Source organism: Chenopodium album, chromosome 23 (genome assembly GCF_948465745.1).
Source record: "Chenopodium album chromosome 23, dcCheAlbu1.1, whole genome shotgun sequence".
Classification (NCBI taxonomy): domain Eukaryota; kingdom Viridiplantae; phylum Streptophyta; class Magnoliopsida; order Caryophyllales; family Amaranthaceae; genus Chenopodium; species Chenopodium album.
The window spans coordinates 23,655,079-23,727,167 of NC_137856.1; the positions used below are offsets into that span (position 1 = coordinate 23,655,079).

The 72,089-nt window shown below is 33.9% G+C and overlaps 3 protein-coding genes across 4 annotated transcripts; 1 reads left to right on the forward strand and 2 right to left on the reverse strand.

The window, feature by feature from the left end:
• Positions 1-8,794: 8,794 nt before the first annotated feature.
• Positions 8,795-18,422, reverse strand: LOC145607820 (leucine--tRNA ligase, cytoplasmic-like). Of its 2 annotated transcripts, XM_081663418.1 has the most exons (4): positions 18,287-18,422; positions 17,589-17,675; positions 14,228-14,272; positions 8,795-12,194 (listed from the first exon to the last, which is right to left on the reverse strand). In XM_081663418.1, the coding sequence occupies exons 2-4, from the start codon at positions 17,612-17,614 to the stop codon at positions 8,918-8,920; spliced, it is 3,348 nt and encodes a 1,115-aa protein (XP_081519544.1). In that variant the 5' UTR covers positions 17,615-17,675; positions 18,287-18,422; the 3' UTR covers positions 8,795-8,917. The 2 variants fall into 2 exon arrangements, with proteins under 2 accessions (XP_081519544.1, XP_081519545.1); XM_081663419.1 differs by lacking the exon at positions 17,589-17,675 and having other exon boundaries at positions 18,287-18,371.
• Positions 18,423-24,045: 5,623 nt separating this feature from the next.
• On the forward strand, positions 24,046-51,005 carry LOC145607976 (DExH-box ATP-dependent RNA helicase DExH16, mitochondrial-like). Its single transcript, XM_081663577.1, has 16 exons — positions 24,046-24,190; positions 24,947-25,064; positions 27,765-27,886; positions 27,986-28,176; positions 31,208-31,348; positions 32,292-32,414; positions 40,488-40,565; positions 42,024-42,192; positions 43,023-43,135; positions 43,292-43,372; positions 44,173-44,238; positions 45,515-45,579; positions 48,802-48,847; positions 48,937-49,053; positions 50,338-50,429; positions 50,527-51,005. Exons 1-16 carry the CDS (start codon positions 24,130-24,132, stop codon positions 50,636-50,638), a joined length of 1,695 nt encoding a protein of 564 aa, XP_081519703.1. The 5' UTR covers positions 24,046-24,129; the 3' UTR covers positions 50,639-51,005.
• A 14,515-nt stretch (positions 51,006-65,520) lies between these two features.
• Positions 65,521-71,912, reverse strand: LOC145608291 (serine/threonine-protein kinase 54-like). Its single transcript, XM_081663909.1, has 6 exons — positions 71,298-71,912; positions 67,361-67,482; positions 66,934-67,142; positions 66,684-66,858; positions 66,382-66,516; positions 65,521-66,068 (listed from the first exon to the last, which is right to left on the reverse strand). Exons 1-6 carry the CDS (start codon positions 71,623-71,625, stop codon positions 65,862-65,864), a joined length of 1,176 nt encoding a protein of 391 aa, XP_081520035.1. The 5' UTR covers positions 71,626-71,912; the 3' UTR covers positions 65,521-65,861.
• Positions 71,913-72,089: the final 177 nt, after the last annotated feature.

Here is a 72,089-nt window from a genome sequence, read left to right on the forward strand (position 1 = left end):
GTATCGAGAAGTTAACTAGTAGTTAAACTAACAACTTTGTAGGCATGCATCTTAAAATTGGAGCAACCTAAACCTTAATTAATTTATTAATTTCATTGACCACTCTTAATTTAATATCTTTTGAATGATTTGATTTGATTTGATTAATTAATTAATTTCCCATGATTTAACTTTTTTTTACGATTTTCGTTTTTGTGGGTATATATACAATTAGTACGAGTAGTTAGTTTTGTTTGGTGTCAATTTTGTATAATAGATTTTATTGAGGGAATAAATTAAAGACGGTCCCTTTCGGAATTAGTTTATGTCTCTTTTAGGACCATATAAAGTACTTGATTTGTTTAACTATCCCTTTCATAATTAAGGGTCTAATTATGATTAATCCAACTGACGGCGCTATAATTCCAAGTGGCATGTTAATGATGCCCAAGTCTTGATATATTCCACTAATAGAATTGAAGTTGGGAAAAATTTCTAGTAGTTTAAGTATTTGGTCCATCTAAACTTAATGCCAATTCCCTCAAATATATATATAATTCCCTCTTGTTACAATTAATTGTCACATTATCAAAAGCATTCATCAATAAGAACTTGACATCTTTGACGAATCTCCTTAGACATCATATGCCGCTTGTTAATGATTAAGCTAAAATAATTAAGATTCACAAATTTACCGTTTGGCCAATCATTATGGGAGTTACTGTGTTAGTGCTATAGGGATCATTCACTCGCCCAGGGGTTACTAAGCCGTTTATCAAGAGCTACTTGGTCGGTTAGGGGTTACTCGGTCGATTAGCGGTTACTCACTCGGTCATGGTTACTAAGTCGATCAGGGGTTACTCACTCGATCGGGGGTTACTAAGTCGGTCAGAGGTTACTCGATCAACCGTTACTTGGGCGGTTAGGGGTTACAAGGTCAGTCAGGAGATACTTGGTTAGGGGTTACTTAGTGTATGTTATTTTAGCCACACCGTTGCTGATTGAAATTATATTTGTATTATATAAGTCAAAGGATGAGGTGACAGTATCCCTCCTTTATATATATATATAAGTTTTTTTTTTTTTTTTTTTGTGACAAAGAGGGGCAAGCCCCTTAAAATATCATACATAATATCAAACATAACCTATTATTAATATTTCAAAATAAAAAAAAAAAAGATTTATTCAAAAAAGAATTTTATAGATCCTCGACTATCCAAACAATAGGTCGACATAATTAATGATAAAATCATAATTACAATTGTTGATATGGAAACAAATATACAGTATATAACATCCTAAATTTGATAATCATTTTTCATAAATAATTGAGGAGTATTTGGTTCAAATGTTTTAGACATGATGAATGGGTTTGGATTACTTTGGAATAAGGAAATCCATTCATAATGTATGTTTTAAAAAATTTCAATTTCTAAACACATACCTCAAATCCAAAATATATGAGGTTCAGAAGCCTAAGGAGGCGGTTGGTGCATATAGCCCATATGACACCTCTAGGGCTCTAGGCATCAAATAAAAAACAAAAAAAAAAAAATTGAATTACATTTCTGAACAAGAAGTTGGAGTCGTTCTCCTCTCCTCTCCTCTCCTCTCCTCACTCTACTCTACTTTATGGTTTTAATATTCCTAGGTTGTTTAAGTTCAAAATAGTCTAATTTCTTCGGATATTTTCTTTAAGTTTTCAACCTTAATTTCAATAATCTATGCACATATGTAAATGTTCGTCTAACTCCCTATGGTGGAGATGGTTGTTAGTTTGGTTATTCATTACCCTTAGAGAATGTGTTAGGGTTTTTCAAAAAATTAATCATCTTTTGCCCTCTAATCAATTCGTTGGCAAAGATTTATGAGAGATCGCAACGGTTGTCAAATTTTTGTATAAGTTCAAATGAATTAGATGAAAATAGTCCTCATAACTACCATAAATCTTTAGAATGTCTTTTCGAAAATGATTGTATATTCCAACGATGTATGTGAGGTAGGGGTGAGCATAACAAGGTACCGAAACTGGAACCTGTTGAACAGGTATGAAATTGGGAACCGAAACCGAAACCTACAGGTTCCGTTTCTGATTCAGGGTACCCTGTCTTGTAATATATTTAATATTTTTTTGCAGGTTTTCGTATAAAAACTGGTTTATAACTCGAAATTAAAACAAACTACTCCCTCCGTGTTTTTTTAAGTGACACAGTTTGACCGACATAGAGTTTTAGGAGATTTTATTAACTTTAATAAAATAAGATGTTAGTGGGGTAGGTTGGAGGAGTGAGAAATGATAAAGTAAAAGAATGTGAGAGGAAGTAGGGACCATGAAAGGAGTGAGAAATGATAAAGTAAGAGATAGTGGGGTGAAGATATATATTATTAAAATGTAAGGAATTTCTAAAAGAGGAAGTGTGTCACTTAAAAAAATACGGCCGGAAATGGAAAGTGTGTCACTTAAAAAAACACGGAGGGAGTAATAGTAATTGATGAAAAAATTTAATACATATATTTATAATTGTAATTTTGATATTTATTAATTAAAAAAATAGTATAGATTTGGTGTAAAATTTGAACTTAAGTGATACTTTTATCAGGTTACAAGGTACCCTACAGGTTCCGATTCAAAAAAATTGAGAACTTGAACTGGAATCTGTTACAACATATTCCCCATTTTGCTACCTGCGGTTCCTAACAGGTTTTGGTTCCGGATCATGGTACCCATATTTTTTGCTCACCCGAGGGATGTACCACATCTATTCAATGATTGTAGTTTTGAGAAAACCTTGGTTGATTCCAAATTTATGTTTTTGTTAACTTTAGATATCATTTTTATATGTCGTTGATAAATCATATTTATATAGTTTTATTTAGGCACGTTTTTGCTAGTTTTAGAGCTTTTTCATAGTCTTTATAGTCGTTTTTAGAGTCATGTCTGCATAAGTTATTATATGTCGCTCTATTACGCTCCGTTTGTGTTTTTCTTAATGTTTCAGGTGATTTCATAGTCATTTGGAAGCTTTCGAAGTGTTTAGAGATGATTCGATGATATTTGAATGGATATCGATGGATCGAGTTCATTGATCGAGGAATTTATGCTCGTGGATGTTGGCTCTAAGGATTTTATGCATGGAAAATGAAAATAGCATCCACGAGAGTCGCTATGGATCTTTCGGAAACGAATTTGAGTTAGAAACAGAGAAAAACGAAGGCTTGAATTGCAAGGTATCAAAAATGACCTTTGCTCACTCTTTTGATCATAACTTGAGTTCTACAGATTGGATTGAAGTGATTCAAGTTGCATTAGAAACTAGACTTGAAGAGCTTTCTAATGATAGGTCACACGCTTCAATAAGCTTCCTAGAACAGAAGTTATGAGCATTTGAATCCAGGCATTGCAGTCAGCAACCGCAGGGCTGGCTGCGCCTCTGTCCCGCGCCCCCTCGAAGGTTGCTGCCGCCACTGCCAGGGCGCGGGAACCACCCTGCGGCCGTGGGTCTGGTCGAGTGATGATGAGCCACGCAGCCTTGCTTCTCTCGTGCCACGTCATCAATTGCCATCCAATAGCATTATAACTTATGTATTTATTTATATTATTTAGGATGAGGCAAAAATATAAATACTTGAGAAGATTTTATTTTGCCTCTTATGCTTTTTTTTTTAAGATTGAATGCTTCTTTAGTTTTTCTTCCTCCATTGTTGAACCCTAGTTTTATTTTCCATTAATTCAATCATCGAGGTATTTCAATTATTCTTTTCATTCTTTATTTATTTTATTAATTATGAATTCAAGTTTATTTATCTCTTTTGTTTTGTTTATTTCAATTATGAGTGAGTAGTCGCTTTCTAGGGCTAAGTGAGGGAAGCCATGTTTACACCTTGATTATTTACGCTTGATTATTTATAAATTTATGAATTAGGGTTTGAATAATTCCAATTGATTTGTGCTTTATTGTTTTATTCATGTAATTGGCCAATATCATGAGTTGATTATATAGCTAATGAAAATTAGAATTGAAAGATCATTTTTTTAGAGGCTTAATTACAATTGGCAAATTTGGTTATGTTAGCGACCGAACTACATATGTTAATTCGTAAGCGTTAATTCCCGACTGTAGGATCAACAAGTGCTTTAATTATTCGACCTAGTTTGTTTATTAATGGATTGTTTGTATTTCTTGGATTGGTATAAGCATGGTGGACCGAACGCATGCCCTAGACTTTAATTTATCTGAGAACAACCTTATTTTCATTATTGTCATTCTTAAGTTAATTAATCATCAAATCACTATTCGTTTATAGAAATAGTTCATATAATTGGGCAAAAACTAATAGAACATGTCTCCCTGTGGGATTCGACCCGTATTTGCTAAATCTCTGCTAACAACAGACACCGTGCACTTGCAGTATAACTTTTTATTCATCAGTCATATGACTTTTGTTAAATTAAGGAAATGATTTAGTTTATTTCCCCTTAATATTGTTGAAACGAAAATTAATTCCCTATTTGCGTCGGTTAAGAAACTTATTCCCATCATGGTGTCCACGTAGGATCGGTGGAAAATTCGTTTTTTTATTTTTAATTCTGATTAAGTGAAGAACCGCTAATGGTGGTAACGATTCTATATGCTAAAACCGCTAACAATTAACGGCTCTTCTTTGAAAATTACAATCAAAGAGACCTACTTTTTGTAGCAACAAATCACTTCCTCGCCTCACTAAATGACAAAATTAAATCCTTATAAAAGAGGGGTAAGTGGCCCCAAGAGCTTGTCAGAATGCCTGCAATGGTCAATAATGGATACAAAGAGACCTGCTTTCTTGTCTGATAGGTCTCTTTTTTCTGCTTTTCCTTTTTTTTTATAAAACACATTTGCTAACCCTCGTGTAGTCATGCTTATATATAAAACTAGTTTAAATCCCGTGCAATGCACGGTTGTTATTAATTTTTTAAAGAGTTATTATTGTATTGAATTTTTAAAAAAAATTATACTCATAATATTAATTCAAAAGTAAATATAAAAATATATTAGTTGGGTTTATATGGAGAGTTATTATTGTTAAGAATTTTAACCAGAAGAAAGATATTTTTCATTATAATAAAATGATTTCCTTAAAGAATCTTCATAAGAAACAGAAAGTAAAATAGGCGGGAAAATTGTTAATGACATTGTGACAAGTGTCACTTTAGATTCGCTTTTAGTATAGGTTAATTGATCGCTAACGATGTTAGCGATTCTGTATCAAAACCGCAAACGTCGTTAGCGGTTTACGCCGAACCAAAAAAATAAAAAAACCATCCAAAACTGATCTTACGTGGATACTATTTAAGGAATTTGATTTTAACTTGGTATATTAGGGAATTAATTTTCGTTTCAGCAATATTAAGGGTAATCGTTCTAGGAAAAAAAAAAAGAAACGAACAACAATCAAATGCAAAGTAATAAGAAATCAAGTCTCAATCGGATCCCACCACTTTATAAATGTGCAACAACATAAATGCATCATATTAATTTCAAAACATATAAAAAAAATTAAAAAAAAAAATTAATAATTGCATACTGTATATATTCGGGAAAATGAATTGTAACCTATAAGTTAATAGGATGTTAAATTGCTAATTAAGGGTAAAAGGTCTTATGATATAATATTGACATAATTAATGTATTTTCAATCATGAAAAATATACTTAATCCTTAAAAGAATTTTAAGGAAAATGATGACAAAAATCACACATTTGAATTGCTCTAGATCTAATGATCTTTTACAAGAATTATATTTATGTTAGTGTACACTTTATAAGGGTATTTTCACTAAAATAAAGTTAATTTTGTTAATCAAATTATATAGAGATTATACGTTGTGAAAAGAAAAAAAAAATCATCCTTTTGAAAAGAAAAAAAAAAGAGAAATAATAATAATAATAATAATAATAATAATAATAATAATAATAATAATAATAATAATAATAATAATAATAATAATAATAATAATAATAATAATCTAATATATCTAATATATATAAATAAAGTAGGCATTTTTGGAGAGCATTCGGCGCACCACATAAGAAAAGGTATTATTTTGACCAATGAAATTTTAGATTAATAATTTGTTTTAGAATTAAAAAATTCACTCGCCACCTAAGAAAAAGTGACGAATAAGATTTAAGAATTTTGCTACCTGGGTAAAAATAACGAATAGTGAACAATTAAAATTTAAATTATTTAAAAAACTAATAATTATCTTTTTCACATATATGGATGTAAATCTTTGATCATAAATATCTTTAATCTCCCTAGCAAATATTATAAAAATTAGATATTAATAATGTACTCATCGAAACGAATAAAACTAAATCTCATATCACCATGTTTTTCCTTATATATAAAGAGAAATTTAGAAGATTCCCCCTAATTTTTTTTAATAGTTAAAAGATTCTAGATAAGACTAACATTTTTGAAACAGAACAAGTATATAAAAAACGCATTTGCAAAGGACCAATAAATAAAATGATTTGTTAAAAATAAAAATATCTTATGATATTAGTAATTTTATCCAAATATCTAATGAATGATCTTCATATAAAAAAATCATAAATTAATAAAAAGATTTACTAGAACCGTGCATCGCACGGGCTTATATCTAGTATATATATAAAGGGGAGTTTTTTCCCGAGTATTTAGAGAGCCACGTAGGATTTAATTTTTTTAGTGCGCCATGTAGGATTATAAATTTTAATTGTAGCCAATCAGATAAGAGATTATTAATTTCTTTTAGAATTAAATAATTCACATGCCACGTAAGCAAAATTGACGAATAAGATTTATAAGTTTAAACTAATTAAATATAAAATATTATCTAAATATGTAAAAAAAAATTTACACATAAATAAAAAAAATGTTTTAAAAAATTCAAACAAACCGTGCATTGCACGGGCTTCATCTAGTAGTAATAATAATAACAATAAATAATAATAATAATAATAATAATAATAATCCATGAAATGTTTCATCCCTTCTGATGGAATGCATGAAGATAGCCAGTATAAAGGTTATCTTAATTAAGTCTTTTTGAATTGTAAGTGTGCATGTACAGTTAAGTAAATTGGCGAAGTGTTTCAATAAAGAAGTTAAGTATTGCGAGTACCAAAAAAGGTGAGCTAGTATTCTAAACACTACCAGTTGGATAACGCTTTGTTTAGATAGCAAAGAAGGAAGGAAAAGAAGGGAAGGGAAAATGAAGGAAGAGAAGGGAAAAGAAAGGGTGGGGGAGGTGAGCTCCATTGTCCCTCCAAATCTCTCCAACTTTGGAGAGCTTATACTTATTAAAGAGAGAGAGGAAAAATGGATCCTTCCTTCTCCTTTCCCTTCCTTCCCCCAATCTTTTACCCAAACAAGAGAATTTGTCCCCCTCCATTTCTCTTCTCTTCTTTTCCTTTCATTTCTTCCTATCCAAACAAAGTGTTAAGTAATATCCTTGTTTTATTTATGGAACAAAATAACGTACTAGGTACTTTCTATTGTGCAGTTTTGTACTATAGAAAGTATCTTTACCCTAAGATATAAAATTAAGAGCATCATCATTGGAATTGATTATAAATGTTGGTTGATTATCAAAGATGGTACTTTAGTAGTGGAAAAGATGGCCAAAGAAGGAATATCATTCCCAAACTAGAGATTGAATACATCTCCTAAGACTACAAATTTGTTGGAGAAGAACGCAAAGGCTATGTCCATTCTACAATAAGCAGCTAGAGGGAGTGAGACAAACCGGCGGGATATCGGGATTCTAAGGAGATATGGGAAACTTTAGAACTTACCTATGAGGGTACTAGTGAGGTAAAATGGTACTCTTACTACTGTAACTTTGCCCTTTAAATTGCACCAGAATTGTTTAATGAAGGAGATAGGAGCAAACAAAGGGCATCAGAAGTTCTCCTATCAACAAATGCAGGGATAAACACGGCATTAATGGACCTCAAACACGCTTACGAAAGAGATTATATCATTGTAGAAGATATTAGACCCCACCAAGAAGAGGGAACTTTGTACATCTAAAACTCCAACTTAGATAAGGTGGCCATATTTCTCTGTTTACCAAGATTGAAGATATTCACTAATTAAAACTTTTAGATCATATATATGGCAAAGATGAGAGCTGAAGTAAGGACTTTTTCTGTGTAGAAAATAATGATGCAAATACAAACCAATTCAATTCCATCGAATTTCCAGTATTTGTATTTGACATTGTTGCAATCACGAAATGCAGCTTATCAGAATGTTATTGTGTTTGACATTTTAAACTGTCAGTGGAGAGCTGGAGTTGGACCAATACAATGTAAATAAACTCTGACGTAATTCACAGCAAGTCTGCAATGCTTCTCAGCATTGCCTTAGGGTGTGTGAAATCAAGTCTAGGATGTCTGCTTCAGATAAATAAATAGGAAACAAGTGCAACTCTTCCTCAGTAGATATATGTGATTTTAAAGCCTAAGGTTGGAGCCGTTGGACTATATCTCTTAGGATCTTAGTAAAGAACTGCTTGTTTTTCACACATTTAAATTTGCTTTTATAAGTTTTGCAGCATTTCATAAACATTTTTCCTTAATTAATCTTGCAGCACCTTGAGCTTGAGATGTGCTGTGACACTCAGAGATTATTTAATTACACCATGACCTAAGTTGAAAGACAGCTGAAGTAAATTATGTACCATATGCTTGACAACAATGAGAACTGTTGTAAACTAAATGACGAGTCAAAAGCATATATGGCAACTCAGAATCCATGTTAAGAATAAAGGCAAGTTCGGTCACTGGAACTAAACTAAACTTCATAAGAACTCAAGATAAACAATGTGCTTTCAAGAAGTAAATACAGTAGATAAAGTCAAAATTCGTAACAAAAATGCCTAAACCAAAACCACAGAAAATTCAGCTTCATAAGTTTGTCAAGAAGATGGCAGTAGGATTACCAGGAGATGGAGGATTTTGTTTTAGAACTGATGTAAGGGGTCCAGCCTTGGCACAAGCATCCTCATCTTGATATGATAGTATCTCCACCTGCTCGAGTGCAAGCTGCCTCTTGATCAAATTCAAATTCTCTGAAAGAACCTTCATCTCGCCAAAAGGAAGCTTCAACTCCAAGGCTTGGGGGCCTAGAGCAAGAGTTTCATCCTTCTTGAACCTCAAGAATGGCATGCATTGCTTCTGGATTTGCTTGAAATTGGAAGCCTTCCCAATCTCACTCGTCTGCAGTGCTGCCATAATTTCACTGTCTGGAGCAAAGGTGCAAGTTCTTGAATCAAATTTGCTTTGAAGTATTTTCAAGCACTCTTCCTTCCAGCCATCATATGTTTCATTTACATAAATTAAACCAGTTAATTGCTTGTCTTCTGTAAGCTGTTGAGCAGGGGCTCCTTTCTTGCCAGCCTTCTTTGAACCCATAATTTGCTTCTGGAGGAGCTTTCTCATTAGCACTATCGAATCCTGCAAATATTTGTTGGCACTCTTAAGGGCTAAATCAGGTGCCTCAGCAACAGGCCAGCCAGCTTTTATTACAAAGCCTTCCTTCTTCAAAAGCTCTCTCCAAACATACTCCGCATAATGTGGGCAGATAGGGGTAATAAGTCGTGTCTGAATATCCATAAAACGCTGCACCAAAACCCTGTTCATGCCACCAGCCCCACAAGAGAACCTATATTCATCCCTAGCAGCTTGCAAGTCGTAAAACCCAGTCTTAAGAGCATCTCGGAACATATAGTTCTGGTAGTTTTGCTCAGTCAGCTTTATTGCAAGATTAATCTCATTTTCGAACACCCGGTCAGCATAAGAAGAAGGCTCACCTGATCTAAGAGCTTCATCAGCAGCAAGAATTTCTTCCATCCATGCAATCTCTTTAGTGAGACGCAAAATTGCTGCATTTGCAGTTTCAAATACAAAATTTGCATCATCAACACCATCACCAGCATCAGCAAGAGCAAAACGAGTGGCATCTGCAGAGAACTCTTCAATGGCCTGGCGCAGAGTTCTGAAGTTCCCAGTGGACTTGGACATCTTCTCAGCATTTAGTAAAATGTGTCCATTGCATCTGAACCCACGAGGCCAGTGGTGCTTGTCCATTAGTGCCGTGTGATTATAGATACTAAATGTCAAATGGTTCTGGATAAGGTCTTTGCCAGACACACGAAGATCAAAAGGATACCAATATTCAAACTCCCGCTTCATTGACTTAAGCACATTTGAATCAATATCTGATGAATCTGGATACGGACCACCACAAAACAGGAAATCCCACACATCATCAGACATTTGTTCCGGCTTTATCAAACTGGTATTAGATCCATACATGTCTCCATTTTGCAGAAAATGAACAACAGTATAATAAGCCATGTAAATAGTTGAATCAGAGAGGGACTCCACAAGGTACTGCTCGTCCCAAGGGATACGAGTCCCAAGGCCAAATGACCTTGAGCAGGCCCACTGATTTAGCCAACTCAAGGTGTGTTCAAAACCATGACGTGTCTCTTCAGAGTAGCAATTCATGTTATCCAAGCATTCCTTGGCTAGCTCCTTCCATTCAGGCTCACCATATGTGATGTACCACTGGTCTGTCAAAGCCACGACACATTCGTCGCCTGATCTAGACATGACCTTTTTCTCAGGCTCACTATACATAATGGCTTCACCTGTTTCTAAAAGCTTACATCTGACTTTTGGCTTGGCATCCTGGACCTTCTCCCCAGCAAATTCACCAACAAGCATTGTCCCTTCAGTGAAACCCTTCAAATAAGTTAATCTCTTCGCTTCTGCAAGCTTGTCCTTTTCATTTTGGCTCTTGATCTTCAAATCAGTGCAGACCTTCTCCGCAGGTTTATCACCGAATTCTGGGATATCAATAATGGGTATGATCTCAAAAGGAAGTATCCATTCATCTTTTACACTAAATTTCGCCCGCAGAGCTGGTTTGGCCTTTAAGTCATGCAGTGCCATATAGTCATCAGGGGCATCACTAGGGACACTGGTTACTATCCCAGTTCCTTTATCTGTCAAGATAGTCAGCATGGGAAGTGTGTAAATGATCTCATTTTGAGCAAGCGGAGATTTTAAAGGCAAACCAATTAAGTCATGACCAGTAAGCTCTACCAAGCATGTTGGCTTCTCTGGGACCCTTGAGTAGTTCTGATATGCAAGATTAAGAGCTGCCCTCTCAGTGACTACATAAACATCTGTCTCATTAATTTCAAAGGCCCCATATTTACCTTCAGGCAATACCCACGCATTTGTTTGACCATACATGGTCTCTGGCCTCAATGTTGCAGCAGCCAGATATACTTTCCTCCCCTCTAAAGCGCTCAATTTTGCAGGAAACGGTGGAACAACTTCCATCTTTATTATTGTGTATTCTTGGGGCTGGACCCCTTCACCAGAAGCCCTGTCATGGTCTGCACATGGTTGTCCATCTAGTGGAGAGAAGATAGCATATCTTTTATCTTTCATAATCTTACCAGCTGCTTTGAGCTTCCTCATTTGCCACCTCACAAAAGAATCAAAGTATGGATTAATATCTGTGGTGACAAAAGAGCGCCTCCAGTCAACACCCAAGCCGAAAGCTTTAAGGTCTTCAACTGCCAAGGGCGGAAAATAGGTCAGCCATTCATATGGATCCTGAAACTTTGAGATCTCTTCATCAGAAAGGCCAAAACTTCGCATGATCTCCCACTGATACAGACTTGTGCCAGTTTTGGCTGCAACTTTTGACTTCTTACCCCTGAATGACTGTGATCCTGCATTTGCATCCTCTTGTTCTGATGGCTGGCTAACTTCTTCCTCCACTGCAGAAGGAAACTTAGGTGGATTACCAAACAGTTGAATTTCTCTTGCAAGTTTATCCGCTGCAGCCTTAATGGGCATGCCGGTGCAGTGGAAACCAAAAGGAAAGAGTACATTGGCTCCTCTCAGTCTGTGGTAAGCTGCAGCAAATTCTACCTTGGAAATTGAAAATGCATGTCCAAGATGCAAATATCCATTCATATATGGAAATGGAAAGTTCCCAAAAAATTTCTCTCCATCTCCAGGAGGCTTCTCACCAGGCTCAGCTACAAATACATTATTTTGGTCCCACCAGATATGGACCTTTGACTCAATATCAAGCAGACGATCCCTCCGAACAAAGCTTTTACCACCCTCAGCCATGTTTGAAGAAGTGATGCAGAAACTGTTAAAAAAAGAGGTTAAAAAAAAAAGAAAAACTTTAGTGGCAGTGGAATAGATATGAATGGATTTGGGAAATGTTATTGCCAGCTCATATGAGCTACATTGATTGAAACACCATAAACCTTTAAATCTGAATTAATGTGACAACAAAACTAATTAATGTACCTGTCCTAGCTGAAAATTTGCATGGCAACAACAATGTCTAGATTGACCACTTGGCAAAACTATTTAATGTGAAATAGTACGTGATCGTAAGATTATATGGGACAATGAAATATCCTGTATAAACAATATGCACTTACAAGCTGTACGACCTAATTATTCTCCCTCCTACAAGAAGGGTCATTTGTTTCTTGTGGTCATAATTGGACATTTTTCTCAAAATATATGTTAAGAAACTTACTTCAAAATAGCACAAAGAAAGATTATTTTTACTCTTTTGAATGAAACATAACAACAATAAATTCATAGCGTAAGTCAAGGAATTTCTGTACACATGAAACCAGTGAAGGACTCAAGTTTGAAATGCATAGAAACAAAGATGTGTATTTGCAAACAAATGGAATCAAAGATATAACTATATTAAAGTAGATAGAACCAGTCAACATGCACAGCATAAAGAAACAGATCAATATTATACTGTAACAAGCGGTAGAATAGATGGCTTCACACTTAATAATGTTCAGATTGTTCACTGCCATAGATTAGAGGTCATGCAAGATTCTGAAAGCTTGTTAAAAATTGTAGAAACATAGATATAAGTATCTTAAGTTAGATGACTTAAATCATAAACCACCTAACTGAGGTAAAGATGGAAGAGTTAAAGAAAAATGATTATCCCCAAATAAAGTATTAGAAGCAGAATTCTTGATCTACGATTTTTTTAATAAGAACTCTTGATCTATATCACCACATAGCAAAACTATATACCAATAAAACGTCACTACATCTAATACAAAGTTTGTAGCCATACAAACAAACATTATGCATAACTGAAAGTGTAATAGAATAGTCATTTTATACCCTGTGCATGACTTTCTTTGACATCACAAACCTCAAAAAAATCAGATATTCAATGCCAGTGCCCATGAAAAAATTAACAAGCCAAAATAATGCACATGTGTAGACTTAACTATGCAACCAACTCATTTGACTTGAGGGATGCAATCAGTGAGATGGATTCAAATAAAAGCAAAAGTCACCATGCAAAGTACAGGGTTTAAGGCAAAAATGAAAAAATAATGCTACATAATGTACTTGGCCCGACGACTGAACCACATAAATCTCTGTTTCTTAAAGTTCTCAACATTTTCTGTTTTTGTCTGTTTCTAAAGGTTCTTAGCACTTTCACTTTTATCCATTTTGGGTAAACTCTATTTACTACCTTACAGGTTACACCTCTTGCTCCACAAAACTGATACCTTTTCACTCACTCTCCTACTTTATTCATATTTCTATCACATTCAACCACCTTATACACATAAATGGGAAGTTTGATTTCCTAGGAAATGAATATATGCATACTTGTTTGGTTTACAATGATGTAGGAATTGGAACTTCCTTAGGAAGTTTTACTTCCTACAAAATGGAGGAATTAACTTACCTACCCATGGGAAGTAGAAATTCCTACATCCAACCAAACAATTTTTGGGAATTCCTAGGAATAACAATTTCATAGAAAAATAGATTTCATGGGAATTTCTACTTCCTACATCCAACCAAACAAGGCCTCAAAATTTTACTTTACCAACCTTTTACTTACACCCACTCACCAAATCAACACCCTCTCCTATTGCCTTGCAAATAGTATATGTTATTATGTTAAGAACTTTCAAAAACATTAATAGTTTATTGATTATAGGATACCCATATGCCAATAAATAAAGGAACTCAGATAAATGTGGATAGTCTTCATTAGGAATTGAATTCTGACATACGGTTAAGGAGGGGAAAAAAAAAAAAAAAAAAAAAAGGACAATAAAAAAAATGAACTAGAAATGATTTATTATCCAATTTGAAAAGAAACATGTTCACCTTTGAGAAAACTGAAGTCTGCTAATCAAATTTCTCAAGCAATTCCTGAAAGAACATACATTCAACAAATTACAACCAAAAAAATAAAAAGAAAAATTAAAAACACCAAATGGGGAGGGACAATTTGTTAAAAAAAACATTTTAGGAAAGCACATACTTTTTTTAACCCAATATTATACTTCACAGAGAATAAGTACAGCTGTTTGATATACCTTTCCTCCTTTTTTCTCAGATGCAACATATAGGAATGACATGGGGATTAAGCAAACAACAAAAATAATTTAATTGCATCGTTGCCCATGTTATTAAGGGAAAAGCAAACTAGAGAAATTAGTTTCTAAGTCATTCGAACAGACAAACCCCATCACCCCACTGCCCAGAATTTAGACACAGGTACAGAGACATAAGTACATAACAATACTACGAGTACTATATAACATTAAATTTTATTTTTGAGATTTGTTTTTCAAAAGTCTGAAACTAAAAAATAAATCTTTTTCTTTTTATGTTTTCTTCTTTACTGTAAGGAAATTCAAAAAATTTATTCATTTGTTGTTTAATTTTTTAGAGATTAGAAAAATAAAAAGTACTATAAGAGTAGGAAAAAAAAAAAAAAAAAAAGAAAGAAAGAAAGAAAAAGTGGAAAAAGTACTTTTTATTAAATGTCATGTGAGAAATGTATATTATAGGCTTGATTACATTGTGACAATCTACCACATATTTTAATATTTTTCTCTTTCCTCAGCCCCACACATCCAACCATTCTCTTGTTTCTCATTCTCCTCCATCACAACATGCTTTGTTTTCCCAAGTTGTGGTATGCACTTCTCCAACCACTTAAGACCATTGGCTAAGGTGATAACTCTGCCACGGCTTGCTGGAATCACCTCACTCCAAAAAGTCACAATATTGACACTTATCATCATGAATTGCTGTTCAAAACTGTAGATCTAGGGTTTCCATATTTTGAGCTTTGAGGTGCATTGTAGGAAGACTAGGATTAAATCCCACATCAAGTTGTTGTGTTTTAATAGTGAAAATGGTTGGAGGAATTATATCCTCGACTAGTGCAATTATTAAATATAATATAGGAGATAATAATTTAGTTTAATTGGGTCATCATTATGTCTTGCACTCTTGCTAGAGACCAATATTAATCATTAGGTTGATACAAAATAAATCCAATGTCAACTAAAAGGATCCTATAAAGTCACACATTACATTGACCAAAGGAAAAGGAGTGTACTCCTAATGAGTATAATACTATAATGTGATTATATAATTAGGGAATTTGGGAAACAGAAAGGTATATGTAACATCTTCCCAAAAGAAAACAACATACAATTTTATTTCCCCCTCTCTCTCTCACACATAGCCGACAATTTTCTCCATTGAAGAGGAGATTGATTTCTCTCGTCCGACTAACATTAGTGGAGGTCCAATTTAAACTTATAGACCAATCATAGAGAGGCTTCAATTGTGGCTCTAATCTCCCGAAAGAAATCAAGAACGCATATACTTAGCAATTGATCATAAGGCTGCAATTGAAGCCCCTCTACAATTGGTCCACAAGTGTGAATCAAACCTCCACCAATGTTAGTTAGGCGGGGAAATCAATCTCCTCTTCAATGGAGAAAATATCTGAGACATAGAGAGGGAATGAAATTACAAGTTTTTTTCGTTCGGGAAAATATAACGTATATCTTTCATTTTCCCAAAACCCCTGATTGTATAAGCAGATTATACTAATTACAGAAATTACACTTCCTATCCTCACTCCCTTTGACCAGCCAACATCAAGCCCATACTCATGCTATGTGTTTGGTTTCCTTTGTTCAATTGAATAATGTAAAGCATGACCTCATACAATCCATTTAGTTGGCATTAGGCTTATATTGTATTAACCAAATGATCAATATTGATCTTTAGTAAGACATAATGATGAACCAATAAAACGAACTTATTTTCTCCACAATACGGTCCATATTATATTTAGTGATTGTATGAGTCAAGGACATAATTCCTTCATGAAGAAATAATTAACAAAAAATCAATATATGGAGTACTTGTTAAAGGTTCCAATATAAAGTACACAAAACCAAAACTGAAACATGATAAAAAGATATCACTTAAGTCCAAATAAAATTAAAGTAAATAAAACTCCCTTTGTTCCTAAATACATTGACACATTTGACTTTTTTTTACTATTCATTTACAAACTTTGACCATCGTATTTTAGTAACGTGTAAAAAAAATTTTAATTAAATATATCATTAAATAGGTATTAATAATATCAACTTTTCAATTTAATTCTAATGTCTACACAAATATATTTAAGATCAAACAAGTGCATTGGCATGTGTGCCAAGTTTGACCGTGTCACTTTTTTAGGAGCAGTGGAAGTATTTGTATTAAATTTGCTAGACAACTACTATTGGTTTGTTGTGCTTGTGAACTTGTAAGTGTTGTGACTTTGTGAGCATCCAAATTTTAAAAATAATTTTGCAAAAAATTTGTTGTATTATGAGACAAGTGGACCCATCTCATTTTCATGAATAGGTTTCAGTTCCCATTTAGAGGAACCTTTTTCAACAGATTCGTGTTTTTGGTGCAAGATTTTTGACAAGGTACCCTTACCCTATCATGCTCACCCCTAGTTGTGGGTACGTAAGTCAGATGGTTGATTTGATAAGTTGGGTAACCAAATGAGTTTAATTAGATTAATTGATTGTAAGTGCTAAGGCTGCTAACTGATGAGGTATTCAGTAAGGGAAAATTTGTAATATTGGTTCACTAAAGTTGCTAGATAAGGTAAATTAGAAATCTTGTGGTGTTGCATTAACTACCATTGTAAGAATGTTAATCATCTTAAAAAACAGAAGTATTAAATTTAGAAGTGGGTAAAGGGAGGGAAAAAAGAAGTCATATACAATATTGGGATGATGGAGAGAAGGGATTAAACGAAGGGTAAACAAATTGTACTAATGATAATAAAGACTTTTCACATAAAATAGTTTTGAATAAAAGTGTTAAGTTTTTTTTCCAATCAATCCTCATTGAAGATTTAAAAAAAAAAAAAAAAAAAAAAAGAACTCTGTGATATCAACAATCAATGCACTCAATGTCAGAAACCAAACTTAATAACCTACTAAGCCAAATTGAACATATTGAAGTCTAAATAATAGACTACATATTCAGAACTTATAGGTTCAATATCAGCTATGAATGCAAATACGTTCCAATATATTACCTACTAGCTAAATTATACTACCATAGAAAATGTCTGGAATTAGGAGAGAGATGAAAGAATTAAGTGGTGAAAATATGAAGGTGAGCAGGAAGAAGATGATGGGTACTTTACCGGGAAGAGTAAAAACCCAAAGTCATGAGCTGTTTCCGGAAGATTGAGACTTCACCATCCTTATACCGCCGACCAAGAAATTGTGGTCTGCAAATCAAAGCTATTCTTAGTTAAACAAACATCGGGGATACGAGTTAAAATTTCAGCTCTTTGCTTAGTTATCCCTTTCTCTACTGTCCGCTAATCGCCCTCTACATAGTTTTTGTTCTCATTCCACTAAAACTAGAATTAGAATTACAGCTTCTTAGAGCAATAGGAAACTATCAAAGCGAACATTTTACACTTAAACATGCATTTTAGGGCAAACAAACTACTAGTCTACTTTACTCAAAGTACAAACCTTGACTAAAAGTGCTTATTGCAGCACCTAGACATATGGATTGAAAATCTAAAATTACCAATTTCATAGTTTGATCTTAACATTAAAGGGTTCTGCAACACATTAGCAACCAAATTTGATTCGATTCGATTTCGATTATCAAATTAGGCTCAGGTGCAATTTCAAAGTTCAATCCGGAAAATCTGATTCAAAGATCAAATTAAGCTCATAATTTTCTTCTCGTTCAGTAATTACAAACAATAGTTAAATAATCGAGTTTAGCAGAATCTTAAATTGAGTAAAGTGAGAATCAAATTAGCGATAAAACCTAGATTGTGAAATAGAAATTCGATAATTACTAGAGGAAACAATAACTTACCTCAGAAGCTGCTTCAATGGAAGATAGAGATATCAGAAGTTGGCCTCAATCGAGAAAGTGGAGTGCGCTTCTATTGGAAAAATGGAAACTGAGAGGGAAAGAGGCAGACCTACTTCTTGTGTGTGTGTGGTTTTTTTTTTTTTTTTTTTTTTTTTTTAGGTTTACGTGTAAAGTGACCCAATTAAATCGATCTAAACCGATTTGCTTAAGGGTTTGTTTGGCATTGTTTTTAGTTTTTTGTTTTTTTAAAATAGAAAACTAATTTCAGTTTTTGATTTTTGTTTTTAAAAACTGTTTTTATTTTTCAGTTTTGAGTTTACAATCAACTCTCACCAAATCATTTATAAATATAACCAACTCTTATATTACTGATAATTATTTATTATTATTATTATTAATTTTTTTTATTTTTTTAATCGCTGCTTATTTATTTTCACCAAAAAAAAAAAAGAAAAAAAAAACTATACATATATTTCAATAACAAATTTATTGATTGAATAAGGTTATAACAAAATTTAAAGTAACAACTGTGAAAAAAAAACGAAAAAAAAAAAAGTAACAAAATAGTCAAATGCAATGAATATTTATTTCTCGTTGAAGACTTTCATTGTGAATTTTGTGTTTCCCCCAATCTTGTTGCCAAACGATCTCGAAACTGAGCCATTCTTTGAAGTTCTTGTTGACTTACAGAAGGAGTCACTAGGTCCTCAGATACATTGTTGTTGATTGCATCATCTTCTAGTTCGACATTTTCATCCGCATTCTGTATGAACAAAGGATCTCCGTCCTTGCACATTTTTATGAAATTGTGGATAACACAGCAAGACAAAATTATATATTTTTGTCGTTTTAAGTCATATGAAGGCATATCTCTGAGAATGGGAAATCTAGCTTTTAATACCCCAAAACATCTTTCAATAACATTTCGCAATGAAGAATGTGTATAACTAAATATTTCCTCATGGGCTCGTTGCTCCTCTATAATCACGCATATGATATCGTTCTCCACGATACGGTGAAAGAAATCCTGGCATATTTGTATAGCCTGAGTCTACAAAATAATACTTTCTAGTAGGAGGCATAGGAAACTTGGTCTCTTCTACATTTGTAATTGTTTCCCAAAAAATTCTTGAATCATTTGCCGAACCTTCCCACCCAGCCATCACAAATGTAATTTCATGTCAAATGAGCAAACACACATTACATTCATCGTAGGCTTTTTTTCTTTTCCACGATAGGGAATTTGATCATCTTGTGGCACACGTGCTGATACATGAGTTCCATCAATAGCTCCTATGCAATTCTGTAATAAATCGTTAAATTCAAACTACATACTTAATGAATTAATACATAAATAATATGTAAAAATTAAAATTAATGACAAAAAATTACCTTGAAAATCGAATAGTATCTTGGGTTATTTTTTTTATTTCTGGAGGTGTTTCATCATCAAATGCCGGAGGAACAATCCAATGCTTCGATAATGATGCAATGGCATGCAAAACCTTTCGAAAATGGCGGTAAGTAAATTCTAAGGAATGTTGAAATCTATCCGCTATAAATCTGTGCCTCGAATTATGAGAAATAATAAGAAGAAACATTGCAACTTGTTCTTGAATTGATATAAATTTGGAATCTTTCAACTTTTCCCTTTTTTTCAATTCTTCACACAAGCTAATAAAGATCTAAGGAGTCATTCGAAGCAAATCATAACATGTCATTGGATGACCATTAAGCAGCTAGGACATATTGGTGACCTGTTAACTTTGAAATTCTTTGCAAATGGGGTTTCTTTTTAAGGAACCCGTTATTTTGTAAGTTAATATAAATTGTTAATATTTGTTGAAAATCTTCCTCATCAGAATCCAAATCTTCAATGTCGAAATCCATATAAATGTATAAGCAACCAGATAGAATATTAACAGTACATATAAATGTTATAAGCAAGCATATAGAAATATAGAATATTGTCATCATTATTACTCACATATCTCCTTATTATTTATACAAATATTTCATTTCAATTTCTTTGTATAAATTACTTTTATGTAAAAATTTAATCAAACTAGTAAGCCTTTGGCTAATTTAAAAATAACCTAAAAACAAAAAACCACAATGATGCCATTTGTTATCTCTTAAGGGCCTATTCTGATTGACTGAACTAAGCTGAACTGAACTAAACTGAATTGAAATGAACTGAATTGAACTTATTAGAGCTGAACTGAACTGAACTTATTAGAGCTGAACTGAATACTTTATGAGAGAAGTAAATTAAGATAAAAACTGAACTGAATTGAATATTTTATGAGAGAAGGTAAGATAAGAACTGAATAGAATTGAACTGAAGATAAGCTGAAGAGAACAAACCCTTATTTAATTTAAGTCAATAAAATTGCTTAAAACTAGTACTGTCAAATTTCAAATCGAAACCGTTTAACTAGGGCTGGCAAACGGATCAGGTCAAGTCGGATTCGTGTTCGGGTCACCTAGTTTCGGGTCAGCAAACCCCCAACCCGACCTGATCCATTTAACTTTTTCGGGTTGGAATTCCTAGCCCGAACCTTATAATTTCGGGTTCGGATCAACCCGAATTTGACCTGATGACCTGAATTTTTTTTTTTTTTTGGCTAAATCAGATTTCAAAAAGTTCATAAGTCTTCATTTCAAAACAAAATAAACAACAAAGTAACAATCCTAAATTCCTTAATTAGAAATTACAAACCAAAAATATTTTTTTTAAACATCAAACCATACAAATCATACATTATAGGATATATATAAGAAAATGATGAGAATAGTAAACATCATCAGCTTCATCACACCCTTACGTCCTTTCACTAATTAGAACTTAGCCTTTGCTACTAGAATACTAGACATTATCAATAGTGTCGCCGCCGCCTTTCATATTTTTGTAATTTATATGCGTGGGAATTGTTTGTCCTTCCTTATTCTTGAACTGCAATATGGATCTCCACTATTGAAGAGAGAGAAAAATTGAGAGGAAAATGGAAATATGAGAGAATGAGAGAGAAGAGCCTCTTGCGGCTATGAGAAGTGAGGTTGAGAGGAGTGAGAGTGTGAGAGGATTTTAGGGTTTTAGTTTTAATTAGGACTTAAATATGGGCTTGGGCTGTTTCCTTCAGTATTTTTTTTTTTTTTTTTTTTTGGCTATTAACTTATTTCGGGTTAGATGGGTCGTTTTCGAGTTGAAAATTCCAACCTTAACCTGACCCATTTAATTATCAGGTCGGGTTCGTGTCGACCCATTTAAGTTTTCGGGTCAAGAATCTCAACCCAAACCCGCTATTTTCAGGTCGGGTTCGGGTCGGGTTTTCGGGTCGTGTCAGTTTTTGCCAGCCCTACGTTTAACTGCCCAAATCCAACCGACCCAAATGAGAACCGAACCGATTTAAAACCGTTTCTTTGAAACCGAAAACCAACCCGAACCGCATTTTAGTAAACCCGAAGCTGAACCGATCCGACTAATGTTAAACCGTTTAAGAACCGAACATGTTAACAAATCGAACCAAATCTAAACCGAACTGAAAGAAAACCGAACCGAAAAAGAATCGAACCGTATCTAACCCGAAACCGCTTTCAACCCGAAACTGTTTGAACTGGCATAAAAACCGTTTACACCAAACCGTTAGCAAACTGCTACACGTTTGTACCAAACCGTTTAAAAACTGAACTGATTGTAAACCGAACCGCTTATAAACCGAACCGTTTTATGTACCAAACCGCTTATAAATCAAACTGTTTACAAACTTTTTTTGTATGTAATAATAATATTTTTTTTGGTGCACTTTTTTATGTAATTATATGGATTAAGTATTAGAAATCTTAGAATATATTTAGCATATATTCCATACTTATCAATTTTCCTTAAGACCCTATACTTATCATATTAATTGTATATATCTTAGTTAATACCGACTTCCCTTAGAAATAGCACTTCGTTAGCTAATCTGTGAGTATTGTATTATCAAAACAAGGAATATATACGTGAATTACAAATGACTCGATAAACAATCGATTTTTTAAAACCGAAAACCGACCCCAATCGTAATTTAGTAAACTTGAAATGGAATCGATCTGAATAACGTTAAACCCAAGAAGAACCGAACCAGTTATAAATTGAACCAAAAAGAACCGAACTAGTTATAAACTGAACCGAAAAAGAACCGAACAAAAAAAGAACTGAACTGTTTCTAACCCGAAACCGTTTCCAACCCGAAACTGTTTGAATCGGGATAAAACCCACCGAACCGTTAACAAACTGCAACTCGTCTGCACCAAGCCGTTTACTACCCAGACTGTTTACAACCTGAATCGAATTAAACCGCTCAAGAATAAACCGAAACCGAATCGAACCGATAACTATTTAAACCGAATTGAAACCGACCCGCGAGACAGTTAAACCGATTTCAAACCGACCTTATTTAATACCCAACCGATTTCAAACCGAACCGAATCCGAACTGTCAAACTGTTTGACAATGCTACTTAAAACTATATGTCGCTAAAGTGTAATACTCTTAAAACAAGAAATGAGTAAGGGGGTGTTTGGTAAATGGGAATAGAGGGTGGGAATGAGAATTTTAATCCCAAATAAAACAAAATCTCTTGTTTGTTAAATGAGATTGGGATTAAAGAAGGGAATGGGATTGGGAATAAATGGAGTGAATTTCCACCATTTTATTACCTAGGGAGGGTAGGTAATAAATGGGTGGGAATGAGAATAAGTGGGAATTGACATTTTTGCCATTAATGAACAAAATGGAGGAGAAAGATTAGTAAGGGTAATTTTGTATTTTTTGTTATTTATTCCCCATGTATTCCCATCCACTATCCAAACATAAAGTATTGTCATATTTTTCTATATTCCCAACAATCAATTCCCAATCCCATTCCAGCCGTCGCTGCCGCGGTTCAGGGGTTTGTGGGGTTTGGGCCTCTCGGGCGGGTCTCTGCGGTTCGGGCCTTATTGTTCGGCGGTGTGTGGTTTGGGTTGGTGAATCTCGGAGAATTGGTGGTGGTGCTCGGATGGGCTGCGGGGTCGGTTGTTATGTTTACGTTCTTAGTTTTCTTTTTTAGGTTTCCTTCTGTTTTTTCTATTAGTGGTGTGTGCGGTTTTTGGGTCTTTTTTTTCTTTATTTGTGTGTGTGGTTTATTCGGGTTTGTTATTTTTTCTCTTTGTGTGGTGCGTTTGTGTGCTATGGGGAGTGCAGATCGGTGTGCCGATTTTCTGGTGCAGGATTTGAGCCGGGTTTTTTGACTATGGGGCTGTGGTTTGATCTTCTTTTGGTTTGGGCTGAAGGGTTATGCTTCCAAGCCGAAATCCGTGTTTGAATCGGAGATTGTCTTGTCAATGATGAATTGTACGACACCAAATTTGAATTCAGGTCGAGGAGTACAGGCTTCTGAGTCAATTAAGGTTCACGCCAGAAACTACAACTTATTGCCAGACCCCCTTGCAAGAGGTTGCATAGGACTGCGTTATATGAGACAAGGGTATTTCAAGAAGTCGATTTGCGCGTGCAATTATAGTTTATTTTATTTCGAACTTGTAATTGGTTCAATTGTCTTAGTAATGTTCGATTACGATTTCTTTTTATGACTTATTATTAATGAATTTTGATCTTCCCCCTCAAAAAAAAAAAAAAAAAAAAAATTACCAATCCATTCCCACATTTTAATTCCCAAACTCCCATTTCCACATTCCAAACGCCCCCGTAAGGGTAATGGAAAAAAAAAAGGGAGAAAAAAAGTGGAGCATTGGTCATTTTTTTTTTTTTTGAAGAAAACAAGCCGTTTGGGTCTTTGGGAGCAAATTAAAAAACAATGGCGTCTTCGCTTCTTCGCCGGAGATTCTCTAACTTCAGCGTTTCTCGTCATATTTACGGTTCGATTCTTTTGCTCTAATCGTCAAATCTCGTCGTAATAACATCTTTTGTGTCTGACTTTATTTGACAGAAATTATAGAAACCTATATATTTTCTCTTGCCAATAAATTCTCCTCTTTTGATTTGATTTTTCTATTGTGCAGCAATGATAATAATAAGTGCAGTATATTACTTATTTTTATTAAAATTTATGAATTTGGATTGTATTGAATTGCTTATTTTGCACAACAATTTGTTCAGCAATAACCTGAGTTTGGTTATTAAACGTGGACATTGCTTCTCACCAAGATTAAATATTTTTAATTAAATATATTCAATTTAGGATCTAGGAGTATTTTTTAGTTTTGTTAGAATACGATTTCCATTTTTTGTTTGTTAAAAATGTGATTTTTGAGCTTCTTTTGCTAGGAATTTGTTAATTTCAGCTCTATGGACACTGAATTAGAAGCTTGAAAGTCAAAAGTATTTCAATTTTTTCAATGCGTTTTATTGTTTGTGTTTCAATTATTAAGTAGCAATTTTCAGAATGTAATCTTGACTAGGAGAATGTAAATAGGATGATGTGAAACGTGTAGAGAAAACTGATTTCACTTTGAGAATTGAGATTGCATTGATGTAGTATTTATCCGGAAGCTCGTACGCTAATGTCTATTGATTCAGAAAGTGGAGGAAAATAATTAAAACGAATAGGTTTCCGGGTAGATTAGATTTATGTCATGATCATCTTGTCATATTATTGTTCTTTCAATTTTCAGATAAGTTTGAGAGTTTCCCTTTGGAGTTCAAATTAGGACTGTTGGCTTGTCAATGCGATTGTTCGAGGCAGTTCAGCAGTGGTGCTTCTTCAACTGGATTTGATTTTACAGACTTGACGTAAGTATTATCTCTATACACTTGCTACTGTTAATTGATGTGTATATATAGATATATCATTTGTTTGTTGTCTTTGTATAACCTTCTTGGTTGATATGTAGCATTGGTTCATAGGCTCATTGTGGATTTTGATACTTCCTCGGTTCTTTTTTATTGCACCACATGCACTTTTACTCTATCTGTACACTTTCCTTAGACCATTTTTTTTTGCTATTTATAAATACCAGAAAAAAGTCATGTGGGATCTTGGTATTTTTTTATTTTTTATAATGTTTTTTTTAACTAAAAGCTAGTTGATTGTATTATTGGTATGCGTTGTGCATTTTCAAGTGCGATGTCCAAATGTTGTTATTAAAAAAGAGTATGAGGAAATATTATTTATAGTAGAATATCTTTTCTTTTTCATGCTACTAGTAATATTTATAGTGTTTGAAACTTATCAATCAATCAATCAATTAAAGCCTTAATCCTATAACAACATGAACTAAATTTGATTATTCCGTGTAGTCATCGACATAAATCTTCCTCTTCCATCCCTTACGATATAAAGAGGTCATAAAATTAGTATATATATCATGAAATAAATCTTTAATAAAGTAAACGGGGAGCATTAACATAACAAAGAGAATTTAAAAAATGTATATGAAATTACACTAAAACAAACATTATTAACAATTACAAATAATTTTGATAACAAAACTACATAACTACTTTAAAGATTTAACCCTATTTTCCTATTTCATTTTTTTAAAAGTAGAATTTTTGTTACATGTGTCTTTTTTCTAATTTTATTTCTAACATGTTTCAGAGTTTCACTATCTTTTTCTCTTGGTGTTTCGTTTCCAGTTAACATCCACTCAAATATGAACTTTTCTACATATTGTTAAATTCACCCTAGTTTCTTATAATCATATTGCCCTTTGAGAGCATACAATTGAAGTATTGCTCTGTTATTTATTTATTTATTTATAATTTTTTTTTTCATTTGTATTATATACTTTTAGTGCTCTTTAGCCATGCTTGGAATGAGGGAATTTGTTAGAGGGGTGATAGATTTTAAATAAACAAGGCGGTAGCTATGCATAGATAGTGGTGGGGAATTATTGACTTCATTAGAGAGGGGGGGTGGGTGGGTTTATTCTATTACTCTAGTACTTTGGTGGCTGGATGGGTGATTATTACGCTTATACGGGGGTAGTTGATTATTGTTTCTCGAACTTTTTTTTTTTTTCTCTAAATTTTAATCTCCTCTAAATTTTAGCTTTATTCATGACCTCTTCAATTTAACATATATACATATATATGCACATATATGTGTGTATATATATATATACATATATATGTGCATATATGTGTGTATATGTATATATATACATATATATGTGCATATATGTGTATACACATATATACATTTATATGCACATATATGTGTATATATGTATATATATACACACATATATGTGTATATATATGTATATATATACATATATATGTGTATATATATATACATATATACACATATATACGTATATACACATATATGTGTATATGTGTATATATACACATATATACATATATATACACATATATGTGTATATACGTATATACGTATATATGTGTATATATGTATATATATATGTATATATACACATATATACATATATATACACATATATGTGTATATATATATATATATATATATACACACACACACACATATATATATGTATATATGTATATTTATATTGATGTATTGATCTCTGTAATATTTATTTTTCTATTTTAATTATTTTGTTTATATAAATTGAGTAAATAAAGGTATTTTTTTACTCAAAGTCTAAGATTTTTTAAATATTAAAGTAATAGTATAGAATAGTAATATTTTATCGTTACCGATACATAAATATCTATAACATTGGGATTAAATTTTTATTAGAAATGTATGATTTTTATTTTTAATGTAATAAAAAATGCAATTTCATTTGTTGATGACACTTGAATAATTTAAGGAAAATAAATTTAAAGAATCCTTTTACATAATATTTATCGGTTATGTAATTATTTAAATCCTTTATCACTATTTGTAGTTTTTAAACTACGTGGCAATTGAATTTAATCTTAAATCTCATTCGTTAATTTTGCTTACATGGCGAATGAATTTTTTAATTCTAAAATAAAATATGAATATCTTTTTTCGATAGACCACATTATGAATCTGTAATTCTAATCTCATTCACTATTTTATTTGCTTACCAGAGTCAAAGTTGATTTGACCTCATTATGATGTTTTTTTTTTTTTCTATTTCCCCTCCCATGTTTTTATTTTTCCTGTACATTGGAGACGAAAGAAAAAGGGAGATGCGTTGCACACCCATATTCTACAAGATCAAAAGCTTCGGAAATATTAATAATCATAGATTTAGACTTTTAACCGACCAAACTTAAATCTTGCATTTTCATGGTCTATCTTCTATTATCTTATAACTTTATTAGTACTGCAATCTGCACAAAAATTATGATATTTTGGGTAGAGCTTTGTAATTTTTATGCCTTAATTTTGTCTAGATTTAAATTTCTCTTTAGTATACTAGTAGAAGCTGTATTCTAAACTTATTGGTCTCATTTGCTGTTCAATTCTTTTAGAAACTCACAAATGATGAAATCTAAAATTCTACTTTCTTGTTGGGGTTTTTATGCTAGTCGTCCTCATACATGGTACCCAATTGCTCGAAAGAAGAAGAGAACTGTTTATCTTCATGTGGGACCCACAAACAGTGGTAAAACATATCAGGCTTTGAAGCAGTTGGAATGTAGCTCAACTGGTAACGTAGCTGTACTTACTCAGCGAGTCAGCGGTGCACTCTTGCAGATATGCATTTTATAATCAGATCCATAATCTTTTTATGTGTTGTGTTCTGCAGGTGTATACTGTGGACCCTTAAGATTATTGGCTTGGGAAGTAGCAAAACGTTTGAATAAAGCTAATGTTCCTTGTGATCTAATCACTGGACAAGAGCGGGAGGAAGTTGAAGGTGCAAAACACATGGCTGCAACTGTTGAGATGGCGGATGTGGCATCTGACTACCAATGTGCCATTATTGATGAAATTCAGGCATGTAATTGTTACAGCTTACTCTGCTGAACATCTTTCACTGTGTTGGTGGTAGAAGCTTTCTTTGTTATTTGATTGGAAATACTTTGGTTTGCACTCATTTGCTGCACACATGTGACTGTCAAAGCATATGCGTTATCATTTTTCTTAGGCTTCACCTAATGCTTACCTTAAACTCTTTGGTGTCCATTACGAACCATCAGAATGATTTAGGGGTTAAGTATTGAAAAAGTAGTAGAAATAATTTTCCAAGCAAAATTGTCTGATGCCAAAAAAAACCTTGACTTGGTATTTTCATACTGACTTTCTTGCTCTTGAGACATATGGTCCATGAAAATATTTATTCATTGTCTCACTCCCTCTATGAAAAGTACAAAACGTTCTTTTAACTTCTTGTTTTGCTTTTGTTTCTTTCTTTCTTATTTACCCTACTTGAAGTGTAATATTTCTAAAAACCAAATGGAGAAGATTATAGTTGAGAATACTTCAAACATTATTACCTTGAATAGGACTGAGGGACTTTGGTCTGGGGCATCCCAGACTAATTATCAGAATCATCTTCTTGGATTGTGGAGGCACCATTTTGTTTCTTTTATCTACTACAACCTTTTAATTAGGATGTGCCTCTGATAACTTTGTAATATTTAGTGCTGTACTGTGAAGGTATCGTTTTGTTTCTTTTATCTACAACTTCTTCCTGAATAATTTTTTGCTAAAACACCTCATGTGTGTGTAAGGTCCCTACAACCTTTTGAATTAGGATGTGCTTCTGATAACTTTGTACTATGTAGTGATGTATGCACTGCAAACTGTGCTTTATTGTCGTGTAAGTCGAGAGGAGGATGCTTGATTATGCTTAGTTGGAGGCATGCTTATACTAGATATACCATGTTCATTTAAAATTTCCCTCCTCTAATTGATCCTCTTCCATGACCAAAATTTCTCATTACTTTGGTTGCGAGATTGATAGTTACCACGATCTCTTTCTCGGCCACTAAAGACCGCTTCATTGATTCCACCTCTTTGTTCATTTACTGACAACTTCAATCCAAGTGCTTACTCGTATCACTTTTGGTCCATCATTCTTGTAAATCCTTTGTTTATTCACTTGGAGCAATTCAAAAAGCAATTCTATTGATAATGTATGAATGCCTTTAGATTTTTCTATTGCAGGTAATGATTTAATTTCTTATTGCATGATCAAAGTACTTTCTCAACGGTCTAAGAATCTTCGATCTTTTCTCTATTGTGCTTCTGTTGGTTAACATTTGTAATATTTGTCATCCTCGTAACACTTGTAATATTTTTTTTTTTGGAACTCTCTCAATTCTTTTGGATATTGTTGCAAGAGCATCCCAAGCTTTCTTCGCTTGGGGTTGTAAAATTTTGATAAACTTTTCTCGATTAATCCTGCGTTAATGGCCTTCAATCTTTTTTTAGAATTTCTTTTTTCTCTCTGTTTTTTTATTTTATTATTTTTAGTATATGAGACTTTTGCCTCATCATACAGGATTTTTTAAAGCCGTGAGTAACAACTTCCCACAACCAAATTGTGCCTTCATTTTAATGCACTATTCATCATATTGGTCTTTAGATAATTGAGGTACTTGTAGTTGAGCAAAGTTGTTGACATTTTTTGAGGTATAGAAAAACGTGTCTCTGATACTAAATGTAGGAGTTGCAGATTGCTAACTTAAATATTTGTTAAGGAGATATATAGGAGGAATATATATGGGTTATAATTCTCAATCTTCTAGTTTCTCTATTTATTTTTCCATGTATTAAATGAATTGCTTACATATTTATATCATAAGGGTTTCTTTGAGAATTACACAATTTTTCCAAAAATGTTTATATAGCAGATTTTCTAATGCATACTAATTGTCAATGTGTTAGGCATTATTATTCTAAGGGATTGGTGTAGACTACCTTTTGCCCTGCTCACTTGGACTTTTATGTTCTTGTTCTTTTCTATAGGCTTCTACGAAAACCGATTCATTGTTGGCTTCTGTTGGATTGAAATTACCTTTTCAACTTATCTTTGCTAACACTTAATCATTATTTAAGTTGAAGTAGATATTACATGTGGCACAATCTTAATGTAACGAAGACTTAATTTGTGATTGTACTTACTTAGCTTATTCCATCAAACTTGAGCACAAAAACTGCTTCTTTTGGAATGGTTTTCACTGCGATCTATTAATTGGAAACTTATATTATGCTTCCCTTACCTTTATTGTTTTATAGGTAAAAGAGTTTCACAAAACCAAACTGATTGAGCTTCAGAATGATCTTTTGCCTTGAATTTACATCTTATTTGTTGGATAAGGAAACTGATGTATGGGATAATGTTCAAATCAAACGGAGGAATGAAATTGAGAATACAAAACATACTAGTGGGAGAAATTCATTGTAAGTTAAAAATCTACCATGGAAAGTGAGAAGGGCAAGACTATGGACGTACCATATCAGTCCATATGACTGTGCTGAGAACGTTATTATTGTTTAAAGTATGCAATGATTTCAAGCACTCCAAAACAAAATTAGCTTATCGTTAGAGTGTCCTTGTGTTTAAATATAAGATGACCATGTACTTTGACAATCTCTTTGAATTTGAACTAAAATATAAATCCTATGTATCTCTAATTATGGAGCAGAATTCGAGGTGATATCACTACCATTTTTAGTGCTAAAACTCTTAGAAGGTGTGATTCTACATCTCTTTTAAGAATAATTAACAATTCGAAGTCTTCATCATAAGGGTTTAAGCATTTGCTGATTAACAAGTCAAACACTTTCAAAATAATGCAAGTTTAGGGCCGTGTTCTGTATGTTTGATTTGGCTTGGGAAAACCCATCATTTTCTTGGTTTTCTTGCTGTCTTGATATGTTTCCTAGGCAGGAGGTGTATGCTCCTTGACTTTAATGAAATTTTTCTAGCATTAAGGACCGCAATTGATGAGGTCCATTGTGTTTATTTATTGTCCGTTTTTCATATACTTGTATTAATTTGTATTTTTTACGACATCAGATGCTGGGTTGCAGGACCAGGGGCTTTTCCTTTACTCGTGCTCTGTTGGGACTTGCTGCAGATGAACTACACCTATGTGGAGACCCTGCCGCTGTACCTCTAATTAAGGAAATTTTGAAAGTCACCGGTGACAATTTACAGGTATTTTTTTTTTCTGGTTTGAGATATTGTTAGGTATTTCATAAATTAGACTTTTTTGTTTTTTTTTTTGACATTATCAGCAGTTTTCTGATAAATATATTTTCATTTTTAATTATATCCCACAGCTATTAATTGTGACCTTATTGATAATTGAAGCATGCATAGCTTCTAAATGTTCTCAAAAATTGCTACCTATGAATGCTTCAATCATGTGCATATATTGATCTAATTCTGGTTGTTGATTGGTAGTGCACTATATTATTTTGTTTGTGGGTGGGGAAAGAAAGGAAACAAGAAAGATAGTGGAATGGAATAGCATCAAATCCCTGTAACTTCCTAGCATGTTTTACACTTTTACTCAACCACCCACCCTCCCTTTATTTCATATCATAGTTGCCCATAATTTTAGCTCACAAAACTTAGTGAGGGGGTGAAAGCTTGCTGCTACATATTAGTAATTTCAGATCAGGGCTTTTCAAGGATTGCATAGTCCATGCAGATAGAGCTTGTTTGTTTACTTCACTCGGTCGAATGTATATGGGGTGGTTGAACCATGAGGACGAACCTCATTTAGTTTCAAGGAACATTTATCACTAGTCTATGAGTTCTCAAGGGCTAGATGGACTATGACACATACACCATTTTAATCCCAACATGAATGTATTTCCTCAAAAGACTATGACAAGCTATATTGTCTCATGGCACACACTTAGAGGAATTAATTAGAGAAGGTAAATGGACAAAATTTTTTAATAATTTGAATACAGATAAGAGGGATGTGTAAGGGTATTGGCTGCTTTATTATTGTGATTTGTCATTTACTCTCCTTGATCTCTTCTTTAAAGTTTGTGCCAAAAGCCAATGTTGCTTCTTTATCAGCTAATATATGTTGTTTCTTTCATTTCTTTGTTTTTTTACTTCTTTATCCCTGTTTGTTATGCAGATAAAATATTATGATAGGTTATCACCTCTGGAACCATCGAAGTTGCCTCTTGGATCATTTAAGAATATAAAAAAGGGGGATTGTATAGTTACCTTTTCACGTCGTCAAATATATAATTTTAAAGTAAGCTGCTTACTTCGTTTTACCCGTATTTCTATTGATTATTTCTATTTTTGGGGTGTGGAACTCTATGACTGCTTAAGTAGCTTTAATGTTATTAGGAATTTAGGATTGAGATTCTACTTTGAACTAGAAGAGGACTATTAGGATCGGATTGTACGACCCTATAAATTTTTAGACTTTATGAGTTGTACTAAAAATTAAAGGTGTCAATTCGGTTGTTCGGATCGGGTTCAGTGAGGTCGGTCGGGTCAATTTTTAAAGTTAAGTCATGCTAACTTATTGTGTCCATGTGAGAGTTGAAATCTGATATTTTTCGGGTGGGTTATTCAGATCGGGCTCGGTCAGATGTGATTTTGACATCTCTACTAAAAATGTTAATTGTTTACTCATTTTATTATTAAAGGACACTAAAATTTGAATTTTTTTTTTAATTGTTAATTGTTTGTTGATTTTTTGTTTGTAAGTGGTGATTTGATACTGCAATTTGCTTTTGTTATAAGTCGTATTGTCGATGAAGGGTTTGGAAGATGAGAGAAATTAATTTTTTTTTTCTTTTTCTAAGGAGTCAAATGACATCTCTTTGATGTGCATTTTTATGATTAAATAATTTAAAAATTGTATTATCATGCACAATATGTAGACCATTACAAGGATGTTGGATCATGATTCGATTCTAATGATCCTATGGTTGCTTCCAACGATTATGAGGGATCCTATGGGTGATCCTACATGTATTTGATTTTAGACTGACCCGAGTTGTTTGGCTACATCTAGATTGGATTGTATGGTCATACGATTTAGGACGTGATTTTGACAACATTGTGTAGCTTTCATGGACAATATAAGTAATTATTTGTTGAGATTTAGTTGTTTGAATAGTAAGTAGAGTTCTTTGTTGTGTATAATGGTTTGCTACTCCACCCTTAAAGGTTAGTAAGGTGCAAGTTAGGTTGCTAAGAAAGTTATTATTTTCTAAAGATTACTTCACAACTTTCTCACTTTCTCCTACCTATCGGGATTGCCATATCATAGCCTGCGTAGCTATTGCTGTAGCTATTTATGGTTGAATATAGAGTGGGTGGAGAGCTAGGTAATTGGGAAGAGGAGAGAGGGGATTGGGGTTAGAGAGGAAGAAAATGCTAGGAATTAGCTCAAGTCAGAGAGATTAGGGAGAGTTTAGGAAGATGATTAAGCAGGAAATAAGCTAAGTAACAGATATTTGTATTGATGATCAGAGTAATCAAACAGTACGATCACTCTTCATTCAAGAGGAAGAGCAGCTCTCTAAAACTAAGCAAAGCTTAACAATATTTTCAGCATGATCATTAACCCTCCTAATGAGTCCTATTTATAGAAAACTCTCATAACAAACTCTAACTTATTCCCCAAGCTATTACTATTAGGCTATGACTAACATACCCTTCCCCTAATATTGATTCCTTGCATTACCTGCCGCCCAAACATTCACCTTGTCCTCAAGGTGGATAGTAGTCGGCTCTTGACACCCGACAGTGGCAGCCATGATGATGTCCTCCGTCACACTTGCGTAGCTTGCTCAGGGGTATTGTTTTCCCTTCAGTGACTCAGCTAACAAAAACGATTTTGCCTTGAAATGATGTCAGACGTAGGATGGGAGAGCTGGAGGCATAATAGATTGGTTTGGGACCTAAAGGATGGAAAGTAGTCCTGGGTTGGGTCGTAGTAATAAGTGGGATAGGATAGTGGTTGGCTATTTCTAAAAGAAGAATAATAGGGCTTTAAGTAAGTGGGCCTAGCCTTAGACATCACTTCACCACTTTTAATTGAAGTTGCTTGCTGGCTTTTCACTTTTTTAAGCTGCACGTGGCCCAACAGAGTACCCATGTCATCATCTTGCTTTTTTACCAATTTACCCTTACTAGCATCATCCTCTAGAATTGTCTTCTTCCCGAAGTCAGAGCTTCTACAATACTCTATATCTTCTGGAAATTACTAGAGCAAATCCCTTGCTCTGATACCATTTGCTAGGAATTAGCTCAGGTAAGAGAGTTTAGGAAGATGATTAAGCAGAAAATTAGCTAAGTAACAGATATATGTATTGATGATCAAAGTAATCAAACAGTACAATCACTCTTCATTCGAGAGGAAGAGCAGCTCTCCAAACTAAGCAAAAGCTTAACAATATTTCAGCATGATCATTAACCCTCATAATGAGTCCTATTTATAGAAAACTCTCATAGCAAACTCTAACTTATACCCCAAGCTATTACTATTAGGCTATGACTAACATACCCTTCCCCTAATATTGATTCCTTGCAGAAAAAAATGTGTGGGGGCTTGGTTATGCAAAGAGGAGAGTGGGAGAGTAGTGTGGGGCTAGGTAAAGATAGGAAGAGAGGAATTTAGGTGTTGTATCATGTGTTAATTACTTTGATTGTTTGCAAAGCACGCCACATACTGTTGCAGTGGCTTCCTACATCGATGACATAATATGAGGTGATATATAATGCTGGCAGTGCTAGCTTTGCACCATCCTTATTTAAGTACACCTCTTGTTTCTAGGTACCAAGGTTACACTTCTTGGATGTAGGAAGTTTTGCACAGAAAGTGTGTCTCGGTAGCTATTTGTATGTACACTCTTTGATGCACACTTGGTGTCCATTTTTCCTCACCCGCACATTGTCCATGAGATGTGGGGGGAAGGTTGAAGGAAGAATAATTTGAGAAAATATTTGAAAAAGACTGCTTGCATTCCCTTTATGATATACAAATGATGCCTTTGTGCCTATTTATATTTCCCTCGAGTCTTAGCCTTATTTCTAGATTATTCTCATATCATGCAATGAGTGTTCTACACTTTATAGAATATTGGAAAAATTAGAAACAATAATCTCAACTTTCATCAATTTTGGTTGAATAATCCCAATTTTGGATTATTCTGCAATAATCCGAACTTAAGGGGGTAGTTCTTTTTCTTCAATCCCAAAAACCGGTGACCGGTTGAATGGGTTAATTTTGTTTTTTTTTTTTTTAAAAAAAGTGACACGTGTCACACATGAATCGGCTAAAACAATTTATAACAAAAAAAAAAAATTATAACAAAAAAAAAATTTATATAAAAAAAAAACACCTAATAATTCCGTCCACCGCCTAAACCCCCTAATCTTTGCCAAACTGCGAAAACCACCAGCTGACCCTTAAAAATCGCCTAACAACCTAATTTTGACCACCGCCTAACCCCCTTCCCATTGCGTTGGTTTCCTCCTCCCCACATCAGTGTTGTGAACCCCCACCATCCCTCTTTATTCCCGGCAACAATTCTCAATCGAAAACCACCATCTTCCCTTGAAACCTCGTCCTCCTCTCGAAAATCCCTTCAAACCACCTCCCCAACCATCGAAAACCGCCAAAAACCCCTCCCAGCCGTCGAAAACCCTAGCCGCTAGGGTTTCGGGGAGGTAGGAGGAAAGATTTGGGGATTTTGGCAGTGGGGAGGGGTTTCAATTCGTTGGTGGTTTCGTGGTGGAATGGGAGGGTGTTTCGGGGCGACGCCGGGGAGTGGGGGAAGCGTGGCGTGTCGGCGAGCTAGGGGCAGTAGGTTGGCAGTGCGGTGGAGGTTAGGGTGGGTCGGTTGGTGAAGCGGAGGTTGAGTGGTAGTCTGCTGACTTTTGGGTTTTTTTTTTTTAAAAAAATCTTTTTCTTTTTCTTTTTTTTAAAATTTTTTTTTTGGACCAATCAGGATTTGACACGTGTCAAGTGACTTGATATAATAGGTAATTGACTTTTGTTGACTGGTTAAGGATTGAAGAAAAAGAAGACCCCCCAAAGTTCGGATTATTCTAGAATAATCCAAAGTTGGGATTATTCTACCAAAATTGATGAAAGTTGGGATTATTATTTCTAATTATTCCTAGAATATTTTATTCATGGCTTCTCTAGATACACCTATTCTAGACATCCACACAGATACATCTTTTATAGGAGCTCTTTGGTGATTTATAAACCCTTTCTTGAGAGAGTCTAATCGTTGCTAGTTCTTATTCATCAAAAGCGGCTTCCATGGCTCACTTGATCTTATTTAACACATTTCTTTGACTCATATTTCATAACTTACTAAATCTCCTATTGACAAAATAAGTATCATTGTTTTGGTGATGTTTAACAAGCTTGTAAATGGGTGTAATAGATCAAAAGTTTATGTTCCTTAACCCTCTTTCTCACAATATCATGTAGCTATACATGAGATATTTATAACTGAAATAAATGTCCCTTGAATTGTGGCTAGGAAGTAGTAGGGAGACACGACCATGCCATAGGGAGGCACGTCTTACGTCTGTGCCTCGTCGGGGATTTTGTGAAGAATTGCAAGGAGTTCGCTGTCCGTGCCAAATGGTGTATGTTTTCTTAAGTTCATGTTCAGTTTATGGGTTAGTTTTTGGGTTGCCTGGTTGTTTAGGCCGGTTTTCACACGGGATTTTATCTCCTTATACATGGGTTATATATCCTATTCTAGGGAGCACTATATAAACTCCTTAAGGTGATACGGCTTATACCTAGCCAATTACTTTAGAAATCTGAGAGTTTTATGTTGTATCTTTCATCTCAGATCCTAAAGAGATTAACAGAGATAACATCTAAGAGACGATCATTCTGTCCATCGATCATTCTGTTTCTGTCAATCATTCTGTTATTCCATTTATCGGTTTCCTAAATTTGTAATCTGTTAATAAATTATAACTCTTGCCTGGGTTAACACGTTGGTGAACCATGTAAATTTTGTGTGTGTTTTCTTGTTTGATATTGCGTTCAACATTTGTTCTTTTTTGTATCTGTTATAGCAATAACAACTATGCATTATGGATTTCTCGACTACATTTGTGCAAAATATGGTGGAAAATCAACTTAAGCTGTTAATAACCAACACAACCTCAATCAATCAAAGCCTTAATCCCATAAGTGGGGTCGGCTAACATGAACCAAATTTGATTATTCTGTGTAGTCATTGACATAAATCTTTCTCCTCCATCCCTTACGATCCAATGCTTCATCCTCGTGCAAATCCATATACTTCATATCCTTCCTAACTCCTTCCAACCAAATCATTTTTGGTCTCCCTCTCCCTCGTTTAACCCCTTCATAATCCCACTCTTCCACTCTTGGAACCGGTGCACCCTCGGGTCTTCGTTTTACATGCCCAAACCAACGCAAGCGTTTTTCCCTTAGTTTATCTACAATGCTTGCCACACCTACTTTCTTGCAAATAACCTTATTTCTGATTCTATCTCTAGAGTGTTCCCACACATCCACCTTAACATGCGCATTTCCGTAATTTCCATCTTTTTAATGTACTCCTTCTTAGAAGCCCAACATTCTGTACCACAGAGCTACATGAGTCTTATGACAGTCTTGTAGAATTTTACCTTCAGCTGTAAGGGAATTCGGTCACATAACACTCATGTGGTCGCTCTCCATTTAAGCAACCCCGACTTAATCTTATTTGCCACGTCTTGATCAATGTCACCATTCTTGTGGATGATCGATCCAAGATACTTAAAACATTCACTCATGTTCAAATCCTTTCCATCTAAACTCACCACTTCATTGCTTGCCCCCCTCTGAGTAACAAAGCGACATACTAGATATTCTGTCTTACTCCGACTTAGCTTAAACCCTCTAGATTCTTACCTTTGCCTCCGTTGCTCCAACTTGGCATTAATTCCATCCCTAGTTCCATTCACCTAAATGATATCATCCGCGAACAACCTACACCATGGAACCTCATCTTGAATTGGTCTAGTTACTTCATCTAGAACCGTTGCTAATAGAAAAAGGGCTTAATGGAGAACCTTGATGTAATCCGATTGTAATAGGGAAATCTTTTGTCAACACTCCACACGTTCTCACATCTGTTGACACATCCCGATACATATCTTTCACCAGGTCCACGTACCTTCTTGGGATACCTTTCTTCAACATTGCCCACAAAAGTACCTCTCTTGGCACCTTGTCATATGCCTTCTCTAAATCAATAAACACCATATGAAGATCCTTCTTCTATACCCTATAAAGCTCCATCATTTGTCTTATCAAATGGATTGCTTCCATAGTAGATCTCTCAAGCATAAAACCAAATTGTTTATCCGAAATGCTTGTGCATGCCCTCAACCTATGTTCAATCACTCTTTCCCACAACCTCGATAGTTAAAAAAATCTTAAGTATCTCCTTTGTTTTTATAAACCGGGACCAAGGTGCTCTTCCTCCAATCTTGCGGGATCCTAGTAGCCCTCCATATATTGTTAAAAAGATTTGTTAACCAACCAATACCAATCTTACCCAAACACCTCCACACCTCTATCGGTACACCATCAGGGCCAATCGCCTTTTTAGGCTTCATCTTCTTCGGTGCAATCTCCACCTCAGCTCTCCTAATCCTCCGCACATTCCATGTTGATTTCTTCATCACTATCACAACAATCAACATGGACACATTGAACTTCTAACATAACCAACACACCCAAGTTGACACCTCTAGAAATACCCTTGCAACTATGTTTTGTTATGTGAAAATGGTTCTTTATGTAGTTCAATTCAACATCATCCCAATTTGGTATTACTCACTCCGTGTTTTAATACGTGTTACACTTACCAAATGCGGCTGTGTTTAAACAAGTGTTATACTTTCTTTCTTGGCAAAAAACTACATTTTAATATTATATCTCTCTCCTCTTATGGTCCCCACCTAAATTCACTACTATTTTTTTATTATTTATTTCGTCTCATATTCATTACTTTTCAATACACTATTAACCCCACTATCTTTCTTTTACAATTTTTAAATACTCTAACTATCCCACTTACCTCTTATTTTATCTAGGTTAATTAAATGTAACACTTATTAAAACACGGAGGGAGTAGATTTTTTTTAGGATTCACCCAAAGATGCTCATTTGGATAGAACAATGGGCAATGGCTTATTTGGATCGGTATCTGGCATTAAAGATGGAAGCACATACATTATTTTCTTACTTCAAGTTTAATTTATAAGGCTGAAAATGCTTTACTTAGCGCTCTCAATATGGAACCTGCAAGTAATCTTAAATGTCTCTCTATTATTTGGCCAATCATGTTCAAGTTCTTGTACACTGTCAATACTTTAATAGCATGTTAATGTAAAAAGAAGATATTACATTCTACTCCCTCTGTTTTTAATTGCAGCAATTTGACCAGCAGAGTTTTATGCGATTGGGTTGAGTTTGTAATAATATTGTGTAAGTGGGGTTTGTTGGGAGTTAAAAAATGAAAAGAAAGTGATAGTGGGTGAATAGTTTATGTAAAAGTAAGGGATGTGAGAGAAGAGGAATATTATAAAAGTGTGAGTAGGGTAGGAGTGGGGATCATTTGAGGAAAGGGATATAATAAATAGTGTTGAGTATTTCCAATTAAGGAAGTGTTGAGATTAAAAAAAGGCTGATTATAGAAAGTGTTGCAATTAAAGAAAATGGAGGGAGTATTTTTCATCTGAATTAGTTTTTTGTCACTCGCTTGATTTTGTATACTTCACTTATTTGTTCTAAGTATCTCCATGGTGTTTGGGTGGTTGTATTTTAGCTTTTCAGCTAGATTGATATTATTGGGTATGCAGAATTTTTTTATACACAATCTGTCCTAACTAAATAAAATGAGATGGATTACTCTATACTGTGCTACATTCTTTTTGCTGGGTTTTGCTGCACTCTAAAAGAGATTCTAGTTTATGAAGAGAATTATCTCTATCCACTAAAAATGAGTATACAATCCATCATGATAGTTTTATAGATGAGTATGTCTTCTTTTGAGATCTACTGCTGATGTTTTTCTTTGTTTCTTGTCTAATGATGACTTTATTTGCGGGTCTTTGTGTATTGTTGGCTTCTTGGTTAGGTTTGAGTGTTTGTGAAATGCACTCGTAATTTTATTGTATGCTGCTGGTAGTGTCACAACTAACCAGATTATATTTTTATGTATGCTGCTGGTAGTGTCACATCTAACCAGATTATATTTTTATGTATGCTGCTGGTTGTCATATCTAATTAGATTTCTCGTCTATTTCTCAGAGAAAAATTGAAAATGAGGGAAATCATCTTTGCTCTGTTGTGTATGGTTCACTACCCCCGGAAACTCGTACTAGACAGGTAATGACATTATCTATTCTCATGCTTTCTACATATTCTGAGTTTCAGCAACCTTTTTGTTCTGTTGGGTTCAAGGCAAAGATTGAAGATTTCACTGAACTGGTTATTGGGATGGCTGAACATGTCTCATATCTAAATGTGATAAAGTGTTTCGGTATATGCAACACAATGGATGATGTGAAACTTTCATGTAAAGAACCAAGCCATGAATTGGAGGTTCAGTAGTGCTTTTAGGACCTACTTTTGTTTAAAATTGATTATCTATGTAGAAAATGGATATTTTCTGCATTTAGTAAGCAATAAAATGTTCTCTAATTCTATAAGGTTAGACTATGAGTTAGATCTTGAGGGATTGGAAATTTTCTAGATGTTACACCCAAGGCAGAAAGTTTAATATCAGTGTTTTGGGCTGAATCCCTAACTTTTAAAAATTCAAGCACACTCTTATGAATGTCAACAAACATTTATATCCCTAAAAATGTTTGTTTACTTATTTGCCCTCATTGATGTTAACTACTTTTTTTTTTTTTTTTTTTTTTTTTTTTTTTTTGAACTTTTATGAATAGTGTGCGGGCATTTATACCCTAAATATAACCAAGTAACTTAAGTAATCCCAAGTAAATGGAGATGAATATCCCAGATTTCTGCCACACAACTAAAATAATCCCAAGTTAGTCAATAATAGTGTTTTTGGGCCATATAACTGTAAGGAGATGAATAATCCCAGATTTGGGCCATATAACTGAAATAATCCCTAGTTAGTTAGCGGAGTTAATTCCAGAACACTTTAAAAGTTTGAACCCTAACAAACCCCTTTCTTAAGTTTTAGATTTTTTTTTTTTTTTTTTTTTTAATTATTATTATTATTTTATTATATTTTTTTTTAAGTGTTGGACAAGTAAAAAAGTATTAGCTCTATTTCTTATTTATTCTCCATGCAACATAATAAGATCCTTGGGATTACAATTCAGTTGAAGATTTTTTATATTTCATTTTTTTTTTAATCCTGATCTTTCATGGAACAAAAAATTTATTTCTTTTTTACTCTTTTTATTATTATTGTTATTCTTCATTGTCTTTTTCTTTTCTTTTGCCTCCCTTCTTCTATGAAATTTTTTTTTGAACATGCTTGTATTCTTGTCACATCGATTTTTTTTCATTTCCAATGTTATGTGCTTCCCTTCGGAATGCAGGACCTTTATGTTCTCCCCCGTTCCATTTTTACATTCTTTGGGCTTTCATAAGATCTTTACACACCTTAAAGATTAGAGATAATGCTAAGTTGCTGAAAATTTGTGTTAAATCAGTCTATGCGCAGTATATTTACTGAATTGATGCTTATTCCATTCCTTGCTCCTGGTGATAACTCCAATTCATTTTGGCTAATATTTTGTGCTCTGTGCTCCTGATGCATGTTTGTTCAGACTTACTAAGATCATCTTTTGCTTAGTAATGCAGGCAACTATGTTTAATGATGCTACCAGTGAGTTTGATGTTCTTGTGGCTAGTGATGCTATTGGAATGGGTCTCAATTTAAATATTTCTAGAATCATATTTTCAACGCTGCAAAAGTTTGATGGTCAAGAGATGCGTGATCTGACCGTGCCAGAGATCAAGCAAATAGCAGGTCTGTTGTATTCTGTGATTTTTATTAACTCCACTGTATGGAAGAGACGTGATTTTCTTATAACTGCAAATGCATCGATGAAATGATGACAATTCCTTCAAATGTCAACACAGTGAATGATGTTAACAACATGGGGGGGGGGGGTTTAGTTAGGATTTTAGCATTGGAATATTCACCAATAGGTTACATAGACACGTAACTGCTATAACATTTTATGTAAACAATTTTTTTTTTTTCTTTTTCTCTCTTCTTCCCTCCCTCGTTCCATGTAAATGCTATAACTGCTATCAGATTTCATGTAAACCAATTTTTTTTTTTTTTTTTTTTTTTTTTTTTTTTTTTTTTTTCTTTTTCTCTCTTCTTCCCTCCCTCATTTCTTTCTTTCATTCTTTTTTATTTTTTTTTCCAATTGTATGATAACATTGATAAATCTTTCAGGATCAAGTGTTTTTCAGACGTCTTGTAAAATGTTGTATGCTTTTAGTTTTTTCTAGGCCTTATGTTTGAAGGATGTTTTCTAATAAGTTTCTCTTAGGTGTACCATAGGCAATTTTTCTGCTCAGTTTTCCTGTGTTAGGAGATAGAGTTTTGTGCTTCCATCCTGCATTTTCTTTTTTCTCCTGCAGCATATTTCTGCTTTCTGTGATCTTTGAATTTCAGTGATAGGTATATGTTGATGCAATACTAATGCAAACACGGGTAATTCGATCATTTAATGTAACAGTAATCAAGCCGCTAATACATTCATGTTTCTTGAAATAAGATGAATTGTTATGTGACTTTAATTGTCATTAATCACTGTTTTATGAGATGATCCATGGTTCTTGTAGGAAGAGCTGGTAGATTTGGGTCCAAGTATCCAGTTGGTGAAGTGACATGTCTAAACAAGGAAGATCTACCACTACTACATTCATCAATCAACTCTCCATCTCCAGACCTAGAGGTGAAAAAGTTAAACTACTGCAGCTGTAAATGGACTTCATTTGAATTGCTTCTATTTTATAGCTTCCTATGAAACATTCTATAGATGAAGCAAATAGGTTTTTACGTCACAAGTCTATTGCCTTTTTCTATTTTTGATCATGTATATTCTTTGCAGCGTGCGGGATTGTTTCCGAGCTATGATCTTTTGCTCATGTATTCAAGAGCGAATCCACAAAATGGATTGTACCAGATATTGGTAAATTATCTCGCTATCCTCCCCCATCAAACAACAAATCACATAGCTATTACTGTGTCATTTATTTTCTGTATTATGGGTCTCGACTACTGTTTGTATTGACAGAAATCGTGTACACCAATTTTTTTCGGAATTATAAGGGCATCTCTATTTGTATTGAGGGAGAGAGGGAGAGGGTTTCAATCACTTTTTCTGTTCTGCCCCTTTCTAAATCATGAGGTCTTCAACATCTTTTCTCAAGTTGCTAAGGGATTCTCTCTAGTCCATTATAATAATTGTTAGCATGTATTCTGGTAGCATTGTCTTGTGGAAGGTGGGGGATGGAGTTATCAGTGAGCTCAAGGTTGTGATGCTCAGACTTGTCATATTTCCCTACCGGCTACCGCAACTATGTCGATACTACCCAACTCCGGTTCGGACATATAATACAGATTATATCTGGCAGTATGAATGCGGTCATGAACTCAATCTATAGGCTATTGCTGGGTTTAGAAGATATTTTCCTACTATCTCTAACACAAACCTCATGTGCAACACTCTCTTACTTTTTCTTACAGAAACCCATTTGCAACACTTTCCTTAGAAACCCCACATGCAACACCCTCTCTCCAATCTTGTCATGCAACACCCTCTCTCAAATCCTGTCATGCAACCCTCTCTCATCAACGCACTTTGGTCTTTGAGGCTACAGTGGGTGCAATTAACATAAATGTATCAGAGGGTGTTGCTGATTTTGGTAGCATATATATTTAGATCATTGGTCAACTCTGTTGCCGTTAATTTGGTTTCTTATTTTGCAGGAACACTTTTCAATCAATTCTAAATTAGCATCAAATTACTTCATGTCCAATTGTGAAGAATTGCTGGTATGTAAATAAAAATGTATCATACTCATTGCAATCACATTCTTTGGTATAATGCTGAAAAATTATTTATTCCAACTAATGTAATATATTTTTAGAAAAAAATGTAAAAGGAGTTATCCAATCCTTCCCCCAACCGACTCACTTTTTTTTGAACAAACTCCAACATAGAAGCTTACCACCAGAAAGGGTCATCTGTTTTCCCTTGCTTCAAATGCCGCCTGTTCATTGTACCATTTTTATGATGTCACACAACCCACATAAGTAGCAAGAATCCCTAATAAATAGAGGGTTTGAAATTATGCTGCTGTACTCACAGTGAGGGGATTTAGTTGAAACATTGCCTTGAGTTGAGGTGCAAAATAAAAAAATTCAGTGTACATTGGGTGTACAATAATATTAGTGTAAATCTAACAGTATAGGGTAACTTTCAACCTGCTTTATTTTTCCCTCTATCTCTCTCCTATTAAAAAATTGTCTAGAAACCTGTGAAAATAAAAGTGTAGCAACTAAAAAAACGGAGGAAGTATTTATGTAAATAGGCCATGTGAAAAGCTTTATAAGGATAATATTATTACTTTCACATACAGCAAAGAGATTTTTACAGTTTCAATTGAGCAATTTTATCAATAAAAATAGGTAAATTTTATTATGTCGGGGTAAAATTTTATTATTCTAGTGTAATTTCAACTGATGTTAGTAGTTATTATGCACCCGATATATCTGTGTCCACTACTGAAGTCTGATGACCTTGTTGTGCATAATGGAGGGAGTTTTCTTTTTTTGGAACTTATTTAAAGATAGGGTCTTTGTCTCTCTATCACGATTGGGGTTTTAGACATTCTAGCTTCTGACCTTCAAAACTGCTGGCATGCAAAGAGAGATGAGGTGAGGGAACTTACAGGTTGGACGATTCTATTCTGTTTCTGTTTTATTTTGATAAACAAGTTAGAATGAAATTGTATTTTGTGATACACAGTTGACTTTGTAAATGAGTTCTTTTAAGATATTGTCGATTTATACCTATCTTGTTAGAACAGATTTGTCATTGGTTATTATAGACAGTTACACAAATATTAATAAGGCTATTTTAGTAGGATAAAATATAGTTGTGTCAGAGAAACTTAAGGCATCAAGGTAGTTGTCGATAAACTTACCCCCCACCTCCTCTCTTATTTTTTTTTTCTTTGCATTTATGTTCCTTCCATGTAACACTCATGCACCACACAAACTTATTTTCGGAGTTATTTTAAATGCTAACAAGCCGAAGTTGACACAGAAAGTAGCTGCCATTATTGATGAGCTGCCACTTGGTTTGCGTGAGAAATATATCTTCTGTATCAGGTATTAAAAATTATTTATTACCTATTTCTAGTGGTTAAAAGACTTTGGGCAGGTTTTCTTTGATTGGCCCTTTCTGTGTGCACTTGCTTGTTTCTTTTATCTGATTTTCTTTATTAAACACTGTGTTCCCATCTTCAAGTTTTAGTCAAAGAATGAATTTTATCAGATGAAGAAAGATGATTAAACTTATAGATCTCTAGACAGAATTGTGACAAATTGTTCTCTCTGAAACTAGAAAGAGAATCAAATCATGCAGATATATTGAGAATGTATTTTATTATTTACTCAACCTGTGTTTTGCGTACTTTAATTATTTCTTGCGCTAAAGTTTTCTCAAAATTTTGTGTTTTTACTCCCCTTATTATCACCTTACCACTGTTTTCAAACTATCTTTACTTTTATTTGTATGATTTTTCTATTTTTCACTTAACACACTTCTTTTGTTTTTTTTTTTTATTTTTAAATTTTTTTTTTTATTTTTATGTTTTTTTTTTTAAAAAAAAAAAACACTTTTATTCAATCAATTATATTGTTATGCTCTTGTTCTGTTTTGGACGATTCTTTATCAAGGTTCATGTTAGCCGATTCCAAATCACTTTGGGATTTACTTCAGTTGTTAGACACGTGGACATTGTCCAAAAATTGGACTTGGATGTGGGAACATGGCTATGGAACATATCTATTTTATGAGAAGATTGTTTCACATGTTCTAAATGTACAGATACATATACGCATTTTTGGCTTGTTAGTTATCATCGACGTGCTTATTTGTAGCCCATATCCACACATATTCTTCTCTTTCTTATGTTTTCACACGTTCTTCTACAATTATGTGGATTGAAATAATTGAACTGTTGAAGACTTTGGTTGAGTCTTTTGTGTAAGTTTCCATACCCTTGTTAGAATGTTGAGTGTTTGTAACAGGTGCCAGAACACTAATGAAGTATTTTGAAAAAATTGAATAAAGAGGACATTGTTTGATGTCTACTGAGCCAATTTTCACTCTAATATATGCTGGCAACTTTGTTTAACATATGATTTAAACTGAAAGCTTGATTTTGTAGAGATTTCGGAATCAAGCTTTAGTGACAAAAATTGGGTAAAAGTGCATAAATATGAGGATTCCATCTATGGTACATGGACTCGAGAATAGGTGTCGGACACGACACATGTCCAAGTGTCCGATCCGGCAAGTTCCAAAATTTTAGGACACGGGGACTCTGTCCGAAATATGGACATGGGTTGGGGACACGTCAATACGTCACTTAAACTTATAAAAATTATATATTACAAAAGCTTTAAATTTTTCATTACGTCTACCCCTTTTTTTAAAAAAATTTTAATTCTTTCCTCGGCAAATTTTTCTAATAAATGGCAGTCTTCTTCTCTCCATATTCTCTATATCCCTAAAAAAAAAAAAAAAAAAAAAAAAAAAAAAAAAAAAAAAAAAAAAAAAAAAAACTTCTCTATATCAATGGTGGTCTTCAAACAAGATATGGTTTACTTACATGCTTCTCCTCTTTCTTCCTCTCCACTTTTAATGGAAGGGTTGGACACGGATCCCGTGTCGTGTTGTGTTGACACGGACACTCCGTGATTTTAGCCATGTCCAAGTAACATAGGATTTCATAGCTCATCAATGTTTGGTTGTTGAACAGAAAATAACAAAATAGAAAAAGTGAGTAAATATGATGGGTAAATCCCTTATTTATATTTTGCTGTTTTCATACTTTTTCCCCTTAGAAGTAATGGGAATATCTGTGGAGAATTATGCAAATCAATGTGATAAGTTTAAAGGATAATACCCTATTTTCTTGTATTTCCATAATAACACATCAAAATAGTGAAAATAATAGATTTCCACATACTTTTGTAGTTTTACATTCTACATATATTTAGTCTTTATCAATTTTTTTCCAAATCAACTTGGCTCCTAAATACATTGTTAATTCTGTGCCTCTGCATGTTTTTGGTCCTTATCCATTGATCAGAAAAAAGTGGTTAGGAAAAGGTATAGAGAGAAATAATAGAGAGTTTGGACATAAGCATAATCCTTTACTCATAATCCATATTGTTCTACAATTTATTTTTGCCATTGTCAATGTATAAATTTCTGTAGTATCATTCACTCTTTGGGGTAGTCCTCTTTATAATTCTTACCAGTTTTCTGTCTAGAATCGCCTTTCCAAAAAGTCTACTGGACATTTTTGAACATTTTGTAATCTGCTGTCACAAAGATAAACAATTGGTGATGGGAATTTGTATTTCTTCTCAGCATCGTTGGATTTGATATGATATGATATTGATTTATTGATTTTAGAAGTTGAAATTACTTTTATATCATAGTATATTATTCATGATGAGCTACTTCAGTAATCATTTTGTTAGAACTGATTGTTGTTGGTATTGCAAGGCTTGAGATTCGTACACAAGTTTCTCTCACGAGTCTCCTCGCCTATCACCAAGATAGAGATGCACAAATGAAAACCCACTATGTGGTCTATGTCATATAATTGTTTAAATAATTATGGAAGTAACAATGTTTACTTCTAGATATCCATACGATGTAGGGTCGGCAGTCTCTTTGTTCTATTCCTGCAATGTCCCTTTTTAATTTTGTTTCCTTTTCTGGCCTCTTTGTTCATAGATATTTCTGGTATCAAGGAGAGCATATTGTGTAGGCTGTCCTTGCAAAACAACAATGAAAAACTTCCATCTTTGAAAAAATGAATTCTGACACTCAAGCTGGGTTCACATGCCTGTAGCGCTCCCTTGTGTCTCCTCTCTGCCTGATAAATATGCACTGCCCAGACCTTCCTAGATTTTTATGTTTTGGCATCTTGGGCTACAGAACCTAAGCATTCGGTTTTAGATATTAAGATTTTTTTTTTTTTTTTTTCCTTCTTGAAACCAGATATTGGTTATTTAGATCTACATTCATTTGTCTTTTATGTATTCTTATTATGATCGCTGAATTTTGGCCCTTATTGTATCAAAACATGATGGTATGCATGACTTTTTTTTTTTGTGTATATACTACCTCTGGTATGGCATAATTTACTTTCCATTTCTTTAAAATTTTATCATTATCGTATTTTTTATCTTATTTTATTTTTGTATGTAACTGATTTTATGCTGTTAGTTTGCAATGCAATAAACATACTTTGTTGAGTCGTACATAAACCACTATAGTCTTAACATTTATTCTGTCTCTATTTGCAGTCCAGTTGATGTGGATGATGATATATCATCGCAAGGACTTGTGCAGGTAAATAAATCTTATCCACATGCTATATGTATAAATTTTTTTATTCTTTTTTTCACAGTTGATTTTACTCTGTAAATATATATGGGCAGTTTGCACAAACATATGCCAAGAAAGGCATTGTTAATTTACGGGAGATTTTCACACCTGGGACGCTTAAGGTGCCTAAAACACCAGCTGCTATGCAAGAACTGGAATCTATTCATAAGGTCTGACTCCTAATAGAAGTTACTGGTATTAATTTATGTATTACCTCCTCACCCCCCCCCCCCCCCCCTCTTTCTCTCCCAAATAAATAAACTGCAAGGTAACATGATACCCCTATAATGAAAATGGGCCATTTCGGTGCATTTGCTTTAACAATTATATATCCAATTTCTGCCTGGTTTCAGATGTCACACTCTTTCTGATTGCAATAAGAATGACATTGATGACCTATGATATAGCGTAAAAGTGATGCCTGTGCCCAGTCCTTTTGCTATCACTGTATGTCTGTATCTGAGGTTTGCATTAATTAAATGTCCACTTATTTTATTGGATCGTGCATTGGCAGTTTAGGTGAAAAATATTGTGGGAAGAGATAGAAGTTATCTTATAGAGTATTAATTTAAATAAGATCCCTTGGAATGCTTGATACAAGCGCTTGTTTGGCTTTGTTACTCCGTATTATGAAGTACTTTATAGTCTAATCGGAATGTGAAAATGTAGAAAGGTGCATAAAAAGCTTGTGTTTCCTTTTCAATTGGAAAATAGTTGATTTGATGCTTTGGAAGCCTGTTGCTTTGTTACTCCGAATTGTATAATTGAATTTGAAAATGTAGGAAGGTGCTCAAACAGTTGAGGAAGTTTGTATTTCCTTTTTAACTGGAAATTAGTTGATTTGCTGTTTTGGAGGCCTGTTGGCTATTTTATCATCATCATCATGCTGAAAAAGTAGTTACTGGTGGTAGTGGTGGTGGTGCCGTGGTGTTCTTCATGTCATTGTTGGATTCTCGCAATTTTTTGTTATCTATATACTCCTTCCGTATTTTATTACTTGCTTCATTTCTCCAGACTTGGAGTTTTAGGAGAAATAGTGGAAAGTATTGTTTTGTGATAGAAGTGGGGTTGGTTGAAGAATAAATAAAATCTACTACGTAAAAAAAGCAAAAGTGAGTATTATAATTTGATAGGAAAATTGTAAAATATTGTTTTAAGTTTTCAAAAGTGGAAATGGAGCAATTAACAAATTATGGCCGCAAAAAGAAAGTGTAGCAAGTATTAAAATACGGAGGGAGTATAAAGTTAGAATTAAGGGATTATGTTGTTAATCTTTGTCATACATCTTTTGTCAACTTTTATTCTCGGTGATACAAATTATGCATGATAGATCTCGAACATAATATTTTGGCCCTGAAGAAATGGAATTACTCCTATTTTGACTGATCTATTTTCAATTTTCTATATGTTACAGCTCCTTAAACATATTTAACATACGTATCTCTTTGATGAAGGTCTTGGAGCTTTATGTGTGGTTGAGTTATCGCTTGGACGATTCATTTCCTGACCGTGAAATGGCAGCTTCCCAGAAGTCTATTTGTAGCATGTAATAACTGGAGATCAATTGATGTTTTTAGTATGCCTGTCCCTTTGGTGTTATCTTAATCTTTTTTTTTTTTTTTTTTTTCCCGGTGATTTACCAGGTTGATCGAGGAGTTCCTAGAGCAATATGGTTGGCAGCAGCCACAGTTCAAGAAAAAATTAACCCTTTCAAAATCATCTCTTTTGTCCCTGTATAAAAGGCCACAACTGTAGTCTCCCCTTTGGTGTAATGCTGATAATGCTGCAATTGCCGTCAAGCCTATCAGTCTTTTCAAGAACTGTACTGTGGGAAGTGAAGCGTGCAGTACTCCTCAAGTAAATGCGATTCCATGCTTTTCTGAAGTGTTTGGTCTCATAGAATTCACAATTGCCATGGCAATGACAGTTCATCACAATTGACAAGCAAAGTATTACTCAAAGTTGTTGGAAGAAAATACATGATCAACAGGACTTAAGTTGCTTCCCTCATGTATACCTCATTGTAATAATACAATTGTCTTCTAAATGGACAAAATTAAGTGTAAATAGCATCACTTTATACTTTGTTGATTTATTTATTTAATACCTTGTTTTTAGTGTACGTTTTTGTTGATTCAATGAAAAAATTATAAAAACAGTTGAGAGCTAAATACATAGGTCTACGTGAAATTATGTGAATATGCTTGGCACTCATAGGAAGTGGGGATTGACATATACAATTAGGGACACGATTAGGGACAAGGAAAGTAGGGAGCCGCCAACAAGTTTTTAAGGAACTTGTAAACCATTCACGGATCATTATAAGGCAACCACGAAAAGGGACAACGATAGGCAACAACGATTGACCCGTGAAGGTTACACCCCATTCATAATCCATGAGATTACTAACTCCATATGGTTCGGAACCACGAAAGGAGGATCGGGGATGATGGTACGAAGTGAGTCATGGAGTCACATTCGCTCGTATTGGCATCTACTCGATTCTTATTATGAAAAGTATTCCTGTGATCTCAAAGGCATGCAAATAAAATATTTAATTTGCTCCAAACTATTATTATGCTAAATTGGTTGAATATTAATGCAACATATAATTCTAATATATTAGTGATCACTTTATTAAATAACAAGATTAAAGGAACCTAAACCGATTGTCCAAATTATCTTATTAGGCGTGATTTTCAATTACATATTCCCTTTAATATGCAATATGGCGATCAATAAATATAGAACAATAAACATTAATATTGGAAGCAATTCAACAATAATAGCGTTAGTCAAATCAAATAATAATAATAATAATCATGATATTAGCAATATAAAATAATATAAGTAATTAAATTAATTAATTACTCACATTTCGCACGTTCCTTAAAATTGCTACATCATGAATAAATTGTTAGTAACTTCAATAAAAATAAATCAAATTGAAATAATTAAATTAAAAAAGTAGAGTTGATTTGGTCCAAACCCTCAGTTAATTATACCTTTCACGCCTTGGTTTTAGTATAGAACTTCGGGTATTATATGGACTTCTTGGAGTGCTTAGGGGAATTATTATGGAAGAATAAGAAAGCTAGAAATTAGGTTAAAGAGGGAGAAGAGAATGATTTTAGGTGTAAGGTGAGAGAGAATGATATTTGGTGGAAAAGAGAGGAAGAGAGAAGGATTTGATGCCCCGAACTGCAGAAAGGGGGGTTCTATTTATAGGGAAAATGAGCAGAGGGAACACACGGAACCCTAAAAAGATAAAAACCCTAAAAAAGGCTATCGCGACACTGTAGATTCTACCGCGACACGGCAGGTTATACCTTGTCACGGGGAAAATTAGTGTGACGCGGGGAAATTTAGAGTGACGCGGGAAATCTTTGACCTACGGGAGTAAAAACGCGTGAAGGGTTTACGCGGAAAAGACACGAGAAGATTCCGTTACACGGCACAGGTACCGTGACACGGCAGTATCTACCGTGTCACGGTACAGTACACCGTGTCACGGTATGGGAGACGCGGAATTTACACGGAAACAACACCGTGACATGGTGGGAAATACCGTGTCACGGCAGCAGGTATCGTGTCATGGCAACAGGTACCGTGCCACGGTGGAATTTGACGCGAAAAGCTTCAAAAATGGCACCGCGACACGATGCACAGTATCGTGTCACGGTACCAGGCACCGTCAGACGGGAGAAAGCACCGTCAGACGGGGAAAGTTCCCGTGACACGGTGCTTTTGCACTGTGCGCGGTAATTTCAGTTTTTTACCCTTTTTAAAATCATCATAACTTTTGATCCGTAACTCGGAATAAGGAATATAATATATCATTGGAAAGATTATTAAGTCTAATTTCCAACCCAATTGAAATCAGGTCAAAATGATTTATATATTTTAAGATATGACCGTTTTAGTAGAAGGGTGTCGGTTTTGGGCCGAGTTTAGTGTTTTGCTCATATCTTTTTCGTTATAGCTTGGAATTGGGCTTATGATATATGGTTGGAAAGATTATTGAAAGGCCTATACAACCAAATAATAATTGGATAAAAATTATATAGCCATGAAATCAGTTCAGCTCGGTTTTGTAATGTGGATATGGAAAGTGGAAAGTAAGTTATAGTTTAGGGAAATGAGCTAGGAAATGGATTGGTTTATGAAATGTATTGGGTAGAAACATGGATTTAAGCACTACAAAGATTAAATACTCAACCCGACCAATAACGGCGGTGAAAGGTGTTCATCATCGGGTTTGGTTTTAGGGAGACATTTTTAGGTGTCTACAATAGGGTAATAAACTAGTAACATATTGTACAGATTTTTTATTCAACTTGTGCAGTCTTGCTCAATTATTTGGACTTTCAACTTTTGTATTCCAATGGAATTTTAAAAAGTATTTAGTAAAAATTACTTTAAAGACTAGAATTATTATTATTATTATTATTTTTTTCTCAGATCCCAAATGGGTTTGATAAGCTTAATGGTGGAGGATTGGGAATAGAACAGATGTTCGCGTTTGGTTTGATGCATGGCTACCTGAGACACCAGCAAAACCTCCTATACATGGTCCGCTTTATGATCTGGATTTGCGTGTGTCGCAGTTGATTGATACACCTTCTGCTTGTTTGACCACTGAGGCGCTGCGAGAATTATTTTTGTCGGATGAGTGTACTTCCATTCTCCAGACACTGTTAGCTATCTCTATGCCTAATGAGTAATGACTAGTTGATTTGGAGGCCATCTAAAAATGGTGTTTATAATGTAAAATCTAGGTACTGGGTTGGAAGAATGGGTCATATTAATGGTGTCGATGTTGGGGCAGAGGATGAAGAGTAGGAAGCTTGGTGCATTATATGGAAGTTGGCGGCCTTCCAAAACTTAGCCGCTTCTTGTGGCGAATGTGTAAGGGTTGTGCTGTGGTCAAGCAAGAACTCTTTCGTACGTATATAGCAGGGGATGATTTGTGGGGGTGTGCTGATGGATGTAATCTGTCATTCATGTGCTTTTTGAGTGGTGTCGCACAAGATGTCTAGAATAATAGCCGCTTTCTGCCAGTGTTGCGTAATTCTCGAAACTCCTCCCTTTCGTTCCAAGCTTGTGTGGCTTGCAAGTAAGCTAGATTGAATGAGCTTCGTGTATATAAGCCATGGCATGGTCCCTTTGGTTTCGAAAGAACAAGTTGGTTCATGAGGGCTTATCTTTGAATGCTCCTCGGATGGTTGCGGGCTATATTAAGCTTGGTGAGGACTATTGAATGTATGCCAACAAAGTGTTCTCCAACAAACCTTGAGGTGCAAATCTCTCGTTCACAATGTGGCAACGTCCCTTGGAAGGTTTAATAAAATTAAAGTAAAAGTAAACGTGGATGCTCGTGTAGCTACTTCCTATATCGGCTTGGAGGCAGTGGCAGTGAGACAAAGGTTGATAGCTACTTCCTATATCATGCTCGTGTAGCAACGGTTAGACAAGTTGAGGGTGTGTGAGAGGTGGAGTGAGTAGAGGCAGCAACAGCGTGTTTTGGGACTTGATAGCTAAGTGCTTGGGCATGATGCATGTATGGTTGGAAGGTGACTCTTTTTCTGTGTGTGGGGCAATCAACAAAGGTTCCAGAGGTTGCTCGCCAATATGGTTAATTTATAATGATATTAGCATGTTTTCAAAGTTTTTAATGCTTTTTATTTCCTCTTATGTTAGAAGGGCAAGTAACACGGTATCCCACCTTGTAGCAAGATGGGATACTCGTGGATGTTCGGAATATGTTTGTATGGTCCATTCCCGCAGACTCTTATACTTTTTGCAGATTCTGATTTATAATATTCTTGCTTTACATTTTCCTTTAAAAAATGGTTTAAACTTGTTTTTGAAATGAACTAGATTATTTGTACCGTTCATAAACAACACATTTGACTTTTAGACTATTCATATATTTACCTTTGTTTTTTTAGTTGACACGTATTCCTTTTTAGGAAGTTTACTTATAGTTGACACGTTTTCTTTTTGGGTAAGTTAATACCTTGCATTTGCTAGTGTACCATACTTGTTCTATCATTTCCTCTCCTCTCCTTAATATACATGCCTAAATTGAACGTGTCAACTAAACAGAATCAGTGGAAGTGCCATGTTTTAACACATATTTTGAGAAAGTGATTGGAAAAGATAAACAAACATTTAAACTATAAATTATAAAATTTAAACCGTAACTTAAGACTTTCTTCAAATCGGGGTTAAAATTGTTTTATTCAATTTGTTTGTTTCTTGTCTTATATGAGTATCTTTTTAAATTGAATGAGAAAGTGGTTTAGTCTTTTGAACCTAGGGCCTGTTTTGATTTACTGAACTGAATATTTTATGAGAGGAAGATTAATAAAGCATAGATTAATTTTATTCAAGTGGGGTACCTTTTATTTATATCAGGTAATTTTTATTATGTTTCTGTAACTTTTAATCATTTTAGACCAAGTTTACGATGGATGTATGTGATGGGCGTTAGAACGGTCGCTCATTCCACACTCAATCAAACACATTTATTAACAAACACCTTACAAACCAAGCATAATGACAAGTAAGAGTTCGGTCCACAAGGAACGGGATATGGTTGCTAAAGATCTTAACACTTAAGCTAATTCGAAGTCAATGGTGAATTGGGTTTCGTCAAGTAGACAAACAAACTGTGGTTCTAAATCAATGGATTAAAGACACTAGGGAATGGGATCCACTCAACCAAGGCAATTAGGCAAACAGGGAGTTTAATAGACAAGATATAGCAAGGACTATATGTAAAATCAACCTCATGCAATAAGAAAACAACTCACACTACGAAACTTAGATTCCTCATTAGTCTAGCAGTAGATGATACATAATCAAATTGCAATAAGTAATGACATACTCAATTTACACTTCCATGTCAAATTAGGCATATCATGCTATCAAGCTCCTAAGTCAAGGGTAGCTAATCCTATCATGAAGAACTAACAAGCAATCTCATATAATCAATTTAATTGCAATACAAACATCAATGTTTCTCCCACATTTGCATAACTAACCCAAAAGGTTGAGCTTCACCCAACCCCTAGCAAGAAGACTACAATCAACCTCATGTTCATCAACATGCAATCAACAATTAGGGTTCTAACTACTTCAATAATTTGGGAAAAGTGGTTAACAATTGAAATAACTATCATCCAATAACAAATTACCAAGAACTAAGAAGATTTAAATAACATGCAAATACCAAATAAAATCTGAAATTAGGTAGAAAAAGGTTGGAGAAATTACTAATTGAAGCTTCAAATGTTGAATACAAATTGCCAAACTTTGAGAATAATTCTTGAATTTCACTAATACAATGATTTGATTTGATGAAAGCTAAGCTAAATGAATTAAGAGGAATGTTCAAACTAAGAGAGGTTTCTGAAAACTAGGCTACTGTTCTCTCTGTCTAAAAGACCTAAAGGGGAAGTATTTATACTCCCCGAAACACATAGGGAAATCCGTCAAAAGAAAACGGATTCCCAGCGAGGAGCGCCCGCTCCACTATGAGGAGCGCCCGCTCCTAAGCTAGGAGCGCCCGCTCCTTTAGGTTGCACGCCCGCTCCCCTGTTCCATCATCTTGAGAAGATTCAGCTTCAAAGGGAGGAGCGCCCGCTCCTGGTGAGGAGCACGCCCGCTCCTAGCAACACCTGAACTTGGGCAGAATGTAGCCAAGGCCGAGGAGCGCCCGCTCCATGAGAGGTGCACGCCCGCTCGTCTGGAGCGCTCTCTCCAATCTTCAATCCTCTTGTCTTAAACACGATTCATGCACCTAAAGCTTGCCATATTGAGTCCATAGACCTGCAAAACATGGAAAAACACAAACCAAGAGGGGGAAAACCGAGACAAAACATTTTCATTCAAAATTGGGTTAGAAAGAGGGGAAATGATCGCAAAATCGGGTTTAAAATTACACAATAAGTGGTCAAATAAACCACTTATCAGTATGATATATATTGTACATCCAATTTTTGAAAAGTTAGTGTTTTTTAATGTGCATGAGTAGAGGTAGTCCCCGTGTGGGCTGGGTGTTCTAGGTCAAAGTTTGGTGGTTTGTGGGTTAGGGCCGCTAATACAGGGACAGACAGGGTTGGGTAGGGTGGGTCAAAGAAACTAGACACGCCAGGGTTTGGTTTGTAGGTTAGGTGGGTAGTGTTGGGTTCGTGGATGAGGTTGGTCAAAGTTCAAAATAGTCGGGCTTTGTAGACACCTGATTGTGTCTCCCCAAAAACCAAACCAGGTAATGAGTACTTTTCACGTCGTTGATTATCGAGCAAGGTGAAATGTGGAAGAGTCTCATGAATTCCATCTTCTAAAAATGTTTTTAAAATTATTTATTTCATGTCCTATTTATTTAAAATGTCCAATCCAGTTTAGTTTAGTCCGTAATCTGGGTCCAATGATTGTGTAGTTGGATAGGGCTCGAAAAGAACTTTCCAACGATATATTATAAGCCCAATTATAACGAAAAAGTTATGGCCATAATACTAAACTGGGCCTTATTTGAATTTTATGTATTGACTCAATATCATGTGGAGGGTTCGTTATCTTTTAATTATATTCCTAAAATCATTAGGATTTATCTTAATTTTCAAGAGCTATCTAAAAGGTTTATTTAAGTTCTAAAGACATTAGGATTGATAATTATCCTACTTTCGAAAAGATAAGGATTAAGATTTTTTATGTCGGATAAAACAAGTGTTTTTAAGAGAATTAAAAACTAATTTAATTAATAAAGATAAGTACAGATTTTGGCTAACCCAATTTAATTGGAAGTTAGATTCTGTACGAAATCTTATCCTACAGGTTTTATCACACCGCAACACAACCAACGCGTCGAGATGGTAACGTCATCGCGCCGCGATACAGCAGGCGCATCGCAATAAATCCCGTTTCACTTTGCGTCGGATTAGGATTAAATTCTGATCTTTCGATCGTTTTGCCTATAAATAGGGCGATTTCCTCAGTTTTCATTCACTAACAATAATCTAATTCTCTCTGCAAGCTAAAAGCTTTCTTCTCTCTCTTTTCTAAACACCATTACAACAATAACACCATTACAATAATAACACCAAGCACCAAATAGGCAAATATCATTAGTAGTCCATATTTGAGTCATATTCATACATGCTTTATTTTATAATTTGGTTTTTGGTTTAACTAGTTTGGATCCGATTAGGGTTAATCCGATCCGATCCGAAAATCCAAATTTTCGAAAATTTCCAATCTGATCCGATCCGACTTAAAGTTCGGATCCGATCCGAATTGATAATTCAGTTTGGATTGGATTGGATTGGATTTCGATTTTAATCCGACTTATGAACACCCCTATCTAGGCATAAGGAGCATATTTTAAAAACCCAACAAAATACGAAGCATGATAACATGGTCTTTTATAACGGACACAAGAAACGCACTATTGGATGTTGTAATTTGGCACTTGGCCTTGTTTTCTTTGATAAAGTGTATATCTACCTCTCTAGTAAAGCAATTTATAGGGTTCTATTTTTCATGTCCCACTTCTATAAAGTAAAGATTAGGGTTTAAATTAATTCATAATCCTTTATTCGCTAAGTTCTTTTAAAGCTTGCTATGAAAAGAAACACGAGGATTTCATTATAGTGTTTTCATCATATTTGATTTTCCTGACTGTTATGCATAAATTCATCTATGAGAAGTATCGATTAATTAGAAAGGTGCTATTATTCTTTACAAATAAGTACATTGTAATCCTCCTAATCAAATAAAGAACATTCATCAAAGTATAAGAATATGTGGTGAACCACCATAGGATTCCTAATAACCTTCCCTTTTCACCATTAAGGATCTTGATAATCCGATTTAATGGTCAAATGGTTAAATATCGATCCATATTAAAATATAAATGTTGATTGGTGTTTTTCAAGGAGTTCTACTCCCTCCGTTCCCTTTTGTTCTTGACGTTTGGAATTATACGCGATTATTAAGAAATTGTGTAAATTAAGGTAAATTGATATAAATTCAATAATTGAAGTCACAATTATAGTTAAAAAAAGAATATTGTACATGTGAGGTAAAAAAATAGGCGAAAAGTAGAAGAGAGATGAGAGAAAAAATAATAATGAGTATTGAAAACCCATTAAAATATTATAAAAGGTACATTTGCACATGAAAAGTAGAGGACAATTGAGTATTTAAATTGTAAACCAAGGGTTATTTTGTCTAAAATCAATGACTTAAAGAGGAAAGATCCTAAATGTTAAGAATAAAAAGGAACACCCTAAATGAAAGCGTAAAAAACAAATGGGAACGGAGAGAGTAGTAGTGTATGATATATCCAAGAAAATATGTATATGACTGTGGAGCTTAAGAAATTTGTATTCAGCTTTGTCAGCATAGTCGTTGCATTTTTTACTCTCACTGTTTGTGCCTATAATAATGATTGATATATTCACGTTTGTAGGTGAATACAACAATGTTGTATCTATTAGGGGTGTGCAAAAAAAAACCGTAACCGATAACCGGTATAACCGACTCATTTTATAAGTTAATTAACCGTACCGTTAAAAATAAACGGTTACGGTTAACCAAACGATTAAATATAGCGGTTAACGGTTACAATTACGGTTACACTTTTGAGTAAACGGTTAACTGATGGTTATCCGTTAAAATAAAAATATATTTATATATATATTTTTAAGGAAAAGAGAAGTATAATTAAGTAAGTTAACCCTTAAATAATCTTTATTGATTTGTATTCAAATAATTAGAGCTTATTCTTGTTTATATCATGTAGGGAATATTTCAAGCACTATAACCCCAAGCTTGAACCCCACTGTGATCATACACTTAAGTATGGTGGCGTTCCAAAGGGAATGAAAAGAGAGCAAAAGAGTCGCCAATAAGTTTTAGGAACTTGTAAACCCAAAAACGATCCATGAGATCGTCAACTCCATAAGGTCTTGAACCAAATAGGGTTCGGGGATGAGGGTACGAATCCAATCTACAAAAGAAAGGACCCGCCCTATAAAATAGGCCTCTACTTTGTTCTACTCGTATTCATGTGCACTTTCTTACTAACATGCAAACATTATATTAACCCTAAACCTGTTTATCTATGTTGGTTGAATATTAATGCACAAATAATTCTATTATTGGCGATCACTTGAAGTAAAATCACATTAGCCTAAATCAAATTATTAATTATCTTATTAAGCGTGATTTCAAGTACAAATTCCCTTTAAACAAGCATGAAAGGCGTGATCAAGCAATAACAATAAATAAATCAAGCAACATAATAATAAGCATAATTGTGACAATCATAATAATCAAAATCAAAATCATAATAATAATCATAATATAATCATAATCATGATAAGGCATAATAAAAGTTAATAATAATAGCAAGATCCTAGGCATGATACTAACAAGATTAATAACAAATCCTAGCATGTCACTAAACAATAAAAATCGAAGCTTTAAACCTAACATGGTACTAACATGCTATTAGAAATAATAAGAGGCACCCTAAACATGATACTAGAAAGCAATAAAAATATCCTAACATGATACTAGGAATTAAACATTAATAAACATGCTTTCTACATTGAAAGAGAGAAATAAGATTACATACTTTGAAGCCTCGTACCTCTTTCTAATAACAAAATACACGAGTTAGTAAACTTCAATGAAAATAACAAATCAAAGAATTAAATTAAATTATTGAAAGAAAGAGTAAAAAAGTTTAGACTGGATTTGGGACCAAACCCTTAGAAAAGTATAAACCTTTCACGTCTAGGGCGAAGGCAACTTCAAACTTGGCTAGGTGTTTCTAGATCCTGTGTATGCGGAATTGTGTTTAAAAGGGTTGGTTTAGAAAGAGAGAGAAAAAGAAAGCATATATTGCTCAAGAGAGAGAATAGAGAGAATTGGGTGATTGAATGAGAGTTGATGAATAAAAACAGAGGTCGAGGACCCTATTTATAGGAAAATAGTCCGGAAATTCATAGAAATTGATAAGGAATAAAACTCCACTTTGTCGCTAACAAACTGACCTTGTCGCCAGGCGACAGGGTCTGTCGCGAGGCGACAAACCTGTCGTTTGGCAATAGAGATAGTTTTTGCGGATTTTTTTTTTTACATATCTTTTGATCTAGAAGTCCAAATAAGTCATATAATATGTCGTTGGAAAGAACTTGAAGTCTTCTTTCTAATGCAATTAAAATCAGATTAAAATCTTTTGTAGATAAAAAGAAATGGCCGAAATAGTGGAAGGGTGTCAGTTTTGGATAGAGTTTCGTATTCCTTTCATATCTTTTTTGTTATAGCTCGGAATTAATATTATAATATATAATTGGAAAGATAATTTCAAGATCTATCCAACCATATAAAATTTGGATAAAAAATATGAGGCACGAAAATAATATCTGACTGTCTTTGAACATGTTTAAATTCGAATAGAATCAGGACTTTAAAAAAAGGAAAGTTTTTATAAAAAGGAAAAATTGCCCAAAATAATCCGACCTTTGGGTCGTCCGCGAAAAAAAATCCCACCTTTCGATTATTTTTAAATAATCCGTCCTTTAATGTCAATCCGCTTCAAATGGTCCCAAGTGACCGGTAACATGTTAAATAGGTAATTATTTTTTTTTTTGGTTTAAACTACACGTGTCACTCTATGATTTGTCTAAAATTTTAAATTAAACATTGAATTAAAAAAAAAAAACTGCCCCAGCCACCAGCGTATTGCAGCCCCAACCACCGCCAAATTACAGCCTAGTAACCGGCGAATTATAGAGTCAGCCACTGTCGCCGGATTGCAGCCCCAACCACCACAATCGATTTGCAGCCCCAACCATAATAACCTCGTCGCTATTGTGGGTTTGTTCGCTCTACAATTCACACCCGAAATCTAGGCGGGGAAGGTGAGGGAGGACGAATTAAAGGCGAGGAAAGGGGAAGGAAATCGGTATCAGGATTGGGGAAGAAGGGGGGCCGAGATCGACGTTGGGGGTGATTTAAGTAGGATTTCATGGGAGAGGAAGGTGGTTGATGGTTTGAAAGAGGGGAAGGGGGCGACGGCGCTGGGGAAGAGGGCTGGTGGTTCGAGGGAGGGGAAGGGGGCTACGGGGAAGGGGGCAACGACGCTAGGAGAAGGGGGCACCGACGCTGGGGAAGGGGCACCGGCGGTCGGATCCGCGGCGGTGGGGTGTCAGGCAGATTGGCCGGTGGGGATGGGCGGATGTGTTGATGTTTTTTCAATAATTAATTTTTTAAAACTTTTTTCTCTAAAAAAAATTAAACTTTTTTTTTGCTTTTTTTAGCCAATTATAGGCCAACACGTGTCATCTAACTTGTTATAACAAGTTAGGTAACCGGTTGGGACCATTTACAGCGGATTGGCATTAAAGGTCGGATTATTTAAAAATAATCGAAAGGTGGGATTATTTTTAGCGGACGGCCCAAAGGTCGGATTATTCCGGGCAATTTTTCCTTATAAAAAAGGAAAGTTTATATTTAAATCAAATTCCATGATCTTATCTTTTCAAAAAAGGATAATTAAGATCTTTTAGAATCTTATAGAAGATTCTAATCAATCCTAATTAGTTTAGGAATAGGATTAAACCTTTGGACCCTCCACATGATCATTGGGTCGTAGGTAAAATCCGGTTTGGGCCCAGTTTAGTATTTTGGCCATAATTTCCTCATTATTCATCGGAATTGGCTTATAATATATCGTTGGAAAGGTCTTTTCAAGCCCCATCCAACTACACCATTATTGGACCCTTATCATGGACCAAACTAAACTGGATTGGACGTTTTCATAAAATAGAATGGGTTTTCGAAAACAGAAAGAAGGATTTTTTTTAATAAAACTAACCGCAACACTAGACTTTTCACACTTTCACCTCATTTGATTATGGTTCGACATGAAATGCATTCATCACTGGGTTTGATTTTGGGGAGACACAAATGGGTGAAAAGATAAAGTCATTTGGTAAATGGTTGATAAAATCTATACATCAACTTTAAGGTTGAGTACGGCTGATTAGTTAGTTAATTATGTACTATTATTGTTTATGTTATTTGTATTAATAGTGTATATTTAGGTGTACGTAATTTGTTAATTTGTAAATAATTTTTATTATAATTTATTGTTTCATGTATATTGATTTGATTCACTTTTAACAAAATGTTAGATTCATCATTGTTTGGAAGATGGAGTAATTATGATGAAATTTTGTTTTAAATTGCTATTTGGTTGAGTCAATCACTGGTTTTATATTTTAATAAAATACTAATATTTAAGCATTGCACAAGTATACAAATGTCATAGGGTAATATATATGATTTCTAAGAAAAAAAAATGCCCAAAGAAATAATGAAATAGGTTGTACTTTTTGGTTGGTTGAAGCTCACAATGAATTTTATAATAGTAGTCGTGTCTAAGACATTATTCATCATTTTATTGAAAGATCGTATTATACGATGAATAAAAAATGAAATTAATTTATTTATAAATGTTAAAAAGATCTAATTTGAAAAAAGAATCTAATTTGATTTTTTGTTGATTGTAGAAATTTCGATAGTGATTTTTCATAACGTTGTATTTTAGAGCGTTGAAATGCGAATTAGATATGTAAATGAGATACATGATCTTTTAGAGCATAATATCATTAGTGTGTACTCAGCTTATACAAATGTTTTGTTGATCTTAATGACAAAATTTCTATTGATTTTTGTGAAAGGACAATGAGGTAAATAATTTTGTTTTGAAAGAATTGCTAATAAAGAGATAAAAATTATATTTCAAATAAAGAACTTGGGTGACCGGTTGGGACCATTTTGAAATAACCCCCAAAGTTCGGATATTATTTAAAAATAGTCCAAAGTAGGATTGTTTTGAGTGAACCAGTAAAAGTTGGGATTATTCTTAACAATTTTTCCTTTATTTTAGGGTTCGTTTGGCATCGATGTGGTTTCCTGTTTTTTGGTTTTTTGTTTTTCAAAATCATATAATATATGTCATATAATGATTCAAAAATTAGTCAAACTTATCAAAATCATGATAATTTTGAAAACTGACAACAGAAAAGTGGAAACACCTTTTTCTTGTTTCCTGTTTTTGGTTTTCAAAAAAACAGAAAACTGAAAACAAAAAACAATGTCAAACAAGCCCTTAGTAATTTGATTTGATTTTTTGTGCAAAATTTAAAAAGGAGATGAAGAAAAAAGATTGAGTATTGAAAGGGAGTAAGGAAAAGAGAGAAAATAAGGGAAGGATCGTTTGTGGGCCCCACCATGACGTCTATCATTAATTGTAGGTTGTCAATTTCAGTAAAAAAAACTGTAGTTGATAATTCCTAAAACAGCAACAATTGTAGGTAGTAATTGCCAAAAAATCCTACTTAATAATATAAATTTATAAACATAAATTAATTTAAGTTTAGCAAGTATGTAATTGAAAGAAAGCGTGGTAGAGTATATTGAAAATTATTTGGCATATCTTTTCTAACATAAGACTTTGTGTACATCAAATTTAAAATAAAAATACATAACATTAAATTAGCATACATCGAACAATTTCTTGGTAACTTGCAAGTTTAGGGTAACTAAGTTTTTTTTTGGGTAACTTTAAACCAAAAATAATTTAAAGTATATAAATAATGTAATAATTATGTTTTATCAAGGTGATATACTTACTTTCATTCACTGATATTTAATATTTACTTACTTAACTAAGGTAATTATATTTTATTTATTTATTTATTTATTTATTTTGTTGTTGTTGTTGTTGTTGTTGTTGTTTAGAGAGCCACGAGTAGGGCTGAGCAAAACTATCTGAAAATCTAAAAAACCCGATTTGTATTCGATCCGAAAATTATGGATATCCGATCCGAAAAATCAAATATCGGATCGGATATTTAATATCTAACAATTAGATATCAAATATTACAATTTTCGAATACGGATATCCAGTTCGAAATCCAATTTCAGATCGGATATCAGATCAATGTTCACCCCTAGTCACAAGAGCGGATGATGAGAATCGATCATAGAATCACCTAGAACTGAGAGGGGAGCTCTAACCACTTGAGCTATCCCCTACTCTCATTAAATTGAACTAGGAACTAAGCTGAGCTGAACTTAAGCTGAAGATGTTCTAGTCTCGGACTCTCGATGAGAGCATGTTAGTTGAGTGAATTTGCAGGGAATGTCAATACCAAGGTTGAATGCATCAGGGTTTTTGCTTATTGATTTGGTTTTATAGGGTCTTGATCAGTATTTTTTATAAATAAAAAAAAAAATCAAATAAAATAAAATTGTGTATTATAATTGTATTATAGAGCTGCATTTTTAGATATTTTATTCCATAGTTTGTTATTTTGCTAAATGTTGCTGAAAGTCCTTAATTATAGATTTATAGCTCCTAAAAATAAACTTCCTAAAAATTTCCAGGGCATATATTTGGCAGCAGCATAAAATGCATCAAATGTAGTCTGACAATCTCTTTTAAAGGAAATATTTGGCAGCAGCACAAAATGCATCCAATGTAGTCTACAATCTCTTTATAAAAAAAATAAAAAATAAAAAATAAAAAATAAAATAAAATAAAAAAATCATTTTTACATGTATATGCATTATTATTAATTTTTTTTTCTCATAAAATTTTTACATGTATATCTATTGATTATAAAATGTGTAAATTATACAAGAGCAGAACAACATAAGCCTGTATGTAAGTACAATCAATCTGTTTTGTGAATGATATTTACTTCTCCAGCCCAAAAAATTTCCTACGAATGTGCTGAAAGAGACTAAAAGAAAGCACACATGTTCAATCAACAACCTAGCATCAATTTATGTACCATGAAAACGAGTTGTGGTTCTCACGACGAGTGAGAGGCCTCTGCACAAAGATTTAATATAACCAAAAACAAAGTTGTAGAACTGAGTAAAAAAATTATGGACCACGAGCACGGCCAAAGCATAAACAACCAGGAGTTTCGCCTTCTGGTATCATCCCTCCACCTTTGCTAGTGTCTACTGCTTCAAGCATCCTCACCACCTCATCCATCTCAGGACGTTTCTCCGGGATTGCATCCCAACATCGTTTCATTATGTTTGCTAAGGAGTTGGGGCAACATCTGGGAATTTGGGGTCGTAAATTCTGCCCGAAACGAATACATTAGTTTAAACTTGTTACAAAACACAATTAGCTAAATGCAGAACTGACAACACTAAATAATGTTGAGATCAGATGATTGTGAATTGATACATGTACATATTACTCAAACTCTTATTGTGCATATTGATACATTAAGCAATTGGCATAATGAAAGCAGTTTTAAAGATTTACATTGGAAACACCATAATGAGGAATAAGTTATGCAGCACTACGATGAAGTGGCATATTGCTAAAGACTATAACTGAATATAAGAATCTAAATAAATTAAGGTAATTGTAAAAACAAGAAACTAACCCGTGCAACAACAGCTGACGAAACTTCACTAAAACTAAGCTCGGCATATGGCATTGCACAACAGTAAATCTCCCATATGCAAATGCCATAACTGTAGACATCACACTTATGATCATAAGGTTGTCCATCAAGTACCTGTAAAAGGGGGAAAAAACATTCAGATTTTGATTCCAGTGGTTAAATTACTTTATAGTTCTATGATTTTATCAGTAAGCATGGAACAGGAGAAAGGGGATATCACATGGATTGTTCATCATCTATTGATGCATTTTCTTTAATTAAAAGCATATGAATATAATTACCTCAGGCGCCATATAACCATAAGTACCAGTAGCACCAGTCATGTCGCTTGGATTTTGAGCTTCCACACGAGCAACACCAAAGTCAGCAATTTTTACTGTCCTTTCATAGTCTAGTAGCATATTTTCGGTTTTGACATCACGATGGACAATCTTTTTTGAATGCAGATAGCTAAGCCTGCAAAAGGATGCCTTAATTTTCTGCCTTGATTTAAAAAATGAGAGAGAGAGAGAGAGAGACACTTGAACTCACCCTCTAGCAAGATCTAAAGCAAGCTGAATCACAACCTTAAAAGCAAGTTTTTTCCTCCTATTCCTTATCAAGAATTGCTTGAGAGTCCCCCCAGGAATATACTCAACAACAACACAGCATACTCTTGATGAAAGAGAGCGAGGGGCTTTTTGAGAAGAGTTCTTTTCAGGTAGTTTGAGATTTGAAGTTCCCATAGAAGCCCCAACAAACTGCAATCCCAAACCAGACAACAGTTGAGATTAGTCTCTTATTTGTTTACTTGCAAGCTAGAGTCACACCGTACCAAACGGAGGAGGTGAGGCACAAATAAGATGCAAACCAAATACAAAATACAGCCTGACAGTTCTCTCACTCACTTGACAATGTAACAAATCAATGTACCATATATACAAATCAGCCAAAAGTGGAGCAAAATGAAAAAGATTACTTTGGTAACATTTGGATGATGAAGTTTTTGCCAAACAACAACTTCTTGCTGAAATGCTGCTCGTAATGAAGCAGAGTCTGCAGCAGTGGCCATACCATCCTCTCCCCAATCCAAGAGCTTCACTATATAATAAACATTTAATTGCAGTAAGAGAATGAAAATCACAGCATCAACACATGTTCACAAAAGTACAGAAGGTTTTCCGATTTAAATCATAACTCCTGAAATATTCTGGTGCATAGACTCTATTATAGACAAATCAAAACCAATACGAAGACAAATAGAAGTGTAGGACTTCAACCCCTGTCCTTCATCAAAATTTAAACCTTTAGGGAAAGAGGTGGCATGCATTTTATGCGGTGTACATTCTTGATGCTACCTATTAAAATATACTAAAATTGGGCATATTATGTTCGTCAAATACTTAGAAAGCAAAAAGTCTCCATACATAATTACATATTCATGATGCATTGATTAGATTCCCTATCTTTTGATGTTCCTTCCATCATTTCACAAGAGTACCGCATATTTATTTTATATTTTATAAAAGCAAACAAGACAAATTCTTCTACAACACATATGTGAATGATAAGACAACCCATATCACTTCACTACTAAAAGTCATTCATGAAAGCAACACTGCTCAATTGCTCATACATCTAATACAATAACTTCTAAACGAGCACATTTTTCAACTATACAAGGTCCGGTGACTCCGGTCATCTAAGTAGCAGACTTGATATTCAGTTAAATAATTAAAGTAGTAAGCTAGTTTTTTATTCTTCATTTTTCCTCCTTTGTTTTTAGAAGCATCACATTTTATATATATGGAAGTTTCAATTTAACTGCATCACTTCCTTTTTTTTTTTTTTTGTTAAATTAATCAATAACATAATACTCCCTCCGTTTTTTTTTTATATGCATCACTTTGACAATTGCACTATTCACATACCATGGTTGACTTAATTTTTTCACCTCTAAAAATTAATAAATGTTATAATATTATATATCATTAGATTCGTCATAATGCCTAGTTACATAATATAATTTTGTTACAATTTTTACTAATACACAATTAAAGATATTTATGGTCAAAGTAGTGTCTCGGCAAATGTGCCGGAGAGGGAGTATTAAAACAGACGCCAGCAATAACACGTGTCACTTCCTCGTGCTGTTGTTTTTCCCTCCAAAACTTTTTTATCTTTTTTTTTTATTCAATTCCTTAAAAAAAAAAAATCATTTCTCTATATAATTTTGATTCATGATCACTTCCTTACAAAAAATATTCACCAAATCATATAATTGTGATTCACTTCTTAGAAAAATATTCACATATTTTCCATATCATTTATTATATAAAATATTATTTTATATCTTTTACTTAGTTCCGGGTATAAATAAAGATTCAAAATTTTATAATTTAATTTAAAAATATGAGGATTATTATGGTAGATTTTGAATTAACATTATTATTTGTTATAAAATTTTGTAAAAACCATGCGTAGCATAGGGCTTAATCAAGTACTCTATATCTCTCTCATATCACATGAGTCCTCTTTTTATTTCTCTTTATTTCTCTCATCTCCAAAAATTTCTTAGGAGCCCGTGATTCTTAAAGTGATGCATCTAAAAAAACGGACAAAGAGAAAACTTCGTAAAACTAATGAATATAAGATAAAGACATGGCTATGATAGAGATAACATTGTAAAACTAAGTCACTTAGACTCTTTCTTTCATGTCAAGTGTTGTTTAACACACTTGAACTTCATTTTAGGCTAAAATCATGGAAATTTTCACAAAAATAGCTGACTTAGACACTTGGACACAACCCTGCCAAGTAACATAGTTGTAAGAACTTTGTCAAAACCAAACACACTTAGAATGACACAAGATACTTCGTATTGGTCATTTTCATGGAGATTATTAAGAACCAAAAAATCAAACGAGCCAGCTTTAAAACAAAATGCACTGAATAAGATGCTTAGTAGTTGAGAATGCTCACAACATTTAAAATCACTAAGGATGTGTTCTTTTCACTTCATATATATATATATATATATGTGAACTAACCTCACTTATTGCAACTTATCTGAACTCAAACTTATTAGAACTTAATTGAAGTACTAAAAATTTATCGTAGTCGTGATGTGATTTAGGTTCTTATTGAAACTTAGCAAAACTTATTAAAGCTAATCTAAACTCATTGGACTTAGGCTTTGTTGTACTCACTTTATTTTCACGTATTTTTGATCTAATAATTTGAGATAAAATAAGGTGGGGTAATAATTATTAAGTTCATATAAGATAAAGTTAAAGACTAATAAGTGTAGATAAGATAAGGATTGATCAATTCATATAAGATAAAATATGGACTAATAGGTTCTAACAACTTAACGTTTTAACAAGAATTAATAAGGTCTAATAAGATAATATAAGGGCTATAAAATGAGAACTATATTTTGATAAGGTTAAAACTTAAGCAAGGCGAGAGTAAGGGATAGCTCAAGTGGTTAGACTTTCCCTTCCAGTTTCAAGAGATCCTAGGATCGATACTCATCCTTTCCCTTGTGGCTCTCTAAACACCCAAAAAAAAAAAAAAAAAAGCCTAAGTAGACAAAACAACATGATTTTACTTCCATCCAAAAACTTTTTTGATTTAGTACCAAATAATAAATCTCAATTATTTGCCAGAAAATTGGTTTCTTTAATAATTTAAATTTATCACTCTTCAATAAACTAGAAATCGATACTCCGTAATATTAAAGTAGTGAAGGCAAACAAAACAAATTTGAAAAAAAAAAAAAAAAAATCATTTCACAATATGTCCATCACACATTCACACCATACAAACACAACTTTAAAGTCTTAATATATTCAACCCTTTGTTCTTACAAAAATTAATCAAGTAGTGTAAAACACAGGGCAAAAAGAAACAAAAAAAAAGTAAAACTTTCTGTTAACTCTGCTCACCAGTATACGTCAAAAAGAAACGGTCCTCTATAAATCATCTAGATAGGTCAGGGAGAATCTTGATCAGACATTCAACAAGAGAGGCAAAGCTACAGGACAAAAGTATTCATATGGACTCCTTGAATACTAGATTACCAGATTACCTAATTCAATACAGAACTCAGAGAAAGACATGGAAAAAATTTAGAAGCTAGTGAGAGTATTGTTCAACTCGACCATATGTCCATATCATTCCAGAGGAAACAAATTGGCGATTTATAACAAAAGCTTGATGTGTCCTTGTCAGCTAAAATCTAAGACCCTGGCGCTAGCAAAGACTCCATATAATATAATGCCAATTTAAGTGCCAAAGAAGTCTCACCTACTTAGTCTCACAAATACCAATTATTTTTTTACCAAACAAGGTGGTCTTAAAATATCATCCATCATCACTATTCCAGTATCAAGCCTTTTCCTTTCTAATGTTTACTGACAAGCTACACTAAATTAAACTCTTGAAATTATATTTTATGGCTTTTGGAGATAAAACATAAAAGCACGTTAACAATCAGCATTTTTCAATATAAGGAACCAAACAAATTGAAAAAGTTTTGAGGAAAATGAATTCAACATTTACATCAAAGACAACGCCACAAAGCTAATGAGCAGCTGTTTAGTTTCCATTGTTTCCAAATCAAGATTTCCATCTTCCCATGTTAGCATTAAGTCATTAACTGGGCACTCTTGAGCAATAATTTTAGCAAAGTAATTTAAGCTTCTACTCTATATAATGTCTAAAATTATTGAAACAGTATTCTGAAATACCATACCAATCGCAAATTCCATCAAAGCATACATCACAAAATCATTACAATCAAACAAGAAAGTCAAAAAGAGTCAATAGACTTCAAATAAATAAAATCTGTTCATAGTATAATACTATAATGTTATGGACTCAGATTGCATTCAAAAGAAGCCATACTATACCTGCAACATCTTGGTTGTCATACGTTCCTCGATACACAGAGCCATAAGTTCCATGAGCAACAAGATGTTTCAACTCTAGCTTCGACAAATCGATCTCCCACTCTTCCTTCGGCCTGTTTGTATCCAATCCCTTGCTCCAAACCTTATTCAGCTCTTTCTCCAGCTGTAAATCAAGGCTTTTTAGATCAATTTTATCAGCTCTATAAAACACCTCCTTGCTACTAAGACTCCCTTTACCCTTCAATTTCGACATCAAATCTCCATTTTCATTGTCTGATTGTTTAGCTCTGATGAGATAATTCGATTCCTCGCTTGTTTTTGCATCCATGATGGATTCAAAACTTAGACAACCAAATCCCAAAACCCGAATATAATCACAAACAAAAAATATAATCAAAAGATATTGAATACCCAACAATCTAACAATCCCAAAAACAAAAGTTATAAATCACCCTTAAAAAGAAGGGAACTATGTTGACCAACTTTGGAGCAAATTTCAAGGAAACCCCATGAAACTTGAACACAAAGCTTCAATCAAAAAGCAAGTTAGACTGGTATTAATCAGAATATCTTTATAACTTTGACTGATAATAATAATCCCAAAAAACAAATTAAAGGGACCTACCTGCCTAATCACTATGAAATTGCTAATAAAAAATTGAAGTCTTTGAATTTGAATAAAAACCACTAACAAAAATCATGTCAATTTCATCATGAAAGTTGACCATATACTAATTATTAAAAATTAATTTTTTTTTTTTAAAAAAAAAAACCACAACCAAAAAACAGGCA

What these genes read in the sequence shown, in the direction of transcription:
- LOC145607820 (XM_081663418.1), bottom strand. Translation starts at nt 17,614, where the DNA reads ATGACTTTGGGTTTTTACTCTTCCCG. An exon ending in TTGGGTTTTTACTCTTCCCG is followed by an intron (nt 14,273 to 17,588) that starts GTAAAGTACCCA and finishes ATGTTCTTTCAG; the next exon opens with GAATTGCTTGAGAAATTTGA. An exon ending in AGACTTCAGTTTTCTCAAAG is followed by an intron (nt 12,195 to 14,227) that starts GTGAACATGTTT and finishes TTTTTTTAACAG; the next exon opens with TTTCTGCATCACTTCTTCAA.
- LOC145607976 (XM_081663577.1), top strand. Translation starts at nt 24,130, where the DNA reads ATGGCGTCTTCGCTTCTTCGCCGGAGATTCTCTAACTTCAGCGTTTCT. An exon ending in CGTTTCTCGTCATATTTACG is followed by an intron (nt 24,191 to 24,946) that starts GTTCGATTCTTT and finishes TTCAATTTTCAG; the next exon opens with ATAAGTTTGAGAGTTTCCCT. An exon ending in ATGGATTGTACCAGATATTG is followed by an intron (nt 43,373 to 44,172) that starts GTAAATTATCTC and finishes CTTATTTTGCAG; the next exon opens with GAACACTTTTCAATCAATTC.
- LOC145608291 (XM_081663909.1), bottom strand. Translation starts at nt 71,625, where the DNA reads ATGGATGCAAAAACAAGCGAGGAATCGAATTATCTCATCAGAGCTAAA. An exon ending in ATGGTTATATGGCGCCTGAG is followed by an intron (nt 66,517 to 66,683) that starts GTAATTATATTC and finishes CCCCTTTTACAG; the next exon opens with GTACTTGATGGACAACCTTA. An exon ending in CGTCAGCTGTTGTTGCACGG is followed by an intron (nt 66,069 to 66,381) that starts GTTAGTTTCTTG and finishes CGTTTCGGGCAG; the next exon opens with AATTTACGACCCCAAATTCC.